This window comes from Pristiophorus japonicus, unplaced genomic scaffold (assembly GCF_044704955.1).
Source record: "Pristiophorus japonicus isolate sPriJap1 unplaced genomic scaffold, sPriJap1.hap1 HAP1_SCAFFOLD_810, whole genome shotgun sequence".
In the NCBI taxonomy this organism is placed as follows: domain Eukaryota; kingdom Metazoa; phylum Chordata; class Chondrichthyes; family Pristiophoridae; genus Pristiophorus; species Pristiophorus japonicus.
In genome coordinates, this window is record NW_027254730.1 from 19,941 (window position 1) to 92,029 (window position 72,089).

General features: G+C 48.7%; 1 protein-coding gene across 1 annotated transcript; it reads left to right on the forward strand.

The window, feature by feature from the left end:
• Positions 1 to 10,110: 10,110 nt before the first annotated feature.
• Positions 10,111 to 50,411, forward strand: LOC139257283 (aldo-keto reductase family 1 member D1-like). The gene is made up of 8 exons (XM_070874420.1): positions 10,111 to 10,194; positions 23,189 to 23,242; positions 24,133 to 24,210; positions 28,691 to 28,813; positions 31,733 to 31,842; positions 34,051 to 34,216; positions 49,643 to 49,725; positions 50,316 to 50,411. Exons 1-8 carry the CDS (start codon positions 10,111 to 10,113, stop codon positions 50,356 to 50,358), a joined length of 741 nt encoding a protein of 246 aa, XP_070730521.1. The 3' UTR covers positions 50,359 to 50,411.
• The last annotated feature ends 21,678 nt before the right edge of the window (positions 50,412 to 72,089 follow it).

Consider the following 72,089-nt stretch of genomic DNA (forward strand, 5'->3'; position numbering starts at 1 on the left):
CCCCCCCCCGCAGTCTCTCTCTCTCTCCCCCTCTGTAAAGTCCTGTCCCTGCAGTACAGACTCACACGAGGCACATGCTGAAGTCAAGGTCACTCAGGACCTGCACCTTTATTACACAGCTCTTGAATGCCACACTTGCCTGAGACCTGTCTTTATATACCTGTGTGGAACAGGTGGTAAGGTAAGCTTGTGATTACAGGTCATATCTAGTTACAGTCATGTATATCATGGTAAGATACAGTTATATACAGTAGTGTGAGATACATGACACCACCCTCCCCCAAGGTCTTATTGTCTTTATAGGTTCAGTCTCTCAGGTGGTCTATGCTCTCGCGTGGAGCGTCTGAGTTGTGGTTCAGTTGTTTGCCTTGGTGCCTGTTTTTCTTTCGGTGTGATTGCTGGTATCTCGACTGGGCTGTCTGTTGGGATTGCCCTTTCCTCAGGTTGTTCCCTCTGTCTGTCCACCAGGTGTGGTGTGAGTTCCACATTGTAGTCTGCCTCTGGTTCAGCAGTGTTATTGGTGATTCTACTTTTGACTTGGTCTACATGCCTCCGGCACGTTTGGCCATTGTCCAATTGTACCACCAGTAGCCTGTTTCCTTCCTTTCCTGTTACTGTCCCTGCAAGCCATTTGGGACCCCTGCCGTAGTTTAGCATATACACTTTGTCCCCTATCTCATTCCACCTCCCCCTCGAATTTCGGTCATGGTACTCAGTTTGCTTACGGCGCTTTGCCTCAACGATTTCATGCATGTCTGGGAGGATTAATGAGAGGTCCATTTCATCAATAGTTGTGCGGGGGGAACCCCAGTCAATGATTGTGGACGAGATCTGTATGCCAGCAGCAGTCGTGGGACCTTGGATTTTGAGCATGCCTTGTTGAATGATTTACACTGCTCTCTCTGCCTGACTGTTGGAGGCTGGCTTGAATGGTGCCGTTTTAACGTGGTTTATGCCGTTGTCACTTGTGAAATCTTGGAATTCTGCACTGGTGAAGCATGGTCCATTATCACTGACCAATATGTCAGGAATTCCGTGCATTACAAACATGGTTCTAAGGCTCTCCACAGTGGTGGAGGTGGTGCTCGAGTTTAAAATGGTGCATTCGATCCACTTTGAAAATGCATCTACAACTACAAGGAACATTTTGCCCATGAATGGTCCCGCATAGTCTACGTGCACCCGCGACCACGGTTTGGTGGGTCAGGGCCAGGGGCTCAGGGGGGCCTCCCTGGGGGCATTACTGAATTGGGCACAAATGGTGCACCGTCGGACACAGAGCTCCAAGTCCGTGTCAATGCCAGGCCACCAGACGTGGGATCTGGCTATGGCATTCATGAGAACGATCCCTGGTTGCTCGCGGTGGAGCTCCCGGACAAATGCCGCGAGGCATAACTACTCGGCTGCCCCACATCAGGTAGTCTGCTTGTAGGGGCAGCTCATGCATGCGCCTATGGAAAGGTTTGATCTCCTTGGGGCAGGCATCGCGAGCCTCTGCCCAGTCACCAGTTAAGGCACATCTTTTTACTAAGGATAACATGGGGTCGCTGGCTGTCCAGGCTCTGATTTGGCGAGCCGTCATGGGCGAACCTGTGGACTCAAAGGCATTGATTGCCATGACTATCTCACAGTCCTGTTCGTCAGACCCTTCCGTGGTCACCAGGGGTAGCGTGTCGGCACAGTTGTCTGTGCCTGGTCTGTGCCTTATGGTGTCGTCGTAAGATGCCAGCATGAGCGCCCACTGTTGAATGCGCACCGAGGCGTTGGCGTTTATTGCCTTGCTCTTGGATGGTAGGGACGTGAGGGGCTTGTGGTCAGTCTCTAACGCGAACTTGGCCCCGAAACGGTATTGGTGCATCTTTTTGACACCGTACACGCATGCGAGTGCCTCCTTCTCCACCATTCCGTACCCGCGCTCCGCCCACGAAAGTGACCTGGAGGCATAAGCTATGGGTTGTAATTTACCCGCACCATTGACATGTTGTAAAACACACCCGACCCTGTACGCTGACGCATCACATGTGAGAACTAGCTTTTTACCTGGATCACAGAAGGTTACGTGCCTTATTGAAGGCGCATTCCTGGGCGTCCCCCCAAAACCAATCGCACCCCTTTCTGAGTAGCACGTGGAGAGGCTCCAGCAGCGTGCTTAAGTTCTGCATAAAGTTCCCAAATTAATTGAGTAGCCCGCGAAAGGCGCGCAGTTCCGAGACATTCCGGTGTCTGGGTGTCAGGCGGATTGCTTCGGTTTTGGACTCTGTTGGGTGGATTCCATCAGCGGCAATCCTTCTGCCCAAAAATTCGACCTCGGGCGCGAAAAACAGGCACTTGGATTTCTTAACTCTCAGGCTTACCCGATCCAACCGCTTTAGTACTTCCTCCAAATTGCAGAGATGGGAGTCGGTGTCGCTGCCCGTGATAAGTATGTTGACTTGAAATCCAACCGTCCCCGGGATGGACTTGAGCAGACTCTCCATGTTGCGCTGGAATATAGCAGCTGTCGACCTGATGCCGAATGGGCATCGGTTGTACATGAAAAGGCCTCGATGTGTGTTGATGGTGGTGAGTAGCTTAGACTCTTCGGTCAGTTCTTGCTTCATATACGCAGCTGTGAGATCTAGTTTTGAGAAAAGTTTTCCTCCAGCCAATGTGGCAAATAGGTCTTCCGCTCTGGGCAACGGGTATTGGTCCTGTAGGGAGACTCTGTTTATGGTAGATTTGTAATCCCCACAGATTCGTACAGATCCATCAGGCTTCATGACTGGGACGATGGGACTTGCCCAGTCGCTAAATTCCATGGGTGAATAATGCCTTCCCGCAGAAGCCTGTTAAGTTCATGTTCAACTTTTTCTCTCATCACATAGAGCACAGCTCTAGCCTTGTGATGGACCGGTTTAGCATCCTATAGATATAGATTTTGACTTTAGCCCCTGTGAAGATGCCCACACCTGGCTGAAAGAGATGTTCAAATCGACTTAGAAATGTTGAGCAGGAGGTCCGTTCCTCTGACGACATGGCATGAACATCATCCCATTTCCAATTTAGTTTTGCCAGCCAGCTTCTCCCCAACAGTGCTGGGAGATCTCCGGGGACAATCCACAGGGGAAGTCGGTTCACTGTCCCTTTGTGTGTGACTGAGAGCATGGCGCTACCAAGGACTGGGACAATTTCTTTGGTATTGGTCCTTAGTTTGGTGTTGACCCTTGTGAGTTTTGGTCTGTCGCTTTTGTGCGGCCACAGCTGTTCAAATTGTTGAGCGCTCATGAGAGATTGACTCGCTCCCGTATCCAGCTCCATGTTGACGGGTATCCCGTTGAGTAGGACCCTCATCATTATTGGAGGCGTCTTGTTGTAAGAGCAGTGGTCATTGATTGTGTTGACCTGCTGTTTCTCGGTGTCCTGGGTACTGTCCCCACCGTCTTCTGGTTCACTTTCCGACCCCTCCGATTCGTATACCAGCCAAGCTGCCGTTTTTCTGCACATGCGGGCCAGATGTCCTGTATAGTTGCAGTTTCTGCAAAATGCTGAAATCGACACCCCCTTGATGAGTGCCTTCCCCCACATCTCCAGCACAGACCGCTTCCATTGTTTCCAAAGGATGAGCTGCGTCTGGCTGATCTCTCTTGAGCTTTTCTCAGTTTGTCGTTGATTGCTCGCATTGTGGGTTGATGAGGTGTGAACGGCCTTGAGGGCCTGCTCTCCTGCCTTTGTCTGTGTGTGGGGGTAGCAGCTTGTTTCACGCTGTGGACCCCTTGTTCCGATGTTTCATTAGTTGTCGTATCCACATTGTAGATCAACCTTGTTTCTTCTTCTCCTGCCAAGAATGTCTGTGCAACCAGTGCTGCTGCCTCTAGGATCAAGTTCTTGGTTTCTATGAGCTTTCGGAATATGTCTGCGTGGCCTATTCCTTCAGTAAAAAACTCTCTCAGTACTTCGCTCCTTAGTTCATCGGAGAACTCACATAAGCTAGCCAACCTCCGAAGTTCCGCCACGAAGTCGGGTATGCTCTGGCCCACACAGCGTCTGTAGTTGTAAAACCTGTGTCTGGCCATGTGTAGGCTGCTCGCTGGCTTCAGGTGGTCTCAGGTGCCAGCAGGTTAAGGCGTTATGTTATCGACCACAGCTGGTCAAGAGATGGGCTCATCTCTTGTCTGCCTTATCGTCGCCTAACCAGTCTTTGGTTACAAAGCTTTGCTGGAGCCTTTCTATAAAGTCCTCCCAATTATCTCCAGCATTGTATTTTTCATCTGAGCTGTTGGTCGCCATTCTGTGGATTCTGTAATCCCGTAACTCGTCGCCACTGTAAAGTTCTGTCCCTGCAGTACAGACTCACACGAGGCACATGCTGAAGTCAAGGTCACTCAGGACCTGCACCTTTATTACACAGCTCTCGAATGCCTCACTTGCCTGAGACCTGTCTTTATATACCTGTGTGGAACAGGTATCCAGTGTCTCCTGCAAGTGCACCCCTGGTGGTAAGGTGAGCTTGTGGTTACAGGTCATATCTAGTTACATTCATGTATAACATGGTAAGATACAGTTATATACAGTAGTGTGAGATACATAACACCCCCCAGTCTCTCTCTCTCTCTCTCTCTCGCTCTCTCTCTCTCTCTCTCTCACACCTTCCAATCTCTCCCTCCCCAGTTGTCTCTCTCTATCTCTCTCTCCCCCCCTGAGTCTCTCTCTCCCCCCCCAGTCTCTCTCTCCCCCCCCAACCCCAGTCTCTCTCTGGCCCCCCACCCCAATCTCTCTCTCCCCGTCCCCCCAGTCTCTCTCTCCGCCCCCCACCCCAGTCTCTCTCTCCACGCCCCCTAGTCTCTCTTTTCTCCACCCCCCTCCCACAGTCTCTCTCGCTGTCTCTCCCAATGCCTCTCTCTCTCCCACGATCAGTATATTTGAATTTCCAAAAGGCATTCGATAAGGTGCCACATAAAAGGTTGCTATGCAAGATAAGGGCTCATGGGTTTGGAGGTAACAGAGTGTCGGGATAGATGGGTCATTTTCCGGTCGGCAGGCTGTAACTAATGGGGTGCCGCAGGGATCAATGCTGGGGCCTCAACTATTTACAATGACTATATTAATGACTTCGATGAAGGGACCGAGTGCAATGTATCCAAGTTTGCTGATGATACAAAGCTTGGTGGGAAAGTAAGCTGTGAGTAGGACACAGAGAGCCTGCAAAGGGATATAGACAGGTTAAGTGAGTGAGCAATAAGTTTGCAGATGGAGTATAATGTGAGGTTATTCTATTTGGTAGGAAGAAAAAAAAAACAGCGGGGGAAATATTTGCGTTCGGCAGCAAAGGTGTCGGTGTTGGGAAGTGGTCAGAGATGGCCTTATCTGTGATTGTCACGATGGGAGTAGCGAGGCCACGAGAGATGGCACGGTCAAGGGGGTGGCCATGAATATGGGTTGGGGAGTTCACATAGAGGGAGAGATTAAGGGAGGATAAGAGGAGAGCGCGCATGATGAATTGAGATGGAAGTTGAAATCACCGAGGATGAGAAGTCGCTCGGTGCAGAGGCTGAGGGAGGAAAACAGTGAAGATATCTTGGTGGAACAAGGTGAGATGTTCAAAGGAGGAGAAAGTGCCGGAGGAGTAGGGGCACAGACCAAGGAGTGATTTGCTGATGAGAGCCACACCGCCACCATGGCGGTCTGGGCGGGGCAAGTGGTGGAAGGTATAGCCAGGCAGGGAGGCTTCACTTAAGGCAAATGTATCATCACCCTTCATCCAAGTTTCCGTCAGGGCCATGATGTTGATGCAATCATCCATGATAAGCTCATGGAAGGGAAAGGCCATGTTCGCAAGCGGATGGACATTCTGGAGGGAGATGCGGAGAGGGTCAGTGATGGCTGATCCACTGCCAACGTCCACAGGGTCAGCGCTGGGGGCGGGGTGAGTTTGGGTGGGGAGGAGATTGTAAAGATTAGCCCTGTGGGCGGATGCGCTGGGCAGGAAGGTCGGCGGGAGACTAGGATAGGACAGTTGGTGTTGCTACTCGTGAGGAGGCAGCGACGAGTGCCACGTGGGTCCTTCGGAGGATGTCAAGAGAGGCACAGAGGGCAAGCTGTGGTCTTATGTAAGAGGGAGCCAAACCTGGGATACATAACAACATAAGAAATAGGAGCAGGAGTCGGCCATTTGGCCCCTCGAGCCTGATCCACCATTCAATAAGATCATGGCTGATCTGATCATGGGCTCAACTCCACTTCCCCGCCCACTCCCCATAACCCTTTACTCCCTTATTGCTCAAAAATCTGTCTATCTCCAGCTTAAATATATTCAATGACCCAACCTCCACAGCTCTCTAGGATAGAGAATTCCATAGATTTACAACCCTCTCAGAGAAGAAATTCCTTCTTTTCTCAGTTCTAAATGGGCGGCCCCTTATTCTTAAACTGTGCCCCCTAGTTCTAAATTCCCCCACGAGTGGAAATATCCTCTCTGCATTCACCCTGTCAAGCCCCCTCAGTATCTTATATGTTTCAATAAGATCACCTCTCATTTTTCTAAACTCCAATGTGTATAGGCTCAACCTTTCTTCATAAGTCAACCCCTTCATTTCCGGAATCAACCTCGTGAACCTTCTCTGAACTACCTCCATTGCAAGTATATCCCTCCTTAAATAAGGAGACCAAAACTGTACGCAGTACTCCAGGTGTGGCCTCACCAATACCCTGTACAGATGTAGCAGGACTTCTCTGCTTTTATACTCTATCCCCCTTGCAATACAGGCCAACATTCCATTTGCCTTCCTGATTATTTGCTGCACCTGCATACTAACTTTTTGTGCTTCATGCACAAGGACCCCCAGGTCCCTCTGTATTGCAGCAATTTGAAATTTCTCTCCATTTAAATAATAATTTGCTTTTTTATTTTTATTGCCAAAATGGATAACTTCACACTTTCCCATATTATACTCCATCTGCCAAATATTTGCCCGTTCACTTAGCCTGTCTATATCCCTTTGCAGATTTTTTGTGTCCTCATAACTTGCTTTCCCACCCATCTTTGTATCATCAGCAAACCTGGCTACATTACACTCGGTTTCTTCATCCAAGTCATTAATATAGATTGTAAATGTTTGGGGCCCTAGCACCGATCCCTGTGGCACCCCACGAGTTTTAGTTTGCCAACCTGAAAATGACCCATTTATCCCGACTCCGTTTTCTGTTCGTTAGCCAATCCTCTATCCATGCTAATATATTACCCCCAACCCTGTGAGCTCTTATCTTGTGCAGTAACCTTTTATGTGGCACCTTATCGAATGCCTTCTGGAAATCTAAATACACCACATCCACTGGTTCCCCTTACCCACCCGGCTCGTTACATCCTCAAAGCACTCCAGCAAATTTGTCAAACATGATTTCCCATTCATAAAACCATGCTGACTCTGTTTGACTGTATTATGCTTTTCCAAATGTCCTGCTATTGCTTCCTTAATAATGGATTCCAGCATTTTACCAACAATAGATGTTAGGCTAACTGGTCTATAGTTTCCTGCATTCTGTCTGCCTCCTTTTTAAATAGGGGCGTCACATTTGCTGTTTTCCAATCAGTTGGAACCTCTCCAGAATCCAGGGAATTTTGGTAGATTACAACCAATGCATCCATTATCTCTGCAGCCACTTCTTTTAAGACCTTAGAGTGCAGATCATCAGGTCCAAGGGACTTGTCCACCTCAATCCAATTATTTTACCGAGTACTGTTTCTTTCGTGATAGTGATCATTTTAAGTTCCTCCCTCCCGATAGCCCCTTGATTATCCACTATTGGGATGTTTTAGTGTCTTCTACCGTGAAAACCGTTATAAAATATTTGTGCAAAGTCTCTGCCATTTCCCTGTTCCCCATTATTAATTTCCCAGTTTCGACCTCGAAGGGACCAACGTTTACTTTAGCTATTCTCTTCCTTTTTATATGTCAGTATATACTATCGGGTTTTATATTTTTTGCTAATAATCTATTTTCCCTCTCTTTAAAATTTCGTCCCTTGCCTGAGGACTAAAAAAGTTTCAAAAGTTTCCCAATTCTCCGGCCACCCACTAATTTTCGCCACTTTATATGCCATTGTTTTCAATTTGATACCATCCTTACTTCCTTCATTGGTCACAGATACTTCTCCCTTCTCCTAAAGTCTTTTCTTCTCATTGGAATATATTTTTCTTGACAGTTATAAATATATCCTTAAATGTCTGCCACTGTTTATCAATCGTCTTACACTTTAATCTATTTTCCCAGTCCACTTTAGCCAACTCTGCCTTCATATCTTTGTTAGGGCCTTTATTTAAGATCAGGACGCTGCTTTAAGATCCAACTTTCTCACCCTCCAACTGAATTTGAAATTCAATCATGCTATGATCACTTTTTCCAAGAGGATCCTTTACTGGGAGATAATTTATTAATCCTGTCTCATTACACAGTACCAGATCCAAGATAGCCTGATGCCTGGTTGGTTATGCATGTAATGTTCAGAAAACTATCCCGCATACACTCTATGAACTCTTCTTTAAGGCTACCTTGTCCAATTTGATTTGTCCAATTAATATGAAGATTAAAATCGTCCATGATTATTGCCGTACTTTTCTTACAAGCCTCCATTATTTCTTGATTTCTACTCAGTCTAACAGTGTAGCTACTGTTAGGGGGCCTATAGACTACGCCAACCAGTAACTTCTTCCCTTATTAGTTCTTATCTCCACTCAAACTGATTCAACATCTTGATCTTCTGAGCCAATATCATTTCTCACTAACGACTGATCTCATTCTTTATTAACAGAGCTATCCCACCTCCTTTTCCTTTCTGCCTATCCTTCCGAATTATCAAATACCCCATAATATTCAGTTCGCAGCCTTAGTCACCTTGCAACCACATCTCTGTAATGCTATCAGATCATACCTATTTGTATCTATTTGTGCCGTCAACTCATCGATCCTGTTACGAATGCTGCGTGCATTCAGATAAAGAGCTTTTAATTTTGTTTCTTCACCATTTTCCCTGCTTTGACCCCACTTTCTGATACACTCTTATGTTTATACTTTCTGTCCCTTCCTGTCATGCTCTGGTTATCATTCCCCCCGTGCTGCCTGGCTCTATTGCCTTCTCCTTGCTCTTTGACTTTTTAAATTTCCGCTCAGCTGAACACTCCCACCCCCAGTATTTAGTTTAAAGCTCTCTCTACAGCCCTAGTTATTCGATTCGCCAGGATACTAGTTATTCAGATGGCGGCAGGAGAGTAGGAAGGTTGAAGAGTAATGACGGGTTAGGGTAGGGATTTGGGAGGGCAGAGTATCAGAGAAAGAAGAGATAAGAGGTGGTATGATGACAGGAGAGAGCGGTCAGGGAGGGATAGAGAGAAATGGAAAAGGGGGAGAAAAACCTGGGAATAGAAGTGAACGGCTCAGGTCCAGAGCAGCAGGCAAAGTGTGCACGTGAATGGACACGGGAAAACTCAAGTTACATCGGCCTGGTTATGTAGCAATTATAGGGTTGCATATAACTTGGTGGTAGCAGGAAATAGGTGGGTGACATTAGTCGGAAGTCCAGAGTTAAAGTCGGATGTCCCGTGGAGGGAGAAAGTTGATGTAGGTAGGATGGAGTCGACGTGGAGCATCAGCGAAATGTTGTCCAAGTTCAGAGACAGGTGTAGCAGGCGATAAGTCCAGCAGCTATTTGAAGGGTGGAGAATTGGAGGATGGAGGTTATTGCCATGATAATGAAAATCAGTTGTGGTGCAGAAAGATGATGGCGGAGTTAACGCGAAGTTTGAGGCCACGTAGATCAAAAGCGGCGGAGAAAATGTGAAACCACAAGCCAGCGACCAGCAAAGCAGGAAAACTCATAGAACAAGTCTGCACAGAGCCGGATAACAGAGTCACTTAAACAGAGTTTCTTGTTTGTGAATTTGGAAAGAGTGGGAATTCAGAGAAGAGGAGGAAGGAGTTGTTCCTTTTTGCCTACATATTGTAGTGCTTTGTATTACAGGTAGATATTTAATTTAATTGCCCATAACTTAATCTAGATCAATTAAGTAGTCAAGAAACAAAACTGTAAATTAAGTTAGCTAAATATAAATGTAATTAAATAGAACACTGTCATATAGGGATGGCAGGGCAGGTGGTGTGCTGCAACTGCAGCATGTGGGAGTTTGTGGAACGCATTGTGATCCCGCACACAACCATGTTTGCAGTAAGTGCCTGCATCTGAGCTGGAGTCTGAGGTGCAGACATTGCGGGGCATCAGGGAGGGGGAAGAGTTATCTGGACACTTTGATCCAGGAGCCAGTCATACCCCTTAGGTTAGATAGTGGTACAGGTCTGCTAACTGGTCAGGGACAGGAGGGTGTGACTGCAACTCAGGCAGGTAAGGGGACCCCAGGTGCAGTGCTGGAGGAGCCTCAGCCTTTGCCCTTATCCAACAGGTATGAGGTTCTTGCTGCCTATGTGGATAAGGGAAAAGCCTGCAGGATGGATGAGCAGGCTGACCATGGGACTATGGTGCAGCAGGTCATTCAAGTGGGGGGAGAGAAAGGGAATATAGTTGTGGTAGGGGACAGTATAGTCAGAGGGATAGATACTGTTCTCTGCAGGGAGTTCCGAAGGTTGTGCTGCCTGCCCGGTGCCTGCGTTAAAGACATCTTCTCGTGGCTGGAGAAGAACTTGGAATGGGAAGGGAAGGATTCAGTTGTCATGGTCCACGTAGGAACCAACGACATAGGTAGAACTATAATGAGGTTCTGCTGAGAGAGCAGTTGGGATCCAAATCACAAAGCAGAACCTCAAAGGTAATAATCTCTGGATTGTTACCTGAGCCACGCACCAATTGGTGTTGGGATTAGCAGATTAGAAGGTTCAATGTGTGGCTCAAAGAGTGGTGTGGGAGGTAGGGGCACTGGCACCAGTACTGGGGAAAGAGGGAGCTGTTCCATTGGGATGGGCTCCTCTGAAACTGGACTGTGATCAGTGTCCTGGTGAATCGAATAACTAGGTGTGGTACACAAGACGCTAAACTAATGAGAGGCAAGGGGAGTGGGAGGGGGATTCAGGAAAGTGTGAGTTTAAAAGCAGCAAGAGAAATGTCAAGGCTCTGGAGCAGAGTTGAGGGTAAAAATAAGCAGAGTGGGTCAGGAAGGGGCAGAGAGGGTAACAAAGGTAATAGGGCATTGTCGACTAAGATGCCATCAGGGAAAAATATTAAAAAGTCAAAGCTAAAGGCACTATATCTGAATGCACGTAGTATTTGCTGCAAAATAGAAGAATTAATAGCGCAGATAGAAATTAATCGGTTTGATCTAATAGCCATTACGGAGTCATGGTTGCAAAGTGTCTACAGTTGACTAAATATTGCAGAATATTTAACTTTTAGAAGAGATAGGCAAAATGGGTAAATGCCAGCGTGATGCCCTGTGCAGCATGAGGTGGCTCAGGAGAAGGTCGGCACTCCTGTTGTTGCTCATGTGGCTGTTGCTCACCACACTCTGAGGACCCAGATGAGAGAGCATAAATCGGGCCCATTCTGATTGTTTAGATGCCACATCCATTTGAATTGACAGAAGCAATCTGTTAATGGTCAGAAATGTTCCTTCAAGAAGATTACAGTGAATATAGAGTTCACTACAAACTATTCCAAAGTGTATGAAGCCGAAGGCACTAGCTCTATGTAGGTCACTTGCAATCAGAATCAGGGGAATTTATAATGGGCAACAAGGAAATGGCAGACCAATTGAACAAATACTTTGGTTCTGTCTTCACTAAGGAAGACACGAATAACCTCCCAAAAATACTAAGGGACCGAGGGTCTATCGAGAAGGGGGAACTGAGGGAAATCCTTATTAGTCAGGAAATAGTGTTAGGGAAATTGAAGGGACCGAAGGCCAATAAATCCCCAGGGCCTGATAGTCTGCATCCCACAGTACTTAAGGAAGTGGTCCATGAATTGGTGGATGCATTGGTGGTCATTTTCCAACATTGTATAGACACTGGTTCAGTTCCTATGGATTGGAGGGTAGCTAATGTAACTGCACTTTTTAAAAAAGGAGGGAGAGAGAAAACAGGGAATTATAGACCAGTTAGCCTGACATCGGTAGTGACAGGATCGGTCCAAGTCAGCATGGATTTACGAACGGGAAATCATGCTTGACAAATCTTCTAGAATTTTTTGAGGATGTAATTAGTAGAGTGGATAAGGGAGAACCAGTGGATGTGGTGTATTTGGACTTTCAAAAGGCTTTTGACAAAGTGCTATACAAAAGATTAGTGTGCAAACTTAAGGCACATGGTATTGGGGGTAATGTATTGACCTGGATAGAGAACTGGTTGGCAGACAGGAAGCAAAGAGTGGGAATAAACGGGACCTTTTCAGAATGGCAGGCAGTGAGTAGTGGGGTGCCGCAGGGTTCAGTGTTGGGAGCGTAGCTATTTACAATTTACATTCATGATTTAGACGAAGGAATTGAACGTAGTATCTCCAAGTTTGCAGATGATACTAAGCTGGGTGGCAGTGCGAGCTGCGAGGAGGATGCGAGGAGGCTGCAGGGGGATTTGGACAGGTTAGGTGAGTGGGCAAATGCATGACAGATGCAGTATAATGTGGATAATGTGAGGTTATCCACTTTGGATGCAAAAACAGGAAGGCAGATTATTATCTGAATGGTGACAGGTTAGTAAAAGGGGAGGTGCAACGAGACCTGGGTGTCATGGTACGTCAGTCATTGAAAGTAGGCATGCAGGTACAGCAGGCAGTAAAGGATGGCATGGTGGCCATCATAGTGAGGGGATTTAAGTACAGGGGCAGGGAGTTCTTACTGCAGTTGTACAGGGCCTTGGTGAGAGCACACCTTGAGTATTGTGTTCAGTTTTGATCTCCTGAGGAAGGACATGCTATTGAGGGAGTGCAGGGAAGGTTCACCAGACTGATTCCCGGGATGGCTGGACTGACATATGAAGAAAGACTGGATCGACTAGGCTGATATTCACTGGAATTTAGAAGAATGAGAGGGGATCTCATAGAAACATATAAAATTCAAACAGGATTGAACAGGTTAGATGCAGGAAAAATGTTCCCGATGTTGGGGAAGTCCAGTACCAGGGGTCACAATCTAAGGATAAGGGGTAAGCCATTTAGGACCGAGATGAGGAGAAATTTCTTCACTCAGAGAATTGTGAACCTGTGGAATTCTCTACCACAGAAAGTTATTGAGACCAGTTCATTAGATATATTCAAAAGGGAGTTAGATGTGGCCCTTACGGCTAAAGGGATCAAGGGGTATGGAGAGAAAGCAGGAATGGGGTACTGAAGTTGCATGATCAGCCATGATCTTATTGAATGGTGGTGCAGGCTTGAAGGGCCGAATGGCCTACTCCTGCACCTACGTTCTATGTTTCTATGAAGATATTCTTTCAAACACTGAAGGTTACAGCTTCTGAGATTGGAAAGTGAACAGCTGTGAAATGGTAGCTTTTATACCACTTCTGCAGCTGTCACCTATTGAAAGCAATGGAGAGTCACTGGGAACCCGACACACTTCCCCGGGACGGCAAACTCCTCAAAAAGTTGCTGAAATGTTAAGTGCCTGGTTATAATCCGCAAATATCTTTCAACGACCTGTTAAGAGAGAAAACAGGGAATTATGGATGTTTGGTCTGACTTCGGTAGTGGGGAAAATGTTGGAATCAATTATTAAAGATGTAATAGCAGCACATTTGGAAAGCAGTGACAGGATCGGTCCAAGTCAGCATGGATTTATGAAAGGGAAATCAGGCTTGACAAATCTTCTAGAATTTTTTGAGGACATAACTAGTAGAGTGGACAAGGGAGAACCAGTGGATGTGGTGTATTTGGACTTTCAAAGGGCTTTTGACAAGGTCCCACACAACAGATTAGTGTGCAAAATTAAAGCACATGGTATTGGGGGTAATGTACTGACATGGATAGGGAACTGGTTGGCAGACAGGAAGCAGAGAGTCGGGATAAATGGGTCCTTTTCAGAATGGCAGGCAGTGACTAGTGGGGCACCGCAAGGTTCAGTGCTGGGACCCCAGCTATTTACAATATACATTAATGATATAGACGAAAGAATTGAATGTAATATCTCCAAGTTTGCAGATGACACTAAGCTGGATGGCAGTGTGAGCTGTGAGGAGGATGCTAAGAGCCTGCAGAGTGACTTGGATTAGTTATGTGAGTGGGGAAATGCATGGCAGATGCAGTATAATGTAGATAATTGTGAGGTTATCCACTTTGGTGGCAAAAACAGGAAGGCAGAATATTATCTGAATGGTGACAGATTAGGAAAAGGGGAGGTGCAACGAGATCGGGGTGTCATGGTACATCAATCATTGAAAGTTGGCATGCAGGTACAGCAGGTGGTGAAGAAGGCAAATGGTATGTTGGTCTTCATAGCGAGAGGATTTGAGTATAGGTCAGGGAGATCTGACTGCAGTTGTACAGGGCCTTGTTGAGGCCACAACTTGAATATTGTGTACAGTTTTAGTCTCCTAATCTGAGGAAGGACATTCTTGCTATTGAGGGAGTGCAGCGAAGGTTCACCAGACTGATTCCCGGGATGGCAGGACTGACATATGAAGAAAAACTGGATCGACTCAGCTTATAATCACTGGAACTTAGAAGAATGAGAGGGGATCTCATAGAAACAAATAACATTCTGATGGGATTGGACATGTTAGATTCAGGAAGAATATTCCTGATGTTGGGGATGTCCAGAACCAGGGGGTCACCGTCTAAGGATAAGTGGTAAGCCATTTAGGACCGAGATGAGGCGATACTTCTTCACTCAGAGAATTGTGAACCTGTGGAATTCTCTACTGTTGAGGCCAGTTCGTTAGATATATTCAAAAGGGAGTTAAATGTGGCCCTTACGGTTAAAGGGATCAAGGGGTATGGAGAGAAAGCAGGAATGGGATCCTAAAGTTGCAAAAATTATCAGCCATGATCATATTGAATGGTGGTGCAGGCTCGAAGGGCCGAATGGCCTACTCCTGCACCTATTTTCTATGTTTCTATGTTAATTGCCTGGCCCGGGTCTGTGAGCACAGGCAGACCCGACAGTTGAGAAACTGATACGGAGGCGTGTTCAGAATGGGATCTCGCCCCGCTGTCAATTAGCCTCCAAACCCAAACTCGCAGGGCTGGGAAGATTCCGGCCATCGTGTGGAGGACGAATTCATAGTATGTATACAAGATAGTGTTCTAGATCAGTATGTTGAGGAACCAAATAGGGACAGGCTATTTTAGATCTAGTATTGTGCAATGAGAAAGTGTTAATTAATAACCCTGTAGTAAAGGGGCCCTTAGGGAAGAGTGATCATAATATGATAGAATTTTATGTTTAGCTTGAAAGTGATTTAATTAAATCCGAAACTAGGGTCTTAAATCTAAACAAAGGAAACTATGTAGGCATGAGGGGAGAGTAGGCTAAGGTAGATTGGGAAATTACGTTAAAAGGTATGACGGTAAACGAGCAATGGCTGGCATTTAAATAATTAATACATAATTTACAACAAATATACATTCCTTTAAGGCACAAAAACCCCACAGGAAAAGTGGTCCAACTGTGGCTAACAAGAGAAGTTAAAGATAGTATTCGATCTGTAAGGGATGGTTTTCAGGGGGACGGCTTTCCCTTCTGACCTTATATGAGCGGTTCCGAATCGCTCTCACACCCTTGGTTCTGGACTCTGGAATTATGAAGGGACTGTGACAGACTTGGACAGACAATCGGTTTCAAGGTAGGAAGCACGTATGGCTTTATTGTGTTTAAAAAGAAGTAAAAGGCACACCTTTAATAACACACACAGAATAGTAATACCAATACACACTGAGGGGTACAACACATAATATGTCAAATTACAGCCTGTGGGGAAAAGAATACAGCTTAAACTCTAAATGGGGTAAAAAGGAGAATGCAAATACATTTACACAAGTTATCCCAGCCTCCCCCCTCCCAATTCCCCTTACTAACTAAGTTATAGCTCTGGGGGCTCAGGGGCTATACTCACCAATCCCTTTTGACAGTTGTTGGTGAATCGCGGTTTCGGGGTTCGCTGCACTTGGCCTTCTAGGCGAGCTGTACCCCGGACGGAGGAGAGGACTTCAGACTGCGTAGTCTTCGATTGGGGTGTGCCGTTGATGCGGTAAGTTGCGTTTTGGAGTATGGTGTAAGTACCCACTTTCTTTGGTTAGGAAAAGTTTTAGTTAGTCCTTTTTGGTAATTTCTCACCCGTTCAGAAGTAGATTGTAGAGTGGTTGTCAATTTGGCTGCTGACAACCTTCAGTTTCGTGGGCCTCGTGCTCGGTCAGTTCTTGATGAGTTCTAGTAGTTTCCTTCACTATTCCATTTCTTCACTCCCCAGCTCCGGCTGCTTGTGTCTGTGTCTGTGTTTGAGTCTGTGAGTTTTTCCTTGTAAAACTGGGAATAGATATACCCCAAAAAGGCTTCCTTATCTCCCACCAAATCTGGCCCAGCTCTTTGTTTCGATTTTGCAGCCCAGCTAACTGAAACTTGATTAAGTGGTTTTAATCTGGCGTTAATAGGCTTTTCAAAGTTGATGAGCTCTCATCCATTGTGCTAGTCTGGCCTGAGCCAGATATTTCTATGCCTGTTGAAATGCTGTTGTAATATGTATGTGACATTTGGGTCCTCTGGGTGGGGTGATAATGTTTCTTCCATGATCGATTGTTTAAATGCTAATGTTTTCTAGGGGCAAGTTTTGAGGGTAAACAGTTCCCAGACAATTTGATTAGCTCCAATGTCCAAACTGGCCCTTTCGAGATTGACTCCACCCCTTTTCTTGCAGACCCAACATTCATCTTTTAAAAATCCCAAATTCGATTAAAGTTCGTAGTTTCTTCCATGTGCACTTTAGGATTTCAAACTTTCTGGTAGATAGTTCCAAATTAAATTCCCTTTCCTATGAGTCCAAACACTGGGGGCGGGGGGTCCCCTTTTATCCCCTGCAGGCCTCATCTGCCCTTTTAAACTCATTTGTGTCCCGAAGTGTTTCCTTCAATTTTAAAAGTCCAGAAAGGGATTCTTCTCCTCTGCAGGGGAAAGGTACAAGGAATCTTTGCGAAATATTGGTAAATTCTACAGATCAAAGAAGGAGGCTAATAATGTTGCCAAAAAGAGCAGTAAGCCTGAGGATTGGGAGTGTTTCAGAATTCAGCAAAGGAGGACCAAGAAATTGATAAAGAAAGAGAAAATAGAACATGAGAGTAAACTAGCGAGCGATATAAAAACAGACTATAAAAACTTCTATAGGTATGTAAAAAGGAAAAGATTAGTGAAAGTAAATGTGGGTTCCTTACAAGTTGAGATGGAGAAATTATAATGAGGAACAAGGACATGGCAGAGAAATTAAACAAATAATTTGGGGGCGAAATTGCCCTGTGTCCCACTTGTAGGCGGTAACCAGCTGGGACCGGGACTTCCTGCTCCTGGCCCGCCCCCGCCGCTGAATTGTGCTTACCGTCCCTCACAGGAAGTGAAGCGCAATCTGGTGCCCTCCACTTCCTTTATGGACGAGGCACTACTGGAGCAGGGAGTGAAGCACTACACAGACACTCCACATACTGTTGACACGCTTCAACACCCACCCCTTAGCTTAAAGGGGAGAACCTCTGATGACCCTGCATTCAAAGCCCCAATGGGGGCGCTTGGCAAAATCGGCGGATTTTTTTTGGGTGGTTTGGCCCAAACCTCCCCTTTAACTTGCGCTGTGCGAGCAGTCGACTGCCCTGTAGCCGCCCACTGAACCTGTCGCTGGCTTCAGCGGGCAATATCCAATTTAGGGTCTGGGGCGCTGACTATGGTGATCATGTTATCATCGCCGGTGAAGCAGGGCGCTACGGGTTACCGCCGCCGCTAAAGCCCCCGGAATTTAGCAGGAGTTGTTAGCGGTGCCGCACCCGGGCCAAAACTCATTTGCCGCCCGTTAACCGCCCCCCGCCCCCCCCGGGGCACTAACGGGAGGCGCAAACGACCCGAATTTCGAGGCCTAGATGTCCAGAGAAGTCCAGGAATTCAGAAAACAAATTTGAGAAGCAGAGAGCAGAGGTGGGGAATGGGTAATGGAGATTTAAAGCTGTGAAATTGTGGTTGGGGCTAAAATGCACCAACTGATGGATCCTGGGGAACTTGATCAGTGCCAGTGCGGAGATTTGGGAGAGAAAGGGCAAAGGATGGCATGGGATTCCTGGGGGTAGAAGTGAAACGTTCCAGAGCTCCTTATGGGACTGCCAGCCGAGTGGCAGATATCCACGGTCAATTACAGTTTTAAAGTGACGTCTCTGGATCTTTTTGTATCTGTGGAGAGATCTGACATAGAATTTACACACAAAAACAGGCCATTCGGCCCAATTGGTCTATGCCCATGTTTGTGCTCCACACGAGCCTCCTCCCACCCTGCTTCATCTCATCCTATCAGCATAACCTTTTATTCCTTTCTCCCTCATGTACTTATATAACTTCTTCTTAAATGCTATTCATAGAATTAATTAGAGTATGCAGCAGAGACACATTCCATTTGATCCAACCAGTCCATGCCAACAATTAGGCTCCACTAGAGCCTAGGTGATCAGATAAGTTAAAGTGGAGATGGTTAAATCGGAGAGGTGATATTAGCAGGAGACAGGATGAGAGAAATCAAAGCAGTAAAAGACACAGAGAGCGTGTGAAGGAGACTGCGTGAATGGCGGGAGAGGTAGGTAGAAAGGTCAGTGTGCCAAGACGGACAAAATGGAGCAGACCCAGTGCCGGCAGGGCCTGCTGGAAGAATAAACAGGTGGGCACCGAGGGTGCAGACCACCCTGTCCATACGGTGTTATGATGGGTGGTGGAGTGGAGTCCCCATGCCCAGCACCAATCTGCTCCTTCCTCCCATCCCTGGACATTCCAGCTCATCCATCGAACATCGCCAGCACCTTCTGCCAGAGAGAACATGGAAGCTGCAGTGAAAGTTGTTGATGTTAAGGTTAAGGCCAAGGGGCTGCAAAGTGTCTTGTAGGATGCTGAGATATTGTTCCTCACTTGAGTTGAACTTCGTTTGAACAGTGTAGAAGGCCAAAGACAAAAAGGTCAGAGTGGGAGGGAGAATTGAAGTGGCAAAACAGAGTGAGCTTGGTGATGATCGCTCCTGAAGAGGAGTTTGAAACTGAGTGGACAGTCAGCAAAACCAGGCAAGTAAATGAGAATCAGTTCCAATTAATTAAGTCGAAAGTCAAGCAGACATTAGATTGTAGTAATGGCAGGATCAGGAGATAAAGTGAATGATGCATTATGAATAATGTGAGATAGCCTGGATTTGCAATATATACAGAAGGATTGGAGATGCAAGGAGATTAATTGAGAATGACATCACAGCACTGCAAGGGGTTACCTTTAGGATATAGAAAGACACTAGCCACGAGAATGAGATCGGGAGTTCTGAGGGATTTAAGTCAGGGGATAGATAGCCTGTTTTGTAGCCATTAATGCATTGCCTCCCAAGTGCCAGAGTAGGAAACAGAACAGAGCTGGCAGAATAAGTTCTAAGAATGGAGAGATCTAGCCAGAAGTCACAGTTCATATAGGAACCAATAAAATAGGAAAGCACAGGATGGAGGCGTGACCAATAGAGAGATTTGGTCACTCTCAGAAAGACCAAGGATCTCAGCATATTTGCACAGGTGTCTGAAAGTAAATTTAAAAGTTAGGTACTGTTAACTTTGTCAAGCTGCAGAGAACGTGTAATATTGTCTGGTATGCAAGAAGTTACTTCAAAGATATTATTCCAAAGCAGCATTGTGTGTCCCCTATCCAATTTTGACAGCTTGAAAATCGGTTGGGTACAGACTGATAGTTGCATCCTACTGTAAGTGGCAGCTATATTTGTGGGAAAACACTGCTTGAATTCTGTGAAGGGCAGACCACCTAATGAGAGATACATTTTTAATATCCTTTGCTTCTCAGTATTGTGAAAGGATTTTTATGGTATATGTGATGTGGATTATGTTACTTATGAGATGCTCAATGATGCCAAACCTGAGGGTAATATTTAATGTAAAAATCCAAAACTGAACAGAGATCTTTGAGAAAGAGTTTGAGTGGGAAAAATGTGTCCCCTTAGTGCCGTCAATGGGGCACGAGACCAGTCTCGCTCGAGGCAAGGTGAATCCAGTGCCGCCGCCAAATCTGGCACTGCCCCGTAGCGCCACCAGTAAGAGGTATTGCCGGGAACGACAACGTCAGGTAGATAGGAAAGGGCAGGGTGTGTGAGATCAGAAAGATCAGTGAGTGTGCAATGCTCAATAACCACCCGATTTGCAAAATTCATTCTTGCCACTTATCTCAATGCCTGGAGTAAACACCGCCAAGGAGAGCTGGCATGCAGCACCAGGAAACCGGCTCCAGGGACATTCGTTAAAGGGATCATCAGTCAGGAGAGAGAAAATGGGGAACGACAGACCAGTTAGCCGGATATCAGTACGAGGAAAAATGCTAGAATCTATTTTTAAGGACATGGCAATGGGGCACTTAGAAAATAATAATGGGATTGGGCAGAGTCAACTTGGATTTATGAAAGGGAAATCATGTTTACCAAATCTGTTAGAGTATTTTGAGTTTGTAACCAGCAGAATAGATAAGGGGGAAACCAGTGGATGTGGTGTATTTGAATTTTCAGAATGCATTTGATATGGTGCCAAACAAGAGGTTACTAAACAAAATTAGGGCTCATGGGATTGAGGGTAATATACTAGCATGGATTGAGAATAGGACAGAAAACAGAGAGTAGGAATAAACGGGTCATTTTCGGGTTGGCAGACTGTAACTAGTGGGATACCGCAAGGATCCGTCCTTGTGCCCAGCTATTCACAATCTATATCAATGATTTGGATGAGGGGACCAAATATAATATATCCAAGTTTGTTAATGTTACAAAGCTAGGTGGGAATGTAAGTTGTGAGGAGGATGCAAAGAGGCTTCAGGGGGATATAGACAGGCTAAGTGAGTGGGCAAGAACATGGCAAAGTTAACCACCTTGGTAGGAAAAATAGAAAAGCAGAGTATTTTTTAAATGGTGAGAGATTGGCAAATGTTGGTGTTCAGAGGGACCTGGCTGTCCTTGTACATGAATCACTGAAAATTAACATGCAGGTACAGCAAGCAATTAAGAAAGCAAATGGTATGTTGGCCTTTATTACAAGAAGATTTGAGTATAAGAGTAACGATGTCTTACTGTAATTGTATCATCGTCATCATGATCATCATAGGCGGTCCCTCGAACGAGGATGACTTGCTTCCACATGAGTTTGTAGATATTTCAATAAAGGACCCAATGTTCCAGTCCTGAACTTCAGGGGTGGAAGATGCCTGTGCGTGGATTTTTTTAACGTGTGGTGACCGTTGCTCATTAGCCACCATACGGGCTTGACAGAGCTGGGCCTTTATCCAGTGGCAAGGGTTGAGCAGGACGACTGGAGACCAGCTCTGCTGCACGGACCTAGTGTGCACACATATCGCAGTGTGGGCTGGCCCATGCTGACCCTAGGCCCTCGGCTCTTCTGGGACCCATGACCTCATTTTTCGCACCTCCGTCATGATCTCGCGCCGCTCCTCCGCCACAAACATAATTGTGTGCAATTATATAGGCCCCTGGTGAGACTGCACCTGGAGTATTGTGTACAGTTTTGGTCTCCTTACCCAAGGAAGGATATACTTGCCATTGAGAGAGTGCAACGAAGGTTCACCAGGCTGATTCCTGGGATGGGGGGATTATCCTATGAGGAGAGATTGAGTAAACTGGGCCTATATTCTCCAGAGTTTAGAAGAATGAGAGGTGATCTCATTGAAACAGACAAAATTCATACAGGGCTAGACAGGGTAGATGCAGGGAGGGTGTTTCCCCTGTCTGGGCAGTCTAGAACCAGGAGTCACAATTTCAGAATAAGGGGTTGGCCATTTAGGACTGAGGTGAGGAGAAACTTCTTCACTTCTTCAGAGGGTGGTGAATCTTTGGAATTCTTTTCCCCAGACGGCTGTGGAGGCTCAGTCTTTGAGTATATTCATGACAGAAATCGATAGATTTTGAACATTAAGGGATTATGGAGACAGTGTAAAGAGGGGAAATGGGGAAAAGAGGTGAACTAATTCAAATTATGAAGGAGATCAGTAGGGTAGACTTACAGAAGATGATTTCACTTGAGGCAGAATCCAAACTAGGAGCCATTAATAAATCCAAGTCACTAATAAATCCAAGACGGAATTCAGGATAAACTTATTTTACAGTGGTTAAAATGTGGAACTCGCTCCCACAATGAGCAGTTGAGGTGAATAGCATGGATGTAATTGAGGGGAAGTTAGACATGTACATGAGGGTGAAAGGGTGAAAAGGTTATGCTGATAGGATTAGGTGAAGGTCTGTTTCTGTGTTAATTCTATAGAATGTCACCAAATTGAGAATGATTTCAAACAATAAAAGGGTTATATTATGTGAACAGGTTGCATAAACTAGGCTCATATTCCCTTGAGTATGGAAGATTCAGGACAAAGCACCCCATCCATCACCTTAAACATTCACTCTCTCCACCACCGGCGCACCGTGGCTGCAGTGTGCACCATCTATAAGATGCACTGCAGCAACTCGCCAAGGCTTCTTCGACAGCACCTCCCAAACCTGTGACCTCTACCGCGACTCACACACCATCCGGACTTGGAAATATATCGCCGTTCCTTCATCATCGCTGGGTCAAAACTCTGTAACTCCCTCCCTAACAGCACTGTGGGAGTACCTTCACCACACGGACTGCAGCGGTTCAAGAAGGCAGCTCACCACCACCTTCTCAAGGGCAATTAGGGATGGGCAATAAGTGCTGGCCTTGCCAGCGACGCCCACATCCCATGAATGAATGAGTTTTTAAAAACACCAGGGTGATCTACAGCCACTGTTGCCTGATTGGCTGCATCCAGTAAGATGCCACTAACTACCTGTGCAGACCTGGGCACACCGATCGACCAATACCAATGGCGACCTGCCTGCTCAAGGTCTGGGTCAAAAGAGAGGCAGATGCAGAGTTATGCAATGGGCAATAATCTATTTGCCTCAATGTGGCAAGAAGTGCACTTCCTACCTTCAAATGAATACTGTGGGCTCCTCTGCTCTGTGCTCAGTCTCTTCCCGTTTCCCAGGCCTTGCCTGTGGGCTATCTCACCACCGGCCCAGAGAACTGCAACTGGAGCCCAGTTAGTGCTCGCAGTTGGTGGGATTTATTCCAATGAGGCCTGAGGATAGCCCTCTCTTCAGGCGGTTAATGCCCTGATCATTTAGTGCAAGTTATCAGGCACTATCAAACTTAAGCCTCAGTCTCTATGATCCAGGTGATGACACCAATCCCGTCCAGATTCCTCTCATTAATGATTCATGCTGTAGCTTTTTAAAAATTTGTTTCTGGGATGTTGGTGTCACTGACAAGGCCGGCATTTATTGCCCATCCCTAACTGCCTTTGAGAAGGTTGTGGTGAGACACTGCCTTGAACCGCTGCAGTCCGTGTGGTGAAGGAAATCCCACAGTGCTGTTCGGGATTTTGACCCAGCGACGATGAAGGAACGGCAATATACTTCTTAGTCCGAATGATGTGTGACTTGGAGGGGAATGTGGAGGGGGTGGTGTTCTCATGCGCCTGCTGTCCTTGCCCTAGAGGTTGCGGATTTGGGAGGTGCTGTCTAAGCGTGTTATTGGAGCTGCACTCATCCAGGCAAATGGAGAGTATTCCAGTGATATTATCTGGTGCACATTAGGAGCATTTCTTTAAAATACACAGGTGGTCTCATTATCCTGTTTGACCCATGCAGGTCATGGAGGTTCCTAATTTCCTGAATCCCAAGACTGATAATAACCTTCCGGTGATCAATCCCCTTTGCTGCTCATTTCATTCAGTAATATCACTGTAATAAAGCTACTCGGCTGGGAAAAGTAGCAGACGCTTAAAGCACCTGTGGCCCTGTATCAGGTCAGGGGTTAGTGCCTCAAGGAAAGGTTCAATTGGCTGGTTGAATGGTTGGGGGGAGGATCATTGGGAGATTATTCTTCTCTTTGCTTCATGCCTTGTAATTCTTTGTGTTTATATTTCAGCCGGGAGATGCCATTTACCCAAAAGATGAAAACGGGAAGTATTTTTACCACCCAACAGACCTGTGTGCCACCTGGGAGGTATGGTAGGGCATACCCTCATTCTCCCCTCTCTGCGTTATGCGTAAAACTGCCAAATAGATTTCAATTGAGGCAAGTGCAAGGTCATCAACTTTGGACCTGAAAAGGAAAGATTAGAGCACTTTCTAAATGGTGTAAAGCTAGAAACTATGGAGGTCCAAAGTGACTTGGGGCTCCATCTACATCGATCATTAAAATGTCACGGACAGGTACAGAAAACAATCAAAAGACCAATGCTCTGCGGACCTTTATATCTAGAGGACTAGAACACCAGGGGGTAGAAGTTAGGCTACAGCTGTACAGAGCCCTGGTTAGACCACACCTGGAGCACTGTGAGCCGCTCTGGGCACCACACCTTCAGGAGGATATATTGGCCTTGGAGGGAGTGCAGTGTAGGTTTACCAGAATGATACCCAGACTTCAAGGGTGACATTACAAGGAGAGATTACACAAACTCGGGTTATATTGCTGGGGAATTGAGAAAGTTACAGGATGATTTGATCGAAGTTTTCATGCTTTTAAGGGGAACTGCTGGGGTAGAGAGATACTATTTCTGATGGATGGGGAGTCTAGAACTAGGGGACATAACCTAAAGGTTAGAGCCAGGAGTTTCAGGACTGGAGTTTGGAAACACTTCTATTCAGAAAAGGTGATAGAAGTTTGGAACTCTCTTGCACAAACAGCAATTCATGCTGGATCAATTGTTCAATTTAAATCGGAGATTGATAGCGTTTTGTTAACTTGGACAAATGTGCATTAATTAAGGAAAGTCAACACGGATTTGTTAAAGGCAAATTGTGTTTAACTAACTTGATTGAGTTTTTTGATGAGGTAACAGAGAGGGTTGATGAGGGTAATGCAGATGACGTGATGTACATGGATTTCCAAAAGGTGTTTGATAAAGTGACACATAATAGGCTTTCAGCAAAGTTGAAGCCCGTGGAATAAAAGGGACAGTGGCAGCATGGATACGGAATTGGCTCAGTGACAGGAAACAGAGAGTAGTGGTGAATGGTTTTTCGAACGGGAGGAAGGTATACAGTGGTGTTCCCCAGGGGTCGGTACTGGGACCACTGCTTGTCTTGATATATATTAATGACTTGGACTTGGGTGTACAGGGCACAATTTAAAAATTTGCAGATGACAGAAACGTTGGAAGTATAGTGAACAGTGAGGAGGTTAGTGATAGACTTCAGGAAGACATAGACAGGTTGGTGGAATGGACGGACACGTGGCAGATAAATTTAACGCAGAAAAGTGCGAAGTGATACATTTTGGTAGGAAGAATGAGGAAAGGCAATATAAACTGAAGGATACAATTCTAAAGGGGCTGCATGAACAGAGAGGCCTGGGGGTATATGTGCACAAATTGTTGAAGGTGGCAGGGCAGGTTGAGAAAGCGGTTAAAAAGGCTTATGGGATCCTGGGCTTCATAAATAGAGGAAAGAGAACAAAAGGAAGGAAGTTACGATGAACCTTTATAAAACACTGGTTGGGTCTCAACTCGATTATTGTGTCCAATTCCGGGCACCGCACTTTAGAAAGGATGTGAAGGCCTGAGAGAGGGTGCAGAAAAGATTTACGAGAATGGTTCCAGGGATGAGGGACTTCAGTTACATGGATAGATGGAGAAGTTGGGGTTGTTCTCCTTCGAGTAAAAAAGGTTGAGAGGAGATTTGATCGAGGTGTTCAAAATCATGAGTGGTCTGGACAGAATAGATAGAGAGAAACTGTTCCCATTGGTGAAAGGGTTGAGAACCAGAGGACACAGATTTAAGTTGATTGGCAGAAGGACCAAAGGCGAAATGAGGAAAAACGTTTTTATGCAGCAAGTGGTTAGGATCTAGAATGCACTTGAAGTACCTGAAGGAGAAATTTGCAGGGCTATGGGAAAAGGGCGGGGGAGTGGGAGCAGCTGATGTGCTCTTGCAGAGAGCTGGCATGGGCTCAATGAATGCTGTAACCATTCTATGATTCTAACTGAAGGTATTAAGGGATATGGGGCAAAGGCGAGTATATGGAGTTCGGTCGCAGATCTCATTCAATTGCAGAACAGGCTCGAGGGGCTAAATCGCTATTCCTGTTTCTAGGTCTACTCTTCACCCCTTGTGAAATAGATCCACACATCTGCCCATTCCTCATGCCTCTGTGTAAAATAGTTCAATATTTGTCTGTTCTTCACCTCTGTGTGTGCATTAATTTTATTTGTTTATTATGGTTCTGGATATTTATTGAGCCTTGTATACATGATTGTGTTCCTGGGTATATGATTGTAGACCTGAGTATATGATTGTAGACCTGGGTATATGATTGCAGATCTGGGTATATGATTGTAGACCTGGGTATATGATTGCAGACCTGGGTATATTATTGTAGACCTGGGTATATGATTGCAGACTGGGTATCAGATTGCAGACCTGGGTATCTGATTGTTGATCTGGGTATATGATTGTAGACCTGGGTATATGATTGCAGACCTGGGTATCTGATTGTAGACCTGGGTATATGATTGTAGATCTGGGTATATGATTGTGGACCTGGGTATATGATTGTAGACCTAGGTATATGATTGTAGACCTGGGTATATGATTGCAGACCTGGCTATATGATTGTAGACCTGGGTATAAGATTGTAGACTTGGGTATATGATTGCAGACCTGGGTATATGATTGCAGACCTGGGTATCTGATTGTAGACCTGGGTATATGATTGTATATCTGGGTATATGATTGTGGACCTGGGTATATGATTGTAGACCTAGGTATATGATTGTAGACCTGGGTATATGATTGTAGACCTGGGTATATTATTGCAGACCTGGGTATATGATTGTAGACCTGGGTGTATGATTTTAGACCTGGGTATAAGATTGTAGACCTGGGTATATGATTGCAGACCTGGGTATATGATTGCAGACCTGGGTATATGATTGTCGACCTGGGTATATGATTATAGACCTGGGTATATGATTGCAGACCTGGGTATATGGTTGTAGCCGCTAGTATATGATTGCAGATCTCGGTATATAAATGTAGACCTAGGTATATGATTGTAGACCTGGGTATATGATTGTAGCCACTCGTATATGATTGTAGACCTGGGTATATGATTGCAGATCTCGGTATATAAATGTAGACCTAGGTATATGATTGTAGACCTGGGTATATGATTGTAGCCACTCGTATATGATTGTAGACCTGGGTATATGATTGCAGATCTCGGTATATAAATGTAGACCTAGGTATATGATTGTAGACCTGGGTATATGATTGTAGCCACTCGTATATGATTGTAGACCTGGGTATATGATTGCAGATCTCGGTATATGATTGTAGACCTGGGTATATGATTGTAGCCACTCGTATATGATTGTAGACCTGGGTATATGATTGCAGATCTCGGTACATGATTGTAGACCTGGGTATATGATTGTAGCCACTCACATATGATTATAGACCTGGGTATATGATTGCAGATCTCGGTATATAATTGCAGACCTAGGTATATGATTGTAGACCTGGGTATATGATTGCGGACCTAGGTATATGATTGTAGACCCGGGTATGTGATTGTAGCCACTAGTATATGATTATGAACCCGAGTATATTTTTTTAAATTCATTGTCAACCCTAATTGCCCTTGAGAAGGTGGTGGTGATCCGCCTTCTTGAACCGCTGCAGTCTGTGTGGTGAAGGTGCTCCCACAGTGCTGTTAGGGAGGGAGTTCCAGGATTTTGACGCAGTGACTATGAAGGAATGGTGATATATTTCCAAATCAGGAGGTGTGTGACTTGGAGGAGAACTTGCAGGTGATGGTGTTCCTATGCGCCTGCTGCCCTTGCCCTTCTAGGTGGTAGAGGTCGCGGGTTTGGGAGGTGCTGTCGAAGAAGCCTTGGTGAGTTGCTGCAGTGCATCTTGTAGATGGTACACACTGCAGCCACGATGCACCGGTGGTGGAGGGAGTGAATGTTTAAGGTGGTGGATGGGGTGCCGATCAAGCGGGCTGCTTTGTCCTAGATGGTGTCAAACTTCTTGAGTGTTGTGGGAGCTGCACTCATCCAGACATGTGGAGAGTATTCCATCGCACTCCTGACTTGTGCCTTGAAGATGGTGGAAAGGCTTTGGGGAGTCAGGAGGTGAGACACTCGTCACAGAATACCCAGCCTCTGACCTGCTCTTGTTGTCTCAGTGGCTGGTCCAGTTAGGTTTCTGGTCAATGGTGAGCCCCAGTGTGTCGATGATGGGGGATTCAACGATGGTAATGCTGTTGAATGTCAAGGGGGGAGATGGTTAGACTCTCGCTTGTTGGAGATGGTCATTAGAATGAAAGTGAAAAGGATTTTTATTTAATATAAAAACTGGAAATGCTCAGCAGGTCAGGCAGCATCAGTGGCGAAGGAAACAGTTAATGTTTCAGGTTTGATTTCAGATTTCTAGCATCCATAATATTTTGCTTTAGTACAAGCATTTTTATTTGCTAGGCCATGGAAATGTGTAAAGATGCTGGTTTGGTGAAGTCGATTGGTGTGTCAAATTTCAATCGCAGACAGTTGGAGCAGATCCTGAACAAACCAGGCCTGAAGTACAAGCCAGCAGTAAACCAGGTACTGTCCATTTACAACATGTAGTGTCATGTGGTGGTCCTACTTATTGCAGCAGATGGAGTGACACCTTCATTCTAAAGGAAGCCTCTCCGCTTGGCCATACATTCCACCACATGTCCCACCAGTAGCAGTGCGGCCCTTTATCAGCAAATCACACCTTGGTCTGTCCCCTGCTCCTCCGGTACCTTCTCCTCCTTTGAGCATCTCACCTTGTTCCATCCCTCTCGCCACTATTTAAATTCCTCGTTCTCTACTGCCCACAAAACTTCCATGCCAATATTCTCACTGAGATATCTGCACTGCTTTCTTCCCTCAGCTTCTGCACCGAGCGACTTCTCATCCTTGGTGATTTCAACCTGAATCGCAACTCATCAGACCCTGTCTCCTCTGAGTTCACTGCCCTCCTATCCTCTCTTAATCTCTCCCTCGATATAAACTCCCCTACCCAGATTAACGGCCACATCGTTGACCTTGCCGTCTCATGTCACCTCTCTACTCCCATTATGTCAATAACGTCACTTCCTTCTAGGTCTGCCCCTGAAAAAACTCTCACCCAAGTCACTTACAATTACACTTTAAAATTCCCAACCGTCTAGTCTTTGTCCTGACATTCACCATGTACATCTACAGCTACCAATCTGCTCAATCACACCCTCCTAGTCCTCATTAAAATTATTATTCTCTCTCATCCCGTTCACTCCCCCTTGTAATGCCCTCATCTCCGCTCACTTAAGTCAAAGGGACATAGACTTGAACGTTTATGGCAGATAACTTCTTTAGCTATTCATCACCAGATCTGGCTAGACCACAGAAAGCACTATCGGGTCCTACTCTTCTCTGCCAAAACAGCTCACTATTCCAGGATCATTCTGGAGTGCAAAAATAACCCCCAGATTTTTTTCTCCACTACAAACCGTTACCTTAAACCCCTCTTCCCTGCCTCCTCCATCCTCATCCCCAACAACAAGTGTGAGGAATTCATGGACACGAAATTTGGGCTAAAAATTCGCCAAACTTGCACCCGTTTTTTTGGCGATATTTTTGGAGAAGTCTTGCGGCGGTGGTTTTTAAATATCGCTGGGGAGCGGACCGCCACCATGCAAGACTCGAAATATCGCTTTCGCCAACAATTTGGCTCACAGCGCACCCGTATTTAGGATGAAAAAAACCGCCAGGTAAAAAGCTGCGTTGCAGCCCCTAGAACAGCAGTGAGTATGAAGACCTGCAAAAACGGTTAGTTAAAGTTCTTATTTTTTAATTCTTTTGCAGCGATTCGCTAGTTATGTGTCTTGTGAACGTTTTGTGATTTTTTTTTAGCAATGTATTTTTTGGTTTTTTCCCCACTCCCAAGGCCTCTCTCACAGCGGCCTCGGAGTAAAGTTGCAGAAAATTAGTGGTTTGCGCCACAATTCCTCGTGCAATGCCGATTTTTACCGTTGCGTGAATTGAAGCCTGAAGTTTAGGCCTTGCAGTGATAGCGGAGTGAAAGCGGTATTTTTGGCGAAAAAAACTAATTTCTGGCCCTTTGTCGATCAGCTAACTCTGCTGCTTCCCTCCAGTCCCCTAGTCCACAGGGACAAACTTCCCCTCAGGTTCCCACTTGCACTCGCCCTGAACTTGCATCTTTCTCTACATTCTCTCCAATATTCCCTCGTGTGCTCTATACGCTCGTCCTGTCCATGAGCCCGTCTCCTCTTTTGACCCTATTCCGACCAAACTGCTGACCACCCAACTTCCCTTCCTGGCCCCCATGTTAGCTGATATTGTTAACGGTTCTCTCTCCTCAGGTACTGTTCCCCCGCCCCCTCAAGTCTGCCACCATCACCCCCTCCTCAAAAAATCCACCCTTAACCCTTCTGTCCTTGCTAACTACTGTCCCATCCCAATTCCCTGACTCCCCCACCCTGACTCCACCTCTCCTGACACTCCCCTCTTCCCCCCAACTCTCCCCCCGCCCCGGACTCTCCCCCCCGCCCCCGACAACCCCCTGCTCCCGACTCCCTCCTGCCCATCCAGCCCCTGACTCCCCCGTCTCCAGACACTCCCTCTCTGGCCCCGACTCCCACCACCCCCGACACCACCCTCTCCCGACACTCCCCCTCCGCCCCCGACACTCCCCCTCCTCCCCCAACTCTCCCCCGACTCCCCATGTCCATGACTCCCCCCGCCCCCAAGTCATCCTCTCCTGACTCTCCCCCTGCCCCCGACTCTCCCCCTGCCCCCGACTCTCCCCCCGCACCCGACAACCCCCTGCCCCCGAGGCCCTCCTGCCCCCGTCCCCTGCCCCTGACTCCCTCCCCGCCCCCCCGCTCTGGACACTTCCCCTCCAGCCCCGGCTCCCCCCGCCCCCGACACCCACCTCTGATAACACTCCCCCTCCGCCCCAACTCTCCCCGCCCCCGACTCTCCCCGCCCCCAACTACCCCCGCCCCCGACTACCCTCCCTTCCCCAACAACCCCCCTGCCCCCGATTTCCCCGCCCCGACAGCCCCCTGCCCCCGACTCCCTCCTGCCCCCGACTCTCCTCCGGCCCCCGACTCCCCCTGGCTCCCGATTCCCCCCCCTCCCCCAACAACCCCCTGCCCTTAATTCCCTCCAGCCCGCCCCGCCCCTGACTCCCCCCTCTCCTGACATTCCCCCTCTGCCCCCAACTCTCCCCGACCAGACTCCCCCCACCCCCGACTCTCCCCCACCCCTGACTCCCTCCGCCCCCGACTTCCCCTCCCCCCGACTTTCCCTACCCCCCACTCCATCTGCCCCCAACTCCCCCCGACTCCCCCCCGCCCCCGACTCCCCCCATTGAACCAGACTGAGACCCTTTATACTGAGTGCCATTTACACAGAATAATGCCAGGCCAATAACTGCATCCACTGCTCTTAATTACAAAAGGCTTTTTCTTTTTGTCTTTTTCTGCTCAGGTCGAATGCCACCCGTACTTTATTCAGACTAAGTTAAATGAATTTTGTGACTCCCATGGCATTGTCATCGTGGGCTACAGCCCCCTGGGAACCTGTCGTGACTCCCTCTGGTAAGCAGTTTGGTGACTTGCTTCCCCTCTCTGAGTGCTCACTCCCTGTTGGGGTATGTTCCATGGGCTTCTCACCCAACTGACCATTCTTCATGTGTGTCGCGGTCAGACATTGTGCCTGAGATGGTGCAGTGGTTGAGATCAGATACCTTCACGTGGATCTCTATCCTAAGCTGGGTTGTTGGGTTGTAAATTCACCCCCCATCGCTCTGCAGGGTAGAGTCCGTGACCAGCAGCAATTGCTGAAAAGCTGGGTAAGCCCAAACCTCTCCCCAGCTCAGCTAATCTAAGCCCACCTTAGTGAGGTTAACATTCTAACTCTCGACCTTTGCATTGCTGAGCAGGTCACAGCTCAGCAATGTTCAAATCTTGTTGCTACGGACAGAATAAAAATGTCTGCAGCTTTGGGATTGGGCAATTTACCTCTCTCAGCGACATCGCTTTACCTCCATAGACACAATTCTTGCCTGATGTGATGCCATAGATGTGCAGTACAATCTGGGCCAGGAATCTTGACAGATTATTCTCCTTCAGTAGCCAGGGGCACTGAGGTTAATTGTAATAGCACAGTTACTCCTATCTTCATAGTAATCGGGTGTCAGGCGTTCCCCTGTGGGCAGCACTCATGCCCCTCAGTCAGAAAGTTATGGGTTAAGGCCCCACTCCAGAGACTTGAGCACATAATCCATGCTGACACTTCAGTGCAGTATTGAAGGAGTGCTGCACTGTCGGAGGTGCCGTCTTTCACATGAGATCTTAAACCGAGGCCTCATCTACCCTCTCAAGTGGACATTAAAGATCCCATATCACTAATTTAAAAAAGAGCAGGGATGTTTTCCCTGGTGTCCAGCCCAACATTTATCCCACAATCAACATCACTAAAACAAATGACCTGTTCATTTATCTCATTGCTGTGTTTACGGGAACTTGCTGTGGCTGCTGCATTTCCTACATTACAACAGTGACTACACTTCAAAAATACTTCATGGGCTGTAAAACGCGTTGGGATGTCCTCAGATCACCAAAGACGTTATACAAGTGAAAATCCTTCTTTTTTTCACGTCCACTGACTTACTTGTATTACAGCTTTGCATCAGAATGGAGGGCCAACTTAAAACACAGCACATCGCCCCCAGACAGGGCCTGCAGCAGGTGGTGAGAGAACCAACACGAGGGAAAAACCTACTTGACCTTATCCTCACCAATCTACCTGTCGCAGATGCATCTGTCCATGACAGCATTGGTAGCAGTGACCACCGCACAGTCATTGTGGAGACGATGTCCCGTCTTCACACTGAGGACACTCCATCGTGTTGTATGGCACGACCACCGTGCTAAATGGGATAGATTCAGAACAGATCTAGCAGCTCAAAACTGGGCATCCATGAGGCGCTGTGGGCCATCATCAGCAGCAGAATTGTATTCCACCACAATCTGTAACCTCGTGGCCCGGTATATCCCTCACTCTACCATTACCATCAGGCCTGGGGACCAACCCTGGTTCAATGAGGAGTGTAGAGAGCATGCCAGGAGCAGCACCAGGTGTACCTGAAAATGAGGTGCCAACCTGGGGAAGCTGCAACACGGGACTACATACATTCCAAACAGCGGAAACAACATACTACAGACAGAGCTAAGTGATCCCACAATCAACAGATCAGATCAAAGCTCGACAGTCCTGCCACATCTAGTTGTGAATGGTGGTGGACAATTAAACACAGCTCCCTGAATATCCCCATCCTCAATGATGGCGGAGCCCAGCACGCAAGTGCAAAAGACAAGGCTGAAGTGTTTTAAACCATTTTCAGCCAGAATTACTGAGTGGATGATACATCTCGGCCTCCTCCTGATGTCCCCATCATCACAGAAGCCAGTTTTCAGCCAATTCGATTCACTCTACGTGATATCAGGAAGCGGCTGAGCGCACTGGATACAGCAAAGGCTATGGGCCCCGACAACATCCCGGCTGTTGTGCTGAAGACTTGTGCTCCAGAACTAGCCACGCCTCTAGCCAAGCTGTTCCAGTACAGCTACAACACTGGCATCTACCCGACAGTGTGGAAAACTGCCCTGTAGAATGGCAATGGGACAAGGTACCAGAGAGTGTCCGGTACCTATGGGACTGTACCCAACAAAGGTGGTGCTCTCCGGAGGCACAATCGGAAGGGGGCTTTTTGCAAATTACATGGTGCTTGTCTGTGTTTGCAGGGTGAACATCGAGATTCCCTCTTTGCTGGATGACCCTGTCCTAAACTCTGTGGCAGCAAAGTACAAGAAGACAAGTGCCCAGGTGGCTCTGCGTTACCAGCTTCAGCGTAACATAGTCGTCATTCCAAAAAGTTTTAACCCAGAACGCATCAAACAGAACTTTGAGGTAAAGTGTAGTTTAAAGTTATTTTGCACTGAGGTACCAATTTGTTTAAATGTATTTTACATTGAGGTAATGTTTTGCTTAAATGTGTTCTATTATATAGAATTACATAGAAATTTACAGCACGGAAGGAAGCCATTCGGCCCATCGTGTCTGTGCCGGCCGACCAAGAGCTATCTGGTATAATCCTACTTTCCAGCTCTTGGCCCAGCTTATGGCACTTCAAGTGCATATCCATAGGATGAGGGTTCCTGCCTCCACCACCCATTCAGGCAGTGAGTTCCAGACCCCCACCGCCCTCTGGGTGAAAAAAATTCTCCCCAAATCCCCTCTAATCCTTCTACCAATTACTTTAAATTTATGCCCCTGGTTATTGACCTCGCTGCTAAGGGTAATGAGTCCTTCCTATCCACTCTATCCAGGCCCCTCATAATTTTATACACCTCATTAAGGTCTCACTTGAGGCCTCCTCTGTTCCAAAATAAACAAACCCAGCCTAACCAATCTTTCCTCAAAGGTAAAATTCTCCAGTTCAGGCAACATCCTCGTAAACCTCCTCTGTACCCTCTCTAGTGCAACCACATCTTTCCTGTTATGTGGTGACCAGAACTGCACACAGTACTCCAGCTGCGGCCTAACCAGGTTTTGATACGATCCATTCCACTGGTTCTGCTCCACACGAGCTTCCTTCCACCTGTCTCTATCTGACCCTTGCAACATAACCTTCCTCCTTTCTCCCTCGTGCACTTGTCTAGTTTCCCCTTAAATTCATCGATGCTTTTTGATACGTTCTTAATATACACTATAAATGCACACGAGGCCCATGCTTGAGAGAAGGTCAGTCTGTGACCTGTCCTTTATTCCTTAGCACTCAAGTGCAGGAAGTGGGTGGAGCCTCCACTTTTATATCTGAAGATCCAGGTTAGGAGTGTCTCCCACAAGTTCACCACCTAGTGGTCATTGTTCTCACAGTGCACAATTAGGTCAGATTATACATGGGTTATATTGCTAGTTGAATACATGACATCACCTCCCCCCCAAAAGTCTTATTGGGATCACAGGTTGAGTCTCTCTGGTGGTTTACGCTCTCTGTAGAGTGCCTGAGTTGGGGCTCCGGTTGTTGGGTGCTGGCCTGAGTGTCTGCTGTTTGCGCTGCCTCAGGCCTATCCGGACTGCCCACAGTGACTGGGCTCTCCTCCCTTTGGTCCCTGTGTTCGGTCACCTGTGGAGGAGTGAACTCTATATTGTGTTCTTCCTCTGCTTCTTCTATGGGGTTGCTGAACCTCCTTTTTGTTTGATCCACATGTTTGCAGCAGATTTGTCCATTGGTAAGTTTCACTACCAGAATCCTATTTTCCTCTTTGGCAATCACAGTGCCTGCGAGCCATTTGGGCCCTGCAGCGTAGTTGAGGACAAAAACAGGGTCGTTTACATCAATACATCGCGCCCTCGCATTCCTGTCATGGTAGTCATATTGTGACTGGTGCCTGCTCTCGTCAATTTCTTTCATGGTGGGGTGTATAAGGGATAACCGGATTTTGAGCATCCTTTTCATTAGCAACTCTGCGGGTGGAACCCCTGTGAGCGACTGTGGTCGGGATCTGTAGGCCAACAGGAAGCGTGATAAGCGGCTTTGTAGGGAACCCCCTTGGATTCTGAGCATCCCCTGTTTGATTACCTGCACTGCTCGTTCTGCCTGGCCGTTTGAGGCCGGCTTGAACGGTGCCATTCTGACATGGTTAATTCCATTGCCTGCCATGAAGTCCTGGAATTCAGTGTTTGTGAAGCACGGGCCATTGTCGCTGACCAAGATGTCCGGTAGACCGTGGGCGGCGAACATTGCCTGTAGACTTTCGACCGTGGCAGAGGATGTGCTTGAATTTAAAATGTCACACTCGATCCATTTGGAGTAGGCGTCTACTACAACCAAAAACATTTTTCCCATGAAAGGACCTGCGTAGTCCACACAGATGCGTGACCAAGGCTTGGCGGACCATGGCCAGAGGCTAAGGGGGGCTTCCCTGGGCGCATTGCCCAGCTGGGCACTTGTGTTGCACCTGCGAACACAAAGTTCCAGATCTGCGTCTATCCCTGGCCACCAAACGTGTGACCTGGCAATTGCCTTCATTATGACAATGCCCGGGTGCTCATTGTGGAGTTCTCTGATGAACACCGCTCTGCCCATCCGGGGGCATGACTACGCGGTTTCCCCACAGTAGGCAATCGGCCTGAATCGAGAGTTCATCCCTGCGCCTGTGAAATGGTTTAAATTCCTCAGGGCATGCCCTGTACGTGGCTGCCCAGTCCCCATTCAGGACACATTTCTTGACTAGAGACAATAGCATGTCTCTATTTGTCCAGACTTGAATCTGACGGGCTGTCACAGGTGAGCCTTCGCTTCCGAAAGCTTCAACAGCCTTGACCATCTCAGCAGCATGCTCGGTAGCCCCCTCAGTGGCAGCTAGCGGGAGCCTGCTGAGTGCATCGGCACAGTTTTCGGTGCCCGGTCTGTGCCGAATTGCGTGAGTGCCCACCTCTGTATGCGGGCCGATGCGTTTGCATTTATGGCCTAGTTGTCGGCCAAAAGGGACGTTAGAGGTTTGTGATCTGTCTCCAGGTCAAATTTCCTACCAAACTGGTACTGGTGCATTTTCTTTACCGCATATACACATGCGAGCGCATCCTTTTCTATCGTCCCGTAGCCCCTTTCTGCCTGGGACAGACTTCTGGAGGCATAAGCTACCGGCTGTAACTGATCCTTGGCATTGACATGCTGCAACACACACCGAACACCATAGGATGACGCATCGCACGTTAACACAAGTTTCTTACATGGGTCATATAGCGTTAACAGATTGTTGGAACATAACAAATTGCGTGCTCTATTAAAAGCCCTTTCCTGGCTGTCCCCCCAGACCCATTCGCGACGTTTGCGAAGGAGCATGTGTAGCGGCTCTAGCAGCGTGCTTAATTTGAGATGAAAGTTACCAAAATAGTTCAGGAGCCCCAGGAACGAACGCAGCTCCGTCGTGTTACGGGGTCTGGGTGCTCTGTGGATCGCTTCTGTCTTGGACGCAGTAGGGCTGATCCCGTCTGCTGCTACCCTCATCCCCGGGAATTCTACCTCTGGAGCTAGGAAGACGCACTTCGCCTTTTTCAGTCGCAGCTCTACCCGGTCCAGTCTGCGTAGCACCTCCTCCAGGTTGTGGAGGTGTTCTTCAGTATCGTAACCCGTGATGAGGATGTCGTCCTGAAAAACCACCATCTCTGGAATCGACTTGAGGAGGCTGTCCATATTTCGTTGGAAGATCGCGGCGGCCGAGCGAATCCCGAACGGACATCTGTTGTACTCAAACAACCCCTTGTGTGTCGTGATGGTGGTCAGCTTCTTCGACTCATTCGCCAGCTTCTGGGTCATGTAAGCTGAGGTCAGGTCCAATTTTGAAAAAAGTTTGCCACCGGATTGCGTCGCTTGATGGTGGCCTTGTAATCACCACATATCCTGACCGACCCATCCGCCTTGAGCACCGGCACAATTGGGCTCGCCCAGTCACTGAATTCGACTGACGAGGTGATGCCTTCCCTCAGTAGGCAGTCCAAATTGCCTTCTATCTTTTCCAGCATCACGTACGGCATCACCCTGGCCTTGTGGTGTACTGGCCTGGCGTCCGGGTTTATGTGAATCACTACCTTGGCCCCCATGAAAGTGAAATAATGAGTCAAATTTGTCCAGGATCTGTGAGCATGATACTCGCTCCACAGAGGAAATTGCATTGACATCGCCCCATTTCCAGTTCATGACAGCAAGCCAACTCCTCCCCAGTAGTGCGGGACCATCCCCCGGGACAACCCAGAGTGGCAACCTGTTCTCCGAATCTTTGTGGGTCACGACTACCGTGGCGCTGCCTAGCACAAGAATGATCTCCTTTGTGTATGTCCGTAGCTGTGCGTCAATCGCCGATAATTTTGGCCTCCTGGCCTTGGACGCCCACAACTTTTCAAACTGTTTGATACCCATCAGGGACTGGCTGGCCCCCGTGACTAGCTCCATTGATATTGGGATGCTATTGAGGAGCACTTTCATCATTATCGGTGGCGTCCTGGTGTATGAACTGTATACGTGCTCCACATGAACTCGCTGAACTTCATCTTCCAGCGATTTCCCCCAGCGTTCATTTCTCCAATTTCTGCAGGTATTTTGCTCATCTCTGCAAACTCCGGCTGAGTGTGTGCCTCCATGCCTCCAACATGAGCTGCTGTTGGAAACAAAAGGTCTCTTGCCAGTTGATCGTCCCTGACTGCCCCTGTTATTGTCCTTGAGTGCACCATTAACAGGTGTTGATGGCCCCATTATTGGCCGCAGTGTCCCTTGCAATGGCGTGAATCGCCGTTCAGCTTGCCATTGTCTCTGTCGAACTCCCCCTCTGGGTTCGACTACATGTTGGGGCATGCCCGATTGCCCTTGTCTGCCTGGAGAACTGTGTGCTGCTTTAACAATGTTGAATCTCTGTCCCAACCATTCCTTAACACAGTACCTCTCGTCTGTTCTGCTAGTGGCCATGCTCGCGTGGTTTAAATCCCAATTTCTCGTCACCATTGATATGTCCTTACTATACAGTATAAATGCACACGAGGCCCAGGCTTGAGAGAAGGTCAGTCTGTGACCTGTCCTTTATTCCTTCGTACTCAAGTGCAGGAAGTGGGTGGAGCCTCCCCTTTTATATCTGAATGCAAAAGGCAGGAGGCAACAGAGCAGAGTAGCCCTGGGGTAAGTGTAAACCACAAGGTGATAGGAAAGGACAATATGTATGAAGATAAAGGGGCTGCAGGAGGGGTCAAAACTAAAAATCATGGTTTAAAAGCTAGTATTAAAACACTCTACCTAAACGCACGCAGCATTCAAAATAAAGTAAATGAGTTGACGGCACAAATCATTACAAATGGGTATGATTTGGTGGCCATTACAGAAACGTGGTTTCAGGGTGGCCAAGACTGGGAATTAAACATACAGGGGTATCTGACAATTCGGAAGGATAGACAAGAAGGGAAAGGAGGTGGGGTAGCTCTGTTAATAAAGGATGATATCAGGGCAGTTGTGAGAGATGATATTGGCTCTAATGAACAAAATGTTGAATCATTGTGGGTGGAGATTAGAGATAGTAAGGGGAAAAAGTCAATGGTGGGCGTAGTTTATAGGCCCCCAAATAATAACTTCATGGTGGGGTGGACAATAATCAAGGGAATAATAGAGGCATGTGAAAAAGGAATGGCAGTAATCATGGGGGATTTTAACCTACATATCGATTGGTCAAATCAAATCGCATGGGGTAGCCTGGAGGAGGAATTCATAGAGTGCATACGGGATTGTTTCTTAGAACAGTATGTTACAAAACCGACAAGGGAGCAAGCTATCTTAGATCTAGTCCTGTGTAATGAGACAGGAATAATAAACGATCTCCTAGTAAAAGATCCTCTCGGAATGAGTGATTAAAGTATGGTTGAATTTGTAATACAGATTGAGGTTGAGGAAGTAGTATCTCAAACGAGCATACTATGCTTAAACAAAGGGGACTACAGTGAGATGAGGGCAGAGTTAGCTAAAGTAGACTGGGAACGTAGACTAAATGGTGGCACAATTGAGGAACAGTGGAGGACTTTTAAGGAGCTCTTTCATAGTGCGCAACAAAAATATATTCCAGTGAAAAAGAAGGGCGGTAACAGAAGGGAAAACCAGCCATGGATAACCAAGGAAATAAAGGAGAGTATCAAATTAAAAACCAATGCATATAAGGTGGCCAAGGTTAGTGGGAAATTCGAAGATTGGGAAAATTTTAAACGACAGCAAAGTATGACTAAGAAAGTAATAAAGAAAGGAAAGATAGATTACGAAAATAAACTTGCGCAAAACATAAAAACAGGTAAAAAGCTTTTAACGATATATAAAACGAAAAAGAGTGACTAAAGTAAATGTTGGTCCTTTAGAAGATGAGAAGGGGGATTTAGTAATGGGAAATGTGAAAATGGCTGAGACCTTAAACAATTCTTTTGCTTCGGTCTTCACAGTGGAAGACACAAAAACCATGCCAAAAATTGCTGGTCACGGGAATGTGGGAAGGGAGGGCCTTGAGACAATCACTATCACTAGGGAGGTAGTGCTGGACAGGCTAATGGGACTCAACGTAGATAAGTTCCCTGGTCCTGATGAAATGCATCCCAGGGTATTACAAGGGATGGCAGAAGTTATAGCAGATGCATTGGTTATAATCTACAAAAATTCTCTGGACTCTGGGGAGGTACCAGCGGATTGGAAAGCAGCTAATGTAATGCCTCTGTTTAAAAAAGAGGGCAGACAAAAGGCAGATTAGTTTAACATCTGTAGTGGGGAAAATGCTTGAAGCTATCATTAAGGCAGAAATAGCGGGACATCTGGATAGGAATAGTGCAATCAAGCAGACGCAACATGGATTCATGAAGGGGAAATCATGTTGAACTAATTTACTGGAATTCTTTGAAGATATAACGAGCATGGTGGATAGAGGTGTACCGATGGATGTGGTGTATTTAGATTTCCAAAAGGCATTCGATAAGGTGCCATACAAAAGGTTACTGCAGAAGATAAAGGTACGCGGAGTCAGCAGAAATATATTAGCATGGATAGAGAATTGGCTGGCTAACAGAAAGCAGAGAATTGGGATAAATGGGTCCTTTTCTGGTTGGAAATCGGTGGTTAGTGGTGTGCCACAGGGATCGGTGCTGGGACCACAACTGTTCACAATATACATAGATGACCTGGAGGAGGGGACAGAGTGTAGTGTAACAAAATTTGCAGATGACACAAAGATTAGTGGGGAAGTGGGTTGTGTAGAGGACACAGAGAGGTTGCAAAGAGATTTAGACAGGTTAAGCGAATGGGCTAAGGTTTGGCAGATGGAATACAATGTCGGAAAATGTGAGGTCATCCACCTTGGAAAAAAAAACAGTAAAAGGGAATATTATTTGAATGGGGAGAAATTACAACATGCTGCGGTGCAGAGGGACCTGGGGGTCCTTGTGCATGAAACTCTTTTGAGTTTACCTGCAAAAACATAAACATTAAAACCATGCCACCCGACCTGGGTGACACAGCAGACATTTTCAAGGCCCCCTTTTTTTTTTTTTTTTGGGAGGCGCTAAAATCAAATTTTTCCAGTGCCCCCTATAAAAGGGGAGGGGGACACTAAAACCACCGGCAATGAAAACAAATTAAACTTTAAAACGTAAAATCAAATTAAAATTTGGTTGCCGGGCGTGATGATGCACTCCAGTCCCTCCGGTGCCCACCTCTCGCGGAAGGCCGCGAGCGTACCGGTGGACACCGCGTGCTCCATCTCCAAGGACACCCTGGACCGGATGTAAGAGCGGAAGAGAGGCAGGCAGTCAGGTTGAACGACCCCCTCGACCGCCCGCTGCCTGGACCGGCTGATGGCATCCTTGGCCGTGCCCAGGAGCAGTCCTACGAGGAGGCCCTCGGACCTACCCGCTCCCCTCCGCACAGGGTGCCCAAAGATCAGGAGAGTGGGACTGAAGTGCAGCCAGAATTTCAGGAGCAGCCCCTTCAAATAATGGAACAGGGGCTGCAACCTTGTGCACTCAATAAAAACATGGAACACGGACTCCTCCAGACCGCAGAAATTGCAGGCGGCCTGGGAGTCCGTGAACCGGCTTAAAAATTTGTTGCACGGCACTGCTCCGTGCACCACCCTCCAGGCCAAGTCCCCGATGAATAGTGGGAGGACCCCTGCGTAGAGTGCCCTCCATCGGGGACCCCCGCCTCCTCCGGACGGCAAGATGGTACGCCATGGCGTGTCCGGACGGCCGGCGAGGATGGCAAAGTTGAGGGTGTGCAGGAGCAGCCCGTACAGGAAACCCCTCCGCGCGGAACTGAAAGGCACGGAGGGGATTTCCCCGAGGCGGCTCAAGTTGTGAGGCGCCGGCCCCCGAGGGAGGTTCCGGGGTTTGGCGCCAATGAGGAATTCCGTCCGGACGGGGGTCAGTTCGGACGGGATCTCCCCACGTGCTTGAGCCTCCTCGATGCACCTAACGGAGTCAGGGCCCAGAGCTGTTTTTAGCGACTCGATGGCATCGGCCGCGTGGCGGACGTTGGCAGAATTTAGGCGCCGCGCCAGCGTGTCTGGCGCCATCCAACCCGCTCCTCCGCCATCGAGCAGGTCGCTGACCCTGGTCACCTCACCAGCCACAGCCCTCTCGTCCGACCGCCACATAAAACCTCGGCCGTGGAGGTACGGATTCCCGAGCAGCGGCTCCTGCAGGACGGCCGCCACTCCAGCCGGCGGAGAGCTGCGCTTGGTGGAGACTTTGTTCCAGACCCTGATGAGTTCCCTGTAAAAGACAGGCAGCTCCCGGAGGGCGGTCCTGGCACCCCCCAAGTTCACAAACAGGAGCTGCGTGTCATAATTGAGGTCGCGCTGCTGGCGGAAGAAATACCTCGCCAGAGCACACCACCTAGGAGGGGGCTCGACGTAAAGGTATCTCTGCAGGGTCTGAAGACGGAAAGTCGCGAGCTGGGCGCTGACGCACACCAACGACTGACCGCCCTCCTCAAGCGGGAGACTCAAGACCGCGGCAGAGACCCAGTGCTTCCTGTTGTTCCAGAAGAAGTCCACCAGCTTCTTCTGTATCTTGGCGACAAACGCAGGGGGAGGGGTCAAAGTGACCAGCCGGTACCACAGCATTGCGGCCACCAGCTGGTTTATGACTAGCGCTCGACCCCTGTAGGACAGCACTCGGAGCAGTCCTGTCCAGCGCCCTAGGCGAGCGGCGACCTTGGCCTCCAGCTCCTGCCAGTTCTCCGGCCAGGCTCCCTCGTCGGGGCTAAGGTAGACTCCCAGATAGAGGAGATGGGTCGTGCTCCAGGCTAAAGGTCTGAGCTCCTCCGGCAGGGAGTCCACCCGCCACTGACCCACCAGGAGTCCGGAACATTTCTCCCAGTTGATCCTGGCGGAGGACGCGGCCGAGTAAATCTCCTGGCACTCACGCATCCTCCGCAGGTCAGCGGGATCCTCTATCGCGAGGAGCACGTCATCGGCGTAAGCCGAGAGGACGACCTCCACGCCCGGCCCTTGCAGAGCCAGTCCCGTCAACCTCGTCCGCAAGAGGCGCAGGAAAGGCTCCACGCAAACGGCGTATAACTGGCCGGACATGGGGCATCCCTGGCGCACCCCTCTCCTAAAGCGAAGGGGCGCCGTCAAGGACCCGTTAACCTTAATCAGACACTCCGCGGCGGCGTACAAAAGTCGGATCCGGGCGACGAAATGCGTCCCGAACCCGAAAGCACGCAGAGTTCCGAGCAGATAGTCGTGATCCACCCTGTCGAACGCCTTCTCTTGGTCGAGGGATAGGAAGGCGACCGACAGACCAGCCTCCTGGGAACAATGGATGAGGTCCCGGACCAGATGGATGTTATCGTGGATTGTCCGGCCCGGGACCGTGTAGGACTGGTCGGGGTGGATCATGTGGTCCAGCACGGCACCAAGGCGAGCAGACATCACCCTGGCGAAGATTTTGTAGTCCGTGCTGAGGAGGGAGACCGGGCACCAGTTCTTAAGGAGGCGGAGATCGCCCTTCTTAGGCAGCAGGACGATGACTGCCCTGCGCCAAGAGAGGGGCATCTCCCCGGTCGCCAGACTTTCCCCCAGGACCCGCGCGTAGTCGCTCCCCAGGACGTCCCAGAACGCCCTGTGGAACTCCACGGTCAGCCCGTCCAGCCCCGGGGATTTTCCCCTCGAGAGCCGGGCGAGGGCACCGGTCAGCTCCGCCAGGCTTAGCGGAGCTTCCAGATTTTCGGCGCCCTCCGGGCTGACCTTCGGCAGGTCCTCCCACAAAACTCTACGCGCTTCCTCGCTGGACGGATCCGGAGAGAACAGAGCCCCGTAATATTCACGGGCCCTGTTGTTGACGCCCTCCGGATCCGAGACGAGAGAGCCGTCGTCGGCCAGCAGCGCCAAGAGCTGCTTACGGACACTGCCTTTTTTCCAGCGAGTAGAAGAAGGGGGAGCCGCGGTCCAGATCCCGCAGGAACCGGATCCGCGACCTCACGAACGCGCCTCGGGACCCGACGAGCTGCAGGTCCTTCAGCGCGGCCCTCTTCGCTTCGTACACCGTCCGCAGGGCCGGGTCCTGGACGACTTGACCGAGACGGGCTTCCAGGTCGAGCACCTCTTTTTCTAGGCGCCTGACTCTGGCCGCCCGCCTCTTGGTCGACCCCCTCGCGTACTCTTGACAGAAGACGCGGACGTGAGCCTTGCCCACGTCCCACCATAGCCTCAAGGAGGGGAAGCCCCCCTGCTTCCTTCTCCAGTCGGACCAGAATCGACGGAACGAGTCCTGGAACCGCACGTCCTCCAGCAGCTGGTTGTTAAAATGCCAGTACGCTGACCCCGTCCTCGCGCGGAGCGAAGCGAGCTCCGCCCACACCAGGTGGTGGTCCGAACACAGCACCGGCCACATGGAGGCCGCCGGGACGCAGGAAACGTATGCCCGAGACACGTAAAGGCGGTCGACTCTAGACCATCCAACTCCAGGCCTCACCCAAGTAAAGGCGCTGGAGTCGGGGTGGAGATTTCGCCAGACCTCCACCAAGTCGAAGGACCCGACCAGGTCCCTCAACTTCTCCATCACCGTCATGCTCTGCGGGGCACTGGAGCGGTCCCTCGCCTCGAGGGTGCAGTTAAAATCCCCCCCGAGGACAATGCAGTCGCCGACGTCGACGGAGCCAAGAAGAGCGGACACCTCTTCAAAGAAGCGCGTTTGCTGCGGGCCGGGCTGAGGGGCGTACACGTTCACGAGATGGAGCGGCACGTCCCCCAGGCGAACCGTTACGTGCAGCAAGCGGCCTGGCACTGGCTCCTCGACCCCCAAGATCTCCGGCTGAAAATGCGGGCCCAGCAAGATGGCCACCCCACAAGAAGTGGTAGTGAGGTGGCTCATGCGGACCTCTCCTTGCCATTCCAGGAGCCACGTGGCTTCGTCTCCCGGAACGGTGTGGGTTTCTTGCAGGAAGCACACCACATATTTCCCCTCCCGCAGGAGCGAAAAATTGTCAAATCTACGGCGTGCCCCTCTGCCGCCGTTGATGTTGAGGCTGGCTATGGTTATCTTCATGGCAAAAGCATAGTGCAACCTCTACCTTAACCTATTGTGGGGGAGGGAGTGGAGTCTTTTGTTGAACTCCGCTCCCTCCGCAGCCCAGCGAGGAGTCCCTCGAGCTCGCGCAGCTCAAGGTGTTGCGCCTTTGTCAAAGGCCCGCCCGCGGCCAAGGTTTTGACGGCGGCGCGGACGGACCCCTTGATCAGCTCTGGCTCGGACCATTTTTCCAGGGCCAGTCGGGCTTGGTTGCAGCGACCCCGGCTCTGGGCCAAAAAGTCCTGGAGTTCCCTTGCAGGAATGAGGATGGTCTCGGCGGCGGCCGCGAGCAGATCCACCGCCTCGCTGGCGGTGGTCTCTTGGTCTTCACCCGCGTCCCCCACCGAGTCCCCGTCCTCCTCCGGGAGGTGGCCGCCAGCAGCCGGCCCATCGACCGCACAAGGTACGGCAAATGAACCGGCCGCTCCAACCGGCCCTGGCACTGCCCCGATCCCACCCCCAGGATCGTCGGCAGAGGAGTCCCCACAGGCTCTTTTAAAAATGGTGCTGGGTCGGGAAATGACAGCGGAAGGGGTTCCCCCTCCGCCCCAGGAACTGGGGAACAAGGAGAGACCCGGCCATAGGAAATCCCCAGGCTCCCCAAGTGCACCAGCTCCAAAGTAAGGGGCGAGGGTGGGTGTTCCTCCCCCTCCCCGCTGCCACCCCCCGGCCCAGCATCTACAGTGTCATAAAAAACATTAATTTCATTTTCTGCCGGGTCGAGCGACTCCCGGGGGAAGTTGGGTATTGGCTGGGCGGGCTCAGGTCCGGCCTTTTCGGCCCCGCCCGCCTCAGTCCCCGGGACGCCCGGCCCGGTGGCAATGCATTCTTCCGCTGGCCCCACGCCCCCCACGACAGGCAGATCTTCCACTCCATCCCCAGGAGGCAGCGGCTGGGCAGCCTCGACTGCCTCACCCTCCGCGGGGACAGACTCCTCGCGCCTGCAGCGCAATTTGGGAGCGCTGGTGGGGGACGCGGGACACGCAGCGGGCACCGCCTCCTCCGCGGAGGGATGTTGTTCCCCCTCCGCCTCATTGGGGCGGTGCCTCTTTTTGTTCCTGGGGGCGCGCGGAGTCAGGGAGACCTCCATGTCTGCCGAGGCCTCCCGCTCCGCCCCCCCCTTTTCCTTTTCTTGCCCGCGCCCGGGCCCCTCTGTGGTGTTGTTGAAGGGCTCGGGCACGGGCTCGGGGCACCCCGCGCTCGCCGGTGACGGGGTTGGGCTGAGCGCGGTGGTCAAATTATCTGGCGCACTGAGGGGACCCGCCTCTTGATGTTTTGCCTTCTTCCGCGCCTTCTTTCCGGTCGGACGCTCTCCCTCCCCCCCGCCGGAGGCCCTGAAAACAAAGGCCTCCGACGATGCCCGCGCACCTACGGCTCCCGGCACGCGGACGCAACTAGGGGGAGGGGTGGCGGCGGCGCCAGCCTTGGCCGCCTTCGGTGGTTTGGCGGCCTTGGAGGCGGGGCAGTTCTTGCGAACGTGCCCCACCTCCCTGCAGGCATAGCACCGCACGCCGTCCGACGTCCAAAAGACGCGGTAGGCAGTCCCCTCGTGCACCACATTAAAGTTCCCCTCGGTCGTCTCCTCCCGCGCCAGCCGGACAAAGAGCTGGCGGCGGAAGGAGAACACGTGGCGCAGGCTGCTCTCCCTGAGGCCGAGCGGTATGGGGTTGATCCCCGACCTTACCTCCCCCAGTTGGTGTAGGTGAGGGAGGAGGAGCTCAGCGGGAACAAAGGGCGGGACGTTCGATATGATGACCCTCTGCGCGGTGGCCTCGAGAGGGTCCACCGGCAGGAACGTCCCGCCCACCGTGAGCCCCTTTTCGAGGGCCAGGGACACCGCCCGCTCCGACCCCAGGAAGAACACGGCCTTCCCAGACATCTTGGAGGCTGCTACAATGGCCGAGGGGCCGACTACCCCAGCCATCGCCCGCACGCACTCCTCAATGCTCATTGTGGGGTGAGTGTAGCTCTTGACCCCGTGTTTTTTGGTGATTAATCTGAAAGATGGCAGGGCAGCGGGTGGCGCAGGAGGTGCCGTGGAAGCGGTTGCCACCTGCGCATACGTCTTTGCTGGCCCTGCCACCGGCGTGGATGGGGTCGCCATCACGGGGTCCCTTTAAGGGCTACACCCACCCCAAAGTCACAGGCCTTAATGGTCTTAATTGGCCTCGTTTGATTAGACTGAGCAGAGGAGCCCTTAATGAGGTACCTCTCCCCTAGTTGGCAATTGGGGAGGGGCCTTTCTCCCTCTGCTCAGTTGTCTCAATTGTTTGTTTGTTGTTTTTTAATTGATTTGGGAGGAAAAGGGCTCTCAGAGAGAGAGGGGAGAATCAGAGTAACAGGGAAAGAGAGAGGGGGGTGGGAAGGGGGGGGGGAACTGCGAGGGCAGGTCTCCCCTCGCAGCTGTGGGTAGGTGCACTCCCCAGATGGCAAAACACACAAGCACAGTCTTTGGGTTGGTCTTCAGGTGGGGGGAGAAGATGTCTTCACCTGGGGTAGCTAGAGCCACCAGGCACACACTCCTAACGATGTTAATTGGGTAAATGAGAAAAATCTTCAGCCTGGTAGCTCCAGCTATCCCAGGCTAGGCAAATGTGGGGGGTGGGGGGGGTTCCAATTGTGGGGGGGGCCTAGTTGTAAGCACGGCCCCCACGCACACTTCCACACACACACACACCCCCCGCGATGTTCCGGCCCTCAGTGGTCTTCTTTCCTCCCCCCACCGATACAACAAAGTCTTTTTGGGAAATGCACCCACACCCACCTGTAGAAGATGTAGAGTCTCCCTCCTTCCACACTGGATGTTGTTGGTTTTTCCGCCTCTTTCCAACTCCTTGCAGAAATGATAAAGTTGTTAAAAAGTTTTCTGTTCTCCTCCTCTCCCTCTGGGTAAAAGTTGGTGGTGAAGCCCCTTCCCTCCTTCTCTTCCTGGGCTGGTCTCAGGGCTCTCCAGGCAGGAGCACAGATTGATAGCTGCTCCTCTCACAGCTCACAGCTCCAACTGAGCAGGACACACCTCCACTGCTCCACGATTGGTTCCTTGTGCATGAATCCCAAAAAGTTAGTTTGCAGGTGCAGCAGGTAATCAGGAAGGCGAATGGAATGTTGGCCTTCATTGCATGAGGGATGGAGTACAAAAGCAGGGAGGTCCTGCTGCAACTGTACAGGGTATTGGTGAGGCCGCACCTGGAGTACTGCGTGCAGTTTTGGTCACCTTACTTAAGGAAGGAGATACTAGCTTTGGAGAGGGTACAGAGACGATTCACTAGGCTGATTCCGGAGATGAGATTGTTACCTTATGATGATAGATTGAGTAGACTGGGTCTTTACTCGTTGGAGTTCAGAAGGATGATGGGTGATCTTATAGAAACATTTAAAATAATGAAAGGGATAGACAAGATAGAGGCAGAGAGGTTGTTTCCACTAGTCGGGGAGACTAGAACTAGGGGGCACAGCCTCAAAATACGGGGGAGCCAATTTAAAACCGAGTTGAGAAGGAATTTCTTCTCCCAGAGGGTTGTGAATCTGTGGAATTTTCTGCCCAGAGAAGCAGTTGAGGCTAGCTCATTGAATATATTCAAATCACAGATAGATAAATTTTTAACCAATAAGAGAATTAAGGGGTATGGAGAGCGGGCGGGTAAGTGGAGCTGAGTCCACGGCCAGATCAGCCATGATCTTTTTGAATGGCGGAGCAGGCTCGAGGGGCTAGATGGCCTACTCCTGTTCCTAATTCTTATGTTCTTATGTTCTTATGAAGCTCCAGGTTAGGAGTGTCTCCCACAAGTTCACCACCAAGTGGTCATTGTTCTCACAGTGTACAACTTAGGTCAGATTATACCTGGGTTACATTGCTGGTTGAATACATGACACTTTTCGTCCAACCACTCCCTGTGGTAGCGAGTTCCACATTCTCACCACTCTCTGGGTAAAGAAGTTTCTCCTGAATTCCCCATTGGATTTATTAATGACTATCTTATATTTACGGCCCCTTGGACTGCCCCACAAGTAGAAACATCTTCTGTACATCTATCCTAGCAAACCCTTTCATTATTTTAAAGACCTCTATCAGATTACCCTCAGCCTTCAGTTGGATTGGGAGTGAGATCCACAGTGAGGCCACAGTGCAAACTATTGCAGCTGATGAATCATTTGAGAGGGAGCAGCAGTTTCAGTAACTTTTAACCAATATAATGTTTAATTTATTTCTTGTTCCCCTCACTGTCTCTGATTTCTCTCATTTCTTAGATTTTTGACTTTTCTTTGACGGGTGAAGAAATGAAAAAGATCAGTGCTCTCAACAGAAACCAGCGATATGTGGAACTTTTGATGTAAGCTTCCCATCTGTGAAACCAGGAATCAGTGTCAGGAACCTTTCACATCTAATGCAGCCTCCAACTGTTTAAGGCAAAATAACTATTATTGTTCAACCCCACCGAACCCTGATGGCTCAGTGGGTAGATGTGCCACTTGGTGTGGTCCTGGTTCAGGCTGATCTTGTCCAACCCCAGCCCTAGACTCACCCTGCAACAACACTTCCCATTAGCAGTCACTGGATAACCATCAGGAGCAAGTTGATTTTCCCTCTACCTACTGCATTAGCACTGAGGCCAACTGTACCATCTTTATCTGGATCCTCGGTTTTAACCTGCTTCGCAGGTGTAACTGCCGGGGTTCCCAGGCCCTGGGACTCCCACAGCTGCAGTGAGGCGAGGATCACCTCAGGGTTCACTCCTTGTGGACTGGGAGGAGCAGGATTACCTCCCCACGGTCCCCCCCCCCCCCCCACCATTCAGGAGCTTATGGTCTCTGTGCCTCAGTTGTGCAATCTGCTAACAGGGACATTGGTGGGGCCCGGCCTGGCCATGCATGGATTTTGTTGCCTCACCTTAACCCATCACTCCCTGTTTTGTTGCTGTAGGTGGAGCGATCACCCAGAATATCCCTTCAACGATGAATACTGAACTCCAGAGTCTGTCGCGAGAGGTACAAGGAGGGACAAGTGATGCAGGATTCCTGAATGGGGGTGGATGGAACTGAATTGAGGCTCGCAGTACACACCAGCAATCACTTTCTTCTGAGCCAAATGATTGGAAATGAAAAGAAAGATCATCTTAAATTTTTTGTAGTGCCTGATGTTTGTAAAATCCCTTTTCTTATCGCCCCATCGAACCATAGAAATTTACAGCACGGAAGGAGGCCATTTCGGCCCATTGTGTCCATGCTGGCCGACCAAGAACTATCCAGCCTAATCCCACTTTCCAGCTCTCAGTCCGTAGCACTGTAGGTTACGGCACTTCAGGTGCACATCCAAGTACTTTTTAAATGTGGTGAGGGCTTCTGCCTCTACCACCCTTTCATGCAGTGAGTTCCAGACCCCCACCACCCTCTGGGTGAAGACATTTCCCCTCAAATCTCCTCTAAACCGCCCCCCAATTATTTAAATCTATGCCCCCTGGTTGTTGACCCCTCTGCTGAGGGAAACATGTCCATCCTATCCACTCTATCCAAGCCACGCATAATTTTGTACATCTCAATCATGTCTCCCCTCAGCCTCCTCTGTTCCAAAGAAAACAACCCCAGCCTATCCAATCTTTCTTCTTGGCCAAAATTCTCTAGTCCAGGCAACATCCTCGTAAATCTCCTCTGCACCCTCTCTAGTTATTTTTCTGTACTTATTGTTGCTTGTTGGTTTTTGAGGGAAAGTAAATTGCGGCATGAGCGATATTCCTAAGTTTGGTTTAGGGCCTAATCAGTGGCCACTTCCTGAGTTGCAGTGCATCAGAAAATTGGGTGCTATCTTGCTGTGCCTGTTTAGCGCTCCAATTAGTGCTGCTCATGTTCTTACTGTCAAAGATGTTATGGCACGAACATCGTTGCACCTCAGAAGGGAGGGAGTTGCTATTAAAATAGGGCTGGGATTTTTCAGTTGTGCTCATGATGTACCGGCCATTAATGGTAATGAGCCACAAACGCGACCTGTGTGTTAATGAGACACTGGTGACATCACACTGACCGTGACCTTTGCTCTGTACCTAACCACAGGTCACAGGTCAGGTAACACTCAGCCCCAGAAAAACCGAGAGCCATGAGTCAGACAAGTCAGTGTTCTCGTCGCTAACATTCAGAAAGTCATTGCTGGTTGAGCTTTTCATTACAACATTACAGATTATGGGTCGACATGATAGAAGTGTTTAAAGTTATGAAAGGATGGGACAGGGTAGATAGAAGCAGATTGTTTCCAGTGGTTGAGGGGTGAAGAACGAGGGGCCACAGATACAAGATTAAATGTTCAAGATTTAGAAGAGAGAACAAGAGAAACATCTTCACAGAGAGTTGTGAGGCTGTGGAATTCACTTCCAGAGTTAGTGTCTGAGGCATTCAAGATTAGACTGGATCGGTGGGTGGAGGAAATGGAATTGAAGGAGGGGTAAATGTGATTAGGACTATTTGCTCGTGTGCAGGGTAAACACTGGCATGGACTGGTTGGGCCGAATGGCCTATTTCCGTGTTGTAACTTTTACGTATTTTTAAACTTTGGTGCAGCATTTCAACAAAGGGAGAACATTCTAGATTTCCACTCTCCTGTGTGTGAAAAGGTGCTTTCTGATTTCCCTCCTGAATGGTCTGGCTCTAATTGGAATATTCTGCCCACGTATTCTGCATTGCCCAACCCACGGAAATAGTTTCTCTCAATCTACTGAATCCTTTCATCAATTAAACACCTCAATCCAATTACCCCATAACCGGCTAAACTCAAGGTTGTGCAAACTGGCCTCATAATTTAACCCTTTAAGTCCAGCATCATTGTGGTGAAAATGCAGTGTTCCCAGCACCAGGCCGATTACAATGAAACCTGTACAATCCGACAACCCCAAAAAACAGTCACCTGCTAAAAGGGACACTTATTGACAGTCCCAAATAACTTACATTGTAATAAATACAAGCTGCATCTTGAAACCACGGACACTCACTATTATGTATGTAGCTATATATAGTTGCCACCAGATGGCGTGACTGCGGGAATCCTACGGGTCACCCACACCTCGTGCTGGTATAAAAGGCTTGCTACCTTGTTGTTTAGACACTCTGGAGTTTTAATAAAGAAACCAAGGTCATACTAATTTCAGCTTACAGTACTTGGCCTCGTGAGATTATTTCATACACACTAACTGGTGACGAGTAAAGAAATACGAACTTTCATGCGACCATGGCTTCCATTGGTATTTTAGAATGATTTGTTGATTGGGAAGATTTCGTTGATCTCCGAATTTGCGGGGACTACAAGGTGACAATCAACCGAGTCTCGCTACAGGACCAGTACCCACTACCGAAGGCAGACGACCTATTTGCAACACTGGAGGGCGGGAAGTCATTTTCCAAGTTGGACCTGACCTCTGCCTATGTGACTAAAGAGCTGGCTGAATCCTTGAAAAAGCCGACGTGCATTAACATGCACAAGGGACTGTTTATTTACCACCGATGCCCCTTTGGGATTCGTTCGGCTGCTGCAAAATTCCAGAGGAACATGGAGAGCTTGCTAAAATCCGTCCCGAGGACTGTCGTGTTCCAAGGTGAAATCCTGATCACTGACACCACAGAACACCTACACAACCTGGAAGAAGTCCTGCATCGCCTGGACAGAGTGGGACTCAGGCTGAAACACTCCAAGTGTGTTTTCCTGGTGCCAAAGGTTGAATGTTTGGGGAGGAAGATCGCAGCTGATGGCATCAGGCCCACGGACTCCAAGACGGAGACCATCAAGACCACCTAGACCCCAAAATGTGACGGAGCTGCATTCATTTCTGGGATTCCTCAATTACTTTGTTAACTTTCTACCTGGGCTGAGCACGTTGTTAGAACCTTTGCACATGTTGCTACGTCAGGGTAATGACTGGGTTTGGGGTAAATCTCAAGAGACAGCTTTCAAGAAGGCTAGGGACCTGTTATGCTCTAATAAGTTACTTGTTCTATATGATCCATGCAAACGATTAGTGCTAGCTTGTGATACTCACATTTATATTTATATTAGTACAAAGGGCGTTTATAGCAATAGTGATAATGATGGGGTCTGTACCATTATTAGTAAATGCTCACATGCTGGAGACTGAAGTTGGGTTTAGTGAAGAGCCCAATCAAAGAGGTGGCAGACTGATGTGGAGTAGGAGACCGTACATCCGACGAACTTACAGGGAAAAGCAATCATACCTGAACTTGTCCGATAACACCTGCCTTAGGAGGCTGCGCTTCTGAAAGGAGATCATCCCTGAGAAATGCCAGCTCATCAAGGGAGATCTGCAGCCTGCCAGCACCATCAGGACTGCACTGTCCGTTGAGGTAAAGGTTACTGCGCACTAACCTTCTACACATAGGGCTCCTTTCAAGCTTCAGCTAGCGACATCTGTGATATCTCTTCGCATGCCATACATTGCCCGATGCAGAGAAGGATAGTGCCGCAGTAACCTTTACCTCAACGGACGTGCAGTCCTGATGGTGCTGGTAGGCTGCAGATTTGACATGTGACTCAAGCCCTTTACACTTGCAGGATGGACTTTATAAGCTTCCCTATGACCAGGGAGGCACAGACCGGGAGGGCTTTGGGTTTCTCAAGAATAACAAACTTCCCCAAGGTGCAGCGAGCAATAGACAGTACGCACATCACCCTGAAAGCATCTTTGCAGGATGTGGAGGTATTTTGTAATCGAGAGGGATTCCATTCCTTGAATGCGCAACTCGTTGTCGACCATAACCAAATAATCATGGCAGTAAATGCTAATTTTCCAGGCTTCATCCATGATGCGCACATCTTGCATGAGAGCATTGTCTCTGACCTGTTTAACAGTCAGCCACAAGGTCACAGTTGGATGCTGGGGGATAAAGGATATGGCCTTGCCGCTGGCTCATGACCTCCCTACATAATCCCCAGACAGAAGCCGAGAAAACCATATAGCTACATGAAATATTGTCGAAAAGACAATTGGAGTGGTGTGTGGACCACTCTGGAGGCAGCCTACAATACTAGCATGACCAGTTCGCTGAGTTTATTGTGATGTGCTGCATGTTGCATAACCTAGCAAGAAGGAGAGGACAATCATTACCAGATGGGACCCCTGGTCCACCTCAGGAGAGAGGGGTGGTGGAAGAGGAGGATGAAGATCTCAGGGAGGACAGTCAGCTGGGCGATGAACCCTTGCCCCCATGCTCCCCCCGCAAGACTGGAAAAACCCCGTGGGAGTTACGTGACTGCAAAACTGTTGAGTCAGCAGCTCATAAATGAACGATTTGCATGAACTTACATTGGGGACAGTCACAGTTACAGTTACGGAAAGACAACAGTTGCATTATGTTTCATCCTTGCCTGGTCTGGCCTGGCGATTGTTTTCCAACAATTGTACTCATGTTTTACTTTACCGTACGTTATTAGAAGACACTGCACAACAATTGTAAAATGCAATAAAATTCTTCAATGATTTAACAAACAACTTAACTAAACAGTCAACCAACAATAAAATTAAAAAACAACAGTAAGAACAATATAATAATAACAACAATAAGAACAACAATAAAGCAACCCCCTCCCTACCTACGGCCATGTTTCCCTCCAGGTCCTTTATCCCCCGTATCTTAACCCCCCCCCCACCGCCCCCCCCGTTTTGATCCCTGGGTATCGAGACGAGACAGGCATGCAGCGGGCAACGGCAAGACTTCCTGCTGTGGAGGGGGGGGTGGGGGTTGATGATGGCTCGATCAGCTCAGGGGGTGGTGGAGGGGAAGACGTTCCTGCGGAAACACCTTCCCAGCCAGAAGGAAGTGCTTCCTCCTGACTTGCTTGTGTGCTGTTGCTGGTGGTTTGTGCTGCCGCACCTTGGGGTTCAGTGCTGCATGCCGCAAGGCATCGATGGAGGCGGTCGTTGCACACATCTCCTGGATCATCTGCTGCGTATCCTCCGAATTGCGAGCTGACCCCGGGACATGTCCCTCGTGTAAACCACGAACGCCTGGAGGAGCTCGCGACTTATCGCGACACTCTCCATGTACAGTCTGGTCAAACCCTCGATGCGATCGACCAGAGCAGGCGTTTGCTGTCCGCGCTGACTTGACCTCCGTGGGGTCGGCGTGAGCACTAACATGTGCCTTGGCATCGACGGCTGCAACCCGCTTGGTCCCGCTGCCTCTTCTGTCGAAGACCATGTTATGGCCGCAGGTCCCACAGGTGACAGATGCATCAGAGGGGCATCCTCCTCTGTATCAGCAACATCCTCTTCAGGCTCCATTGTCTGTTCATCATCAACATCATTGTCTTCCTCCTCCTCCCCACCCATGGTGAGGACCACCTGCAACGATACAGGTTCCAGTTAAGCTCGTGCCTCACTGCACAAGGATGTTGTTGGACCTGCAAAACACAATTGAGCTTATTGAGCTTATTAGAATGGAAAGGTACATACGAAGGAGGAGCAGCACTACTATAATAAATGAGACCAAGAGACGTTCCATAATAACGCATCACACGGTAGTACATATGGTAGTACATCCAAGTTGAAGTTCAGTGACCCAGAGAGCTGTGGAGGCTGGATCAGTCTAAGATAGACAGAATGATAAGGGACTGAAGGTTTATGGGGAGCGGACAGCGAAGGGGACAGATGGCCTGCTCCTGCTCTTATTTCTTATGTTGTCAACCTGAGAGTAGCACAGAGGCTGCATGGGAACCAGGATAGCTGTATGCAGAACATGACATCATTCTTATATTATAATGAAATGATGTTACATTACTTTAACACTGCTTGACACATTACTCACGTGACACAAGGGAGGGCTCTGCCTCACCACGGGTGGCCGAGCGACTGTGGCTGTCGACCAATTCCTCCAAGTCGGTAAGGCTGGTCAGCTGGGCAGGGCCTCCTCCCGTGCGCCTGCAGTCAGCCCGACTCTTAGATGTCTTCCTCTGCAAACGTGACAAGAGCATAGCATAAGCTAATTGACTAGTAGGTACTATCATGGAAAGACAACAGTTTTCAACGGCTAATAGGGTTTGTATCCACAGTTGATGCATGGTTACAACAAAGATCGTGTTTAGGATCTAATGCTTGACATGAACATCTCGACTACAATCTCCGGTGAAGGGCCCCCAGGTGTGGTGGGAATCAGGATAGCTGGTGAGCTCGGCAATGACAGGAGCTAATGTCCCAAAGTGTCCCAGGGCAGACAGTGAGCCAGGGAGTACTGTGTACAGTTTTTGTCTCCTAACTTGAGGAAGGACATTCTTGCTATTGAGGGAGTGCAGCGAAGGTTCACCAGACTGATTCCCGGGATGGTGGAACTGACCTATCAAGAAAGACTGGATCAACTGGGCCTGTATTCACTGGGGTTCAGAAGAGTGAGAGGGGACCTCATAGAAACGTTTAAAATTCTGACGGGTTTAGACAGATTAGATGCAGGAAGAATGTTCCCAATGTTGGGGAAGTCCAGAACCAGGGGTCACTGTCTAAGGATAAGGGGTAAGCTATTTAGGAGCGAGATGAGGAGAAACTTCTTCACCCAGAGAGTGGTGAACCTGTGGAATTCTCTACCAAAAAAAAAGTTGTTGAGGCCACTTCACTAAATATATTCAAAAAGGAGTTGGATGTAGTCCTTACTACTAGGGGGATCAGTGGGTATGGCGAGAAAGCAGGAATGGGGTACTGAAGTTGCATGTTCAGCCATGAACTCATTGAATGGCGGTGCAGGCTCGAAGGGCTGAATAGCCTACTCCTGCACCTATTTTCTATGTTTCTAAGTTCCCCAGTCCAGGCTGGGTCAGTGACAGCAGCCGGAGAGACTGAAACAGTGAGACTTAAAAAGGGTGCAGGTTCCGAGCCCTATCCAGATCTTAGCAGTGAGTATAGGTCCCAAGAGGAGTGTTTGCTAGTGCTGTTGGGGAGGGGTGTAACTAATATGGCAGGGGGATGGGGACCTATGCAGGGAGACAAAGGGAAGTAGAATGGGGGCAGAAGCAAAAGATAGAAAAGTAAAAGTGGAGGGCAGAGAAACCCAAGACAAAAATCAAAAAGAGCCACATTACAGCAAAATTCTAAAGGGCCAAAGTGTGTTAAAAAGACAAGCCTGGAGGCTCTGTGCCTCAATGCGAAGAGTATTCGTAATAAGGTGGACGAATTAACTGCGCAGGCAGCTATTAACGAATATGATATAATTGGCATTACGGAGACATGGCCCCAGGGAGACCAAGGCTGGGAACTCAACATCCAGGGGCATTCAACATTCAGGAAGGATAGAAAGGAAGAAAAAGGTGGTGGGGTAGCTTTGCTGGTTAAAGAGGAATTTAACGCAATAGTAAAGAGGGTCATTAGCCTGGATGATGTGGAATCTGTATGGGTAGAGCTATGGAATACCAAAGGGCAGAAAATGCTCGTGGGAGTTGTGTACAGACCACCAAACAGTAGTAGTGAGGTGGGGACAGCATCAAACAAGAAATTAGGAATGCATGCAATAAAGGTACAGCAGTTATCATGGGCGACTTTAATCTACATATTGATTGGGCTAACCAAACTGGTAGCAATGCGGTGGAGGAGGATCCTGGAGTGTTTTAGAGATGGTTTTCTAGACCAATATGTCGAGGAACCAACTAGAGGGCTGGCCATCTAGATTGGGTGATACGTAATGAGAAAGGACAAATTAGCAATCTTATTGTGCGAGGCCCCTTGGGGAAGAGTGACCATAATATGGTAGAATTCTTTATTAAGATGGAGAGTGACACAGTTAATTCAGAGACTAGGATATTGAACTTAAGGAAAGGTAACTTCGATGGTATGAGACGTGAATTGGCTAGAATAGACTGGCAAATGATACTTAAAGGGTTGACGGTGGATAGGCAATGGCAAACATTTAAAGATCACATGGATGCACTTCAACAATTGTGCATCCTGGTCTGGAGTAAAAATAAAACAGGGAAGGCGGCTCAACCGTGGCTCACAAGAGAAATTAAGGATAGTGGTAAATCCAAGGAAGAGGCATATAAATTGTCCAGAAAAAGCAGCAAACCTGAGGACTGGGAGAAATTTAGAATTCAGCAGAGGAGGATAAAGGGTTTAATTAGGAGGGGGAAAATAGTGTATGAGAGGAAGCTTGCTGCGAACATAAAAACTGACTGCAAAAGCTTCTATCGATATGTGAAGAGAAAAAGATTAGTGAAGATAAACATAGGTCCCTTGCAGGTGAATTTATAGTGGAGAACAAAGAAATGGCAGACCAATTGAACAAAAACTTTGGTTTCATCTTCACGATGGAAGACACAAATAACCTTCTGGAAATACTAGGGGACCGAGGGTCTAGTGAGAAGGAGCAACTGAAGGAAATCCTTATTAGTCAGGAAATTGTGTTAGGGAAATTGATGGGATTGAAGGCCGATAAATCCCCAGGGCCTGATAGTCTGCATCCCAGAGTACTTAAGGAAGTGGCCCTAGAAATTGTGGATGCATTGGTGATCATTTTCCAGCAGTCTATCAACTCTGGATCAGTTCCTATGGACTGGAGGGTAGCTAATGTAATACCACTTTTTAAGAAAGGAGGGAGAGAGAAAACGAGAAATTATAGACCGGTTAGCCTGACATCAGTGCTGGGGAAAATGTTGGAATCAATTATTAAAGATGAAATAGCAGCGCATTTGGAAAGCAGTGACACGATCGGTCCAAGTCAGCATGGATTTATGAAATGGAAATCATGCTTGACAAATCTTCTAGAATTTTTGAAGGATGTAACTATTAGAGTGGACAGGAGAGAACCAGTGGATGTGGTGTATTTGGACTTTCAAAAGGCTTTTGACAAGGTCCCACACAAGAGATTGGTGTGCAAAATTAAAGCACATGATATTGGGGGTCATATATTGATGTGGATAGAGAACTGGTTGGCAGACAGGAAGCAGAGAATCGGGATAAACGGATCTCTTTCAGAATGGTAGGCAGTGACTTGTGGTGTGCCGTGACCCCAGCTCTTTACAATATACATCAAAGATTTAGATGAAGGAATTGAGTGTAATATCTCCAAGCTTGCAGATGACGCTAAGCTGCGTGGTGGTGTGAGCTGTGAGGAGGATGCTAAGAGGCTGCAGGGTGACTTGGACAGGTTAGTTGAGTGGGCAAATGCATGGCAGATGCAGTATAATGTGGATAAATGTGACGCTATCCACTTTGTTGGCAAAAACACGCAGGCAGAATATTATCTGAATGGCGGAAGATTAGGAAAAGGGGAGGTGCAACGAGACCTGGGTGTCATGGTACATCAGTCATTGAAAGTTGGCATGCAGATACAGCAGGCGGTGAAGAAGGCAAATGGCATAGAAACATAGAAACATAGAAACATAGAAAATAGGTGCAGGAGTAGGCCATTCGGCCCTTCTAGCCTGCACCGCCATTCAATGAGTTCATGGCTGAACATTCAACTTCAGTACCCCATTCCTGCTTTCTCGCCATACCCCTTGATCCCCCTAGCAGTAAGGACCTCATCTAACTCCTTTTTGAATATATTTAGTGAATTGGCCTCAACAACTTTCTGTGGTAGAGAATTCCACAGGTTCACCACTCTCTGGGTGAAGAAGTTCCTCCGCATCTCGGTCCTAAATGGCTTACCCCTTATCCTTAGACTGTGACCCCTGGTTCTGGACTTCCCCAACATTGGGAACATTCTTCCTGCATCTAACCTGTCTAACCCCGTCAGAATTTTATATGTTTCTATGAGGTCCCCTCTCATTCTTCTGAACTCCAGTGAATACAAGCCCAGTTGATCCAGTCTTTCTTGATAGGTCAGTCCCGCCATCCCGGGAATCAGTCTGGTGAACCTTCGATGCACTCCCTCAATAGCAAGAATGTCCTTCCTCAGGTTAGGAGACCAAAACTGTACACAATACTCCAGGTGTGGCCTCACCAATGCCCTGTACAACTGTAGCAACACCTCCCTGCCCCTGTACTCAAATCCCCTTGCTATGAAGGCCAACATGCCATTTGCTTTCTTAACCGCCTGCTGCACCTGCATGCCAACCTTCAATGACTGATGTACCATGACACCCAGGTCTCTTTGCACCTCCCCTTTTCCTAATCTGTCACCATTCAGATAATATTCTGTCTCTCTGTTTTTACCACCAAAGTGGATAACCTCACATTTATCCACATTATACTTCATCTGCCATGCATTTGCCCACTCACCTAACCTATCCAAGTCGCTCTGCAGCCTCACAGCATCCTCCTCGCAGCTCACACTGCCACCCAACTTAGTGTCATCCGCAAATTTGGAGATACTACATTTAATCCCCTCATCTAAATCATTAATGTACAGTGTAAACAGCTGGGGCCCCAGCACAGAACCTTGCGGTACCCCACTAGTCACTGCCTGCCATTCTGAAAAGTACCCATTTACTCCTACTCTTTGCTTCCTGTCTGACAACCAGTTCTCAATCCATGTCAGTACACTACCCCCAATCCCATGTGCTCTAACTTTGCACATCAATCTCTTGTGTGGGACCTTGTCGAACGCCTTCTGAAAGTCCAAATATACCACATCAACTGGTTCTCCCTTATCCACTCTACTGGAAACATCCTCAAAAAATTCCAGAAGATTTGTCAAGCATGATTTCCCTTTCACAAATCCATGCTGACTTGGACCTATCATGTCACCTCTTTCCAAATGCACTGCTGTGACATCCTTAATAATTGATTCCATCATTTTACCCACTACCGATGTCAGGCTGACCGGTCTATAATTCCCTGTTTTCTCTCTCCCTCCTTTTTTAAAAAGTGGTGTTACATTGGCTACCCTCCACTCCATAGGAACTGATCCAGAGTCAATGGAATGTTGGAAAATGACTGTCAACGCATCCACTATTTCCAAGGCCACCTCCTTAAGTACTCTGGGATGCAGTCCATCAGGCCCTGGGGATTTATCGGCCTTCAATCCCATCAATTTCCCCAACACAATTTCCCGGCTAATAAGGATTTCCCTCAGTTCCTCCTCCTTACTAGACCCCCCGACCCCTTTTATAACCGGAAGGTTGTTCGTGTCCTCCTTCGTGAATACCGAACCAAAGTACTTGTTCAATTGGTCCGCCATTTCTTTGTTCCCCGTTATGACTTCCCCTGATTCTGACTGCAGGGGACCTACGTTTGTCTTTACTAACCTTTTTCTCTTTACATATCTATAGAAACTTTTGCAATCCGTCTTAATGTTCCCTGCAAGCTTCTTCTCATACTCCATTTTCCCTGCCCTAATCAAACCCTTTGTCCTCCTCTGCTGAGTTCTAAATTTCTCCCAGTCCCCAGGTTCGCTGCTATTTCTGGCCAATTTGTATGCCACTTCCTTGGCTTTAATACTATCCCTGATTTCCCTTGATAGCCACGGTTGAGCCACCTTCCCTTTTTTATTTCTATGCCAGACAGGAATGTACAATTGTTGTAGTTCATCCATGCGGTCTCTAAATGTCTGCCATTGCCCATCCACAGTCAACCCCTTAAGTATCATTCGCCAATCCATCTCAGCCAATTCACGCCTCATACCTTCAAAGTTATCCTTCTTTAAGTTCTGGACCATGGTCTCTGAATTAACTGTTTCATTCTCCATCCTAATGCAGAATTCCACCATATTATGGTCACTCTTCCCCAAGGGGCCTCGCACAACGAGATTGCTAATTAATCCTTTCTCATTACATAACACCCAGTCTAAGATGGCCTCCCCCCTAGTTGGTTCCTCGACATATTGGTCTAAAAAACCATCCCTTATGCACTCCAGAAAATCCTCCTCCACCGTATTGCTTCCAGTTTGGTTAGCCCAATCTATGTGCATATTAAAGTCACCCATTATAACTGCTGCACCTTTATTGCACGCACCCCTAATTTCCTGTTTGATGCCCTCCCCAACATCACTACTACTGTTTGGAGGTCTGTACACAACTCCCACTAACGTTTTTTGCCCTTTGGTGTTCTGCAGCTCTACCCATATAGATTCCACATCATCCAAGCTAATGTCCTTCCTAACTATTGCCTTAATCTCCTCCTTAACCAGCAATGCTACCCCACCTCCTTTTCCTTTTATTCTATCCTTCCTGAATGTTGAATACCCCTGGATGTTGAGTTCCCAGCCCTGCTCATCCTGGAGCCACGTCTCCGTAATCCCAATCACATCATATTTGTTAACATCTATTTGCACAGTTAATTCATCCACCTTATTGCGGATACTCCTTGCATTAAGACACAAAGCCTTTAGGCTTGTTTTTTTAACACCCTCTGTCCTTTTAGAATTTTGCTGTACAATGGCCCTTTTTGTTCTTTGCCTTGGGTTTCTCTGCCCTCCACTTTTCCTCATCTCCTTTCTGTCTTTTGCTTTTGCCTCCTTTTTGTTTCCCTCTATCTCCCTGCATTGGTTCCCATCCCCCTGCCATATTAGTTTAACTCCTCCCCAACAGCACTAGCAAACACTCCCCCGAGGACATTGGTTCCGATTCTGCCCAGGTGCAGACCGTCCGGATTGTACTGGTCCCACCTCCCCCAGAACCGGTTCCAATGCCCCAGGAATTTGAATCCCTCCCTGCTGCACCATTGCTCAAGCCACGTATTCATCTGAGCTATCCTGCAATTCCTACTCTGACTAGCACGTGGCACTGGTAGCAATCCCGAGATTACTACTTTTGAGGTCCTACTTTTTAATTTAGCTCCTAGCTCCTTAAATTCATTTCGTAGGAACTCATCCCTTTTTTTACCTATGTCATTGGTACCAACGTGCACCACGACAACTGGCTGTTCTCCCTCCCTTTTTAGAATGTCCTGCACCCGCTCCGAGACATCCTTGACCCTTGCACCAGGGAGGCAACATACCATCCTGGAGTCTCGGTTGCGGCCGCAGAAACGCCTATCTATTCCCCTTACAATTGAATCCCCTATCACTATCGCTCGCCCACTCTTTTTCCTGCCCTCCTGTGCAACAGAGCCAGCCACGGTGCCATGAACTTGGCTGCTGCTGCCCACTCCTGATGAGTCATCCCCCTCAACAGCACTCAAAGCAGTTGGCCTTCATAGCCAGGGGATTTGAGTATAGGAGCAGAGAGGTCTTACTGCAGTTGTACAGGGCCTTGAGAAGGCCTCACCTGGAATATTGTGTTCTGTTTTGGTCTCCTAATTTGAGGAAGGATGTTCTTGCTATTGAAGGAGTGCAGCGAAAGTTCACCAGACTGATTCCCGGGATGGCAGGACTGACATATGAGGAAAGACTAGATCAACTGGGCCTGTATTCACTGGAGTTTAGAAGGATGAGAGGGGATCTCATAGAAACATATAAAATTCTGACGGGACTAGACAGATTAGATGCAGGAAGAATGTTCGTGATGTTGGGGAAGTCCAGAACCAGGGAACACAGTCTAAGGATAAGGGTAAGCCATTTAGGACCAAGATGAAGAGAAACTTCTTCACTCAGAGAATTGTTAACCTGTGGAATTGTCTATCGCAGAGAGTTGTTGATGCCAGTTCGTTGGATATATTTAAGAGGGAGTTAGATGTGGCCCTTACGGCTAAAAGGATCATGGGGTATGGAGAGAAAGCAGGAAAGGGGTCCTGAAGTGAATGATCAGCCATGATCTTATTGAATGGTGGTGCAGGCTCGAAGGGCCAAATGGCCTACTCCTGTAACTATTTTCTATGTTTCTATGTTTCTATATGCAAGAATGACAAGCTTAATTTCATTCTGGGAGATGTATAATTAAAATTTGCATCATTACAATTTAAAATCTATACTTACTCTTGCCGAAGCAACCAGGCTCTTCCAGCGCTTCCAGCACTGGACGGATCCCCTTGCCTTGTGGGACGCTGACGACACCACGTCGCCGATCTTGCCCCAGATTCGGTGGTACGCCCAGGGTGGAGGTTTCCCACCCCCACCCCGGGTTAATTGGGCCCACCGCAAGTACACCTCCCTGACGAGGGCCTCGTTGGCCTCATTAGAGAAGGGTTTGGCCATCCTCCTCCCCACCTCCACATCTTGAACACTATCTGGATCAGACATATTTTTGTTTTATCTCCTTAATTGCCAAAAAGCTTTCTCTCTCTCTTTCTCTTTCCTCTCTGTCTCTGCCTTCCTCCTCTCTCTCTGTCATGTATTCAACCAACAATGTAACCCATGTATAATCTGACCTAAGTTGTACACCGTGGGAACACTGACCACTAGGTGGTGAACTTGTGGGAGACACTCCGAACCTGGACCTTCAGGTATAAAAAGGGAAGCTCCACCCACTTCCTGCACTTGAGTGCTAAGGAATAAAGGACAGGTCACAGACTGACCTTCTCTCAAGCCTGGGCCTCGTGTGCATTTATACTGCATAGTAAGGACGTATCAATGGCGACGAGAAACTGGGATTTAAACCACACGAGCATGGCCACTAGCAGAACAGATAAGAGGTACTGTGTTAAGGAATGGTTGGGACAGAGATTCAACATTGTTAAAGCAGCACACAGTTCTCCAGGCAGACAAGGGCAAGCGGGCATGCCCCAACATCTAGTCGAACCCAGAGGGGGTGTTCCACAGAGACAATGGCAAGCTGAATGGCGATTCACGCCATTGCAAGGGACAATGCGGCCAGTAATGGGGCCATCAACATCTGTTAATGGCGCACTCAAGGACAATAACAGGGGCAGTCAGGGATGATCAACTGGCAAGGGACCTTTTGTTTCCAACAGCAGCTCATATAGGAGACATGGAGGCACACACTCAGCCGGAGTTTGCAGAGATGAGCAAAATACCTGCAGAAATTGCAGAAATGAACGCTGGGGGAAATCGCTGGAAGCTGAAGTTCAGCGAGTTCATGTGGAGCACATATACAGTTCATATACCAGGACGCCACCGATAATGATGAAAGTGCTCCTCAATGGCATCCCAGTATCAATGGAGCTAGACACGGGGGCCAGCCAGTCCCTGATGGGTATCAAACAGTTCGAAAAGTTGTAGGCGTCCAAGGCCAGGAGGCCAAAATTATCGCTGATTGACGTACAGCTACGGACATACACAAAGGAGATCATTCCGGTGCTAGGCAGCGCCACGGTAGTCGTGATCCACAAAGATTCGGAGAACAGGTGCCACTCTGGGTTGTCCCGGGGGATGGTCCCGCACTACTGGGGAGGAGTTGGCTTGCTGTCATGAACTGGAAATCGAGCGACGTCAATGCAATTTCCACTGTGGAGCGAGTATCATGCTCACAGATCCTGGACAAATTTGACTCATTATTTCAACCCGGCATTGGCACTTTCATGGGGGCCAAGGTATTGATTCACATAAACCCGGACGCCAGGCCAGTACACCACAAGGCCAGGGTGGTGCTGTACGTGATGCGGGAAAAGATAGAAGGCGAATTGGACCGCCTGCTGAGGGAAGGCATCAGCTCGCCAGTCGAATTCAGTGACTGGGCGAGCCCGATTGTGCCGGTGCTCAAGGCGGATGGGTCGGTCAGGATATGTGGTGATTACAAGGCCACCATCAATCGGGTGTCACTCCAAGACTAGTACCTGCTACCGAGAGCGGAGGACCTCTTTGCGACGCTATCCGGTGGCAAACTTTTTTCAAAATTGGACCTGACCTCAGCTTACATGACCCAGGAGCTGGCGAGTGAGTCGAAGAAGCTGACCACCATCACGACACACAAGGGGTTGTTTGAGTACAACAGATGTCCGTTCAGGATTCGCTCGGCCGCTGCGATCTTCCAATGAAATATGGAAAGCCTCAAGTCGTCCAGGGACGGTGGTTTTTCAAGACGACATCCTCATCACGGGTTACGATACTGAAGAACACCTCCACAACCTGGAGGAGGTGCTACGCAGACTGGACCGGGTAGGGCTGTGACTGAAAAAGGCGAAGTGCGTCTTCCTAGCTCCAGAGGTAGAATTCCTGGGGATGAGGGTAGCAGCAGACGGGATCAGCCCTACTGCGTCCAAGACGGAAGCAATCCAGAGAACACCCAGACCCCGTAGCACGACGGAGCTGCGTTCGTTCCTGGGGCTCCTGAACTATTTTGGTAACTTTCTTCCCAAATTGAGCACGCTGTTAGAGCCGCTACACATGCTCCTACGCAAAGGTCGTGAATGGGTCTGGGCGTACAGCCAGGAATGGGCTTTTAATAGAGCACGCAATTTGTTATGTTCCAACAATCTGTTAACGCTACATGACCCATGTAAGAAACTTGTGTTAATGTGCGATGCGTCGTCCTATGGTGTCAGTTGTGTGTTGCAGCATGTCAATGCCAAGGGTCAGTTACAGCCGGTAGCTTATGCCTCCAGAAGTCTGTCCCAGGCAGAAAGGGGCTACGGGATGGTAGAAAAGGAGGCGCTCGCATGTGTATATGCGGTAAAGAAAATGCACCAGTACCTGTTTGGCAGGAAATTTGAGCTGAAGACAGATCACAAACCTCTAACGTCCCTTTTGGCCGACAACAAGGCCATAAATGCAAACGCATCGGCCCGCATACAGAGGTGGGCACTCACGCTAACCGCCTATGACTACACAATTCGGCACAGACCAGGCACCGAAAACTGCGCCGATGCACTCACTAGCCGACACTGAGGGGGCTACTGAGCATGCTGCTGAGATGGTCAAGGCTGTTGCAGCTTTCGGAAGCGAAGGCTCACCCGTGACAGCCCGTCAGATTAAAGTCTGGACAAATAGAGACCCGATATTGTCTCTAGTCAAGAAATGTGTCCTGAATGGGGACTGGGCAGCCACATACAGGGCATGCCCTGAGGAATTTAAACCATTTCACAGGTGCAGGGATGAACTCTTGATTCAGGCCGATTGCCTACTGTGGATAAACCGCGTAGTCATGCCCCAGATGGGCAGAGAGATGTTCCTCAGAGAACTCCACAATAAGCACCTAGGCATTGTCATAATGAAGGCAATTGCCAGGTCACACGTTTGGTGGCCAGGGATAGACGCAGATCTGGACTTTGTGTTCGCAGGTGCAACACGTGTGCTCAGCTGGGCAATGCGCCCAGGGAAGCCCCCCATGGTTGCTGACCATGGCCCGCCAAGCCTTGGTCACGTATCCATGTGGACTACGCAGGTCCTTTCATGGGAAAAATGTTTTTGGTTGCAGTAGATGCCTACTCCAAATGGATCGAGTGTGACATTTTTAATTCAAGCACATCCTCTGCCACGGTCGAAAGTCTACGGGCAATGTTCGCCGCCCACGGTCTACCGGACATCTTGGTCAGCAACAATGGTCCGTGCTTCACAAGCACTGAATTCCATGGCAGGCAATGGAATTAACCATGTCAGAACGGCACCGTTCAAGCCGGCCTCAAACGGCCAGGCAGAACGAGCAGTGCAGGTAATCAAACAGGGGATGCTCAGAATCCAAGGGGGTTCCCAACAAATCCGCTTATCACGCCTCCTGTTGGCCTACAGATCCCGACCACACTTGCTCACAAGGGTTCCACCCGCAGAGCTACTAATGAAAAAGAAGCTCAAAACCCGGTTATCCCTTATACACCCCACCATGAAAGAAATTGTCGAGAGCAGGCGGCAGTCACAATATGACTACCATGACAGGAATGTGAGGGCGTGATGTATTGATGTAAATGACCCTGTTTTTATCCTCAACTATGCTGCAGGGCCCAAATGGCTCGCAGACACTGTGATTGCCAAAGAGAGAAATAGGATTCTGGTAGTTAAACTTACCAATGGACAAATCTGCCGCAAACATGTGGATCAAACTAAAAGGAGGTTCAGCAACCAGAGAAGAAGCAGAGGAAGAACACGATGTAGAGTTCACTCCTCCACAAGTGACCGAACACAGGGACCAAAGAGAGGAGAGCCCAGTCACTGTGGGCAGTCCGAACAGGCCTGAGGCAGCGCAAACAGCAGACACTCAGGCCAGCGCCCAACAACCGGAGCCCCAACTCAGGCGCTCTACAAGGTAGCGTAAACCACCAGAGAGACTCAACCTGTGACCCCAATAAGACTTTGGGGGGGGGGAGATGATGTCACGTATTCAACCAGCAATGTAACCCATGTATAATCTGACCTAAGTTGTACACTGTGAGAACACTGACCACTAGGTGGTGAACTTGTGGGAGACACTCCTAACCTGGACCTTCAGGTATAAAAAGGGAAGCTCCACCCACTTCCTGCACTTGAGTGCTAAGGAATAAAGGACAGGTCACAGACTGACCTTCTCTCAAGCCTGGGCCTCGTGTGAATTTATACTGTATAGTAAGGACGTATCACTCTCTATCCTCTCTCTCTACCTCTCCCTTTACCTTCTGTGCATGTGTGGATGACCCCTGACCTCGCGAAATACGGGGAAACCTGCTTACCAAAAAAAAACGCATGTGCAGAAGGCCGTTGCTAGGGAAGCCTTGCCTGCCACATCGCTAGGGCCCATTTCACATCGCTGGGCTATCGCCTCCCAAAAAAAGCCGAAAGTCACGATCCTGAAGGCTGAAACATCGCTCAGGCTGGAACATCACCCATTTTTTGGGCCCTAGCGATCGAAGACTAAGTCTAGCCCGATGCTAAGCGTGATGATGAACCAGGTAGGAAGCAAACCAGAATTAATAACTTTCAGAAATTGGATGGGAAATCTTTAAATTGGTTTTATGTAAATACAAGGAATGTTAGAAGCAAATTGTTAGAATTGCAATCCTATGCTGTTTTGGAGAATCTAGACATATTGTGTATTTCTGAGACATGGCTAGTTGAAAGTGATTGTCATGTCTGTAACCTTTATGTTACAACACTGCAATACTGTATATATGTAAGAAATGCACACCTTGACCACAGGGGGTGAACTTGTGGGAGACACTCCTCACCTGGTCATCCAGGTATATAAAGGCAGGGTCATCACTTCTTAGTCCTGTGAATAAAGGTTCAGGTTATGGAGTGACCTTGTCCATAGAATGTGCCTCATGTGGATTTGTGGTATTGTGTAAGGACTTTACATTGGTGACGAGAAACGGGAAACAACAACCCACGAGAATGGCCAGCAGCAGCCCAGATGAATGGTACTGTGTTGGTGAGGACTGGGGCGATTTCATTGAGAGGCTCCAGCAGAGTTTTGTCATGAAGGACTGGCTGGGAGATGCAGCGGCCGACAAGCGAAGGGCTCATCTGCTGACCAGCTGTGGACCTAAGACTTACGCGCTCATGAAAGACCTGCTGGCACCCGAGAAGCTGGCGGACAAAACCTTTGAAGAGCTCAGCAAACTAATCGGTGAGCACCTCAAACCGGCGAGCAGCGTACACATGGCCCAACACAGATTCTATACCCATCGACGTCGGGAAGGACAGAGCATACCGGATTTTGTTGCAGACCTCTGGCACTTGGCCAGCCTCTGTAAGTTCACAGATGCCTGCAGGGGGGAGATGTTAAGGGATTTCTTTATTGAGGGCATCGGTCATGCTGGGATTTTCAGAAAGCTAATTAAGACCAAGGACTTGACCTTGGAAGCGGCGTCATTGATGGCTCAGACTTTTATGGCGGGGTAGGAGGAAACCAAGATAATATACGCGCGCAATTCTGCCTCCAACGTGGCACTGGATCAGGGAGTCAATATCATAAATGCAACACAGAGCCCCGCAGGCAGGCAAGGGCAGTTTGACACACCCCAGGCAGCAATAGACCCAAGAGTAAGTCTCCAACAGAGACAATGGCTGGCTGAACGGACATTTACTCCCCCCTCCCCCCCAGTGGACAATGCTGCCTGGGATGGGGCCATTGACACCCAACTAACAGGGTGCTCAAGAGCAGTCACAGGGACAATCAGTGAGGAATGCCTTGCAACAGCTCTTTTGTTCACAACAATGGGAATCTCAGTTCATGCTGGAGCTGTGGGGGCAGACATGCTGCCAGGACGTGCAGGTTTCAACAGTTCGTCTGCAGAAATTGTAACCTCAGTGGCCATTTAACCAGAATGTGCAGAAAGCCTGTGACCAGTCTAATATACGAGGCGGATGAACCAGATGAGGGGTCTGCGAGGCAGGATGACACTTGGGGCAAATCAATGGACACTGAAGTTCAGCGGGTTCATGTGGCAAACATTCGCAGCTCATATACCAAAACACGACCTATGATGATGAAAGTCCTATTAAACGGCATCCCTGTACGCATGAAGCGGGACATGGGGGCCAGCCAGTCACTCATGAGTGGTCAACAATTCGAAAAGCTGCGGCCACTCAAAGCCAGCAGACCCAAACTAGATCGCATTGAGATGCAATTACAGATGTACACCAAAGAAATCATTCCAGTGCTAGGCAGTGCAATGTTGGGGGTCACACACAATGGATCGGTGAACTGGCTGCCGCTTTGGATTGTCCCGGGCAATGGTCCCGCAATGTTGGGGAGGAGCTGGTTAGCTGAAATGAACTGGAAATGGGGGGATGTGCACGCCATGTCATCTGTGGAGCAAAGTTCATGCTCACAGGTCTAACAGCAATTTGAGTCACTATTTCAACCTGGCATCGGGACGTTCAAAGGTACCAAAGTAGTGATACGCATCACCCCGGACGCTAGACCAGTGCACCACAAAGCCAGAGCTGTGCCGTATGTGATGCGGGAGAAAACTGAGAGTGAGTTGGACCGGTTGCTGAGAGAGGGCATCATCTCGCCCATTGAATTCAGCTACTGGGCGAGCCCCATCGTTCCCGTCCTAAAAGCGGATGGCTTGGTCAGAATCTGTGGCGACTACAAGGCCACTATCAACTGGGTGTCCCTACAAGACCAATACCCGCTCCCAAGAGCAGAGGACCTTTTTGCCACGCTGGCAGGCGGCAAGTTGTTCACCAAGTTGGACCTCACTTCAGCCTACATGACCCAAGAACTGGCCGATGAATCTAAACTACTGACCACCGTCACCACACACAAGGGACTGTTTGTTTACAACAGGTGTCCGTTTGGCATTCGATCAGCGGCCGTGATTTTTCAAAGAAACATGGAAATCCTGCTCAAACCCATTCCCGGAATGATTGTATTTCAGGACGGCATCCTCATCATGGGTCGTGACACCGAGGAACACCTCCACAACCTGGAGGAGGTGCTACGCCGACTGGACCGGGTAGGCCTGCGACTCAAAAGTCTAAGTGTGTGTTTTTGGCTCCCGAGGTTGAGTTTCTGGGCAGGAGGGTTGTTGCAGATAGGATTCGGCCTACCGAATCCAAAACGGAGGCGATTTGACGAGCGCCCAGGCCCTGCAACACATCGGAGTTGCGTTCATTTCTGGGACTCTTGAACTATTTCGGGACTGAACTTAAGCACATTGTTGGAGTCACTGCACGTGCTCCTGCGTAAGGGTTGTGATTGGTTGTGGGGGGGCTGTCAGGAACGGGCTTTCAATCCAGCGCGGAACCTACTTTGTTCAAATAAGTTGTTGACCCTGTACGACCCCCGTAAGAAATTGGTTCAGACATGTAATGCATCGTCCTATGGGGTCGGGTGCGTGTTGCAGCAGGGTAACGCTGAGGGCCAACTATAACCTGTGGCTTATGCCTCCAGGTCACTCTCTCAAGCTGAACAGGGATATGGGATGGTTGAGAAGGAAGCACTCGCATGTGTCTATGGGGTGAAAAAGATGCATCAGTACCTTTTTGGCAGGAGGTTTGAATTAGAAACGGACCACAAGCCGTTAACATCCCTGCTGTTAGACAGCAAGGCTGTCAATGCCAATGCGTCAGCTCGCATACAGCGATGGGT

Bases quoted from the DNA above. Each gene is read 5' to 3' on its own strand.
- LOC139257283 (XM_070874420.1), top strand. From the start codon at position 10,111: ATGGCAGGGCAGGTGGTGTGCTGCAACTGCAGCATGTGGGAGTTTGTG. The intron at 28,814-31,732 runs GTACTGTCCATT...TTTTCTGCTCAG, and splicing joins ACAAGCCAGCAGTAAACCAG to GTCGAATGCCACCCGTACTT. The intron at 31,843-34,050 runs GTAAGCAGTTTG...CTGTGTTTGCAG, and splicing joins ACCTGTCGTGACTCCCTCTG to GGTGAACATCGAGATTCCCT.